Source organism: Euprymna scolopes, chromosome 35 (genome assembly GCF_053919585.1).
Source record: "Euprymna scolopes isolate OS-2025 chromosome 35, ASM5391958v1, whole genome shotgun sequence".
Lineage (NCBI taxonomy): Eukaryota > Metazoa > Mollusca > Cephalopoda > Sepiida > Sepiolidae > Euprymna > Euprymna scolopes.
Window position 1 is genome coordinate 11,545,251 of NC_136516.1, and position 64,983 is coordinate 11,610,233.

A 64,983-nucleotide genomic window follows, 5' to 3' on the forward strand; every position below is an offset into this window, starting at 1 on the left:
GAGCCATCCTTTAATTGCCATTACTCCCAGGTCCACTCTGACCCCGATTGGTAGTACCTGTTAGGGTCCCAACTATGGGTTAAATAGAATCTGACTTAAAAAAAAAAAATATACTCCATTAAAAATCGTTCCTCAAAATAACTAGATTCGGCATCAAATAACCTTTTTCAGGTTATTTGATGGTGTAAAACAAAAACAACCAACCAACCAACCTTGGGAACTGGAGAGTGAGTTTGTGTAATTTCAAAAACCGTCTGACATCTAATGTCAAATGACTAGAAGATGAAGAAGAATTCTATTGATAGTAAAAAAACAAAAAATAACAATCCCATGCATATTTATCATAGTTACATAGGTACGAGAACTATAGACAAATAAGATATTGTCTGATAGTTTTATTAATAGACGGATGATGCTGAAATAATTCCTCAAATTGTTTTAATTTTTACTTTTGACAGGTGACCACAGATCCCAAAGACGTTTTGGCTGATGGCGGGCTCCTTCCTCTAGGCGGCGTAGAAGAGACTGGTTGGAATTTCTTTTTTTTATGCAGATTACATCCTCTGACTAACCCTAACCTTCCAACTGACTTCTATTATCTTTCAATAATTCAAAATTTAACATTTACAAAAAAGAGTGTATAAGAAAACTTATCAGTTCTTGATTGGAGAGTGTTCAATAACGTTTGACACATCCCCCCAAATCAACCACAGCCAAAACCCTAACTAAAAAAATATGCATGAATGATTAGCTATCTATCTCTTTGTAGTCCCGATGCAAGTTCTGACTACGAATGAAGAAAGTTAAATTTCAAAGTTAGAACTTTGATTAAAATTGTTATTGTTGGCGTCCTTCAGTGGTTCTCAACCTTTTTTTACTCATGGACCCCTTTTCCCTTCTTTTTATCTTGGTGGACCCCTTCATAACTATTGGTCATAAGACAATCTTCTATTTTACACTCATATAAATTTTGAGGTTTTAATAATCAAAGAAATATTATATAATTAAGCTTTATTTTTAAATGAAAACTAATTTAATGCAAATAAAGTATTCGACAACAACTATAATAATTATGATAATTTTTTTATGTTTTGTCTGTGGACCCCCAGAAATATTCCATGGACCCCTAGGATCCATGTGGACCCTGTTTGAGAACCTGTGGTCTAGATAGACGATGGAGAATCGCACCTGAAGGTTGTCATAAGTGGTGGCAACTGTTGCTGTGACTGAGCTGACCGATGCGGAAGTGGCAGATTCTGTTGCACTTCCTGCAAGAATACCCTCTGTCATGCTATGCTGATGCTGTCCTTTTGCCCCTGCCCCTCTTCTCCACCAACTGTTCATTTCTTCTCTCCTTGCTCAGCTGGACACACTTCTTGATTTTGACCCTTCAGGAGTCACGGTCTGCAGCATAGGATTCAAGGTCAACAGGGTTGATGTTGCCGGATTTTAAGTCTTTTTTGCAAAAAATATACAAATAAAAAAGGTGTTGTTACTTGCCAGACGACTGATAACACCGTTGGATGATATTTAATTAACCCCGCCCCCCCCCGCCCCCCTGCTAGAGGAAGAGATGGTGCAAGATTATGAAGGCGTGAGGTAGGAACAAACCGGTGCCCTTGAATGGTTATTCACTCTAGCTATGCAAAAATAACCTGGCCTGCTCCATCGACATTCTCCAGTAATAGTGCCCAAGACGATTGGTAATAAATCAGTTGTTTCTCAAAGATAAAAAGTAAATCACGGCGAGATATACCATCTAAGGTTGCACAGTAGAATGCTTTAGCAACCCATTGTATGTCAGATCGATTGTCATGGACTGGTACATATCTAGTCAATCTTTTGAATCGCGATGATTGGATTGCAGAAAAGAATGTGGATTTTACGAATTCTATTAAAAATTCCATAGCTGGCATCATTTTGGATTACCCTGTATGACAATCCATAAAACCCTAGAAGACGAATTATATGCAACTAAGAATGTCATCTTAGGACCTTATCACTATGAACTAGCTAAGCAAAATAATTATGCGAGTTAACTATGTGCAAAATTACCTGGCAAGGCAATCATTTGTATTGCTAAATGGTGAATTGAACCGCAATCTCATTTTCGGTTAGCTAAAACCACTATAAAAAATTCCCCACTCTTTATCAGTGCTTAAACCTAAACGTGGATTCCCAGAACAAAGCTTATTTCCCAGAATTGCCCGCTTGTGGAACTCTGTTCCGCTCATCTGCTTTCCAGCTGACTATAATATTGTGATCTTCAAGTCCAAGGTAAACAAATTCTTGTTGAACCGTCCTCTTAACTAATCAACTTATACCAAATTTCCATGACTAACGATTATGCTAGTGTCCCAATGACTACCTTACACACATTAACCTTTATCCTTGAGTGGCCTCCAGGCCTGAATAAGTGGTGGACCCTTTATAAAAAAGCCAACAGAGGCCATAGCAGTTCATCATACATCGGATTGATTGGACGAATCAAAGTTTGATATATATCTAGTTGATCTTTCGAATCGTGATGATTGGATTGTAGAAAAAAACGTGGATTTTATTAATTCTATAGTCGGAATTATTTTGGATGACAATCCATAAAACCCCAGAAGGCGAATTGTATACAGCTAAGAATGTCATCTTAGGACGTTATCACTATGAACTAGCTAAGCAAAATAATTATGTGAGTTCACTCTGTGCAATCTACCTAGGAAAGGGGTCATTTATATTGCTAATAGGGTTTGAGTATCCATCTATTTGCAGTTTTGATGCAGAAGTTTCAACTACAAAAGGAGAAGTTCTAACTTTTACCGAAATATACAAATAAAAAGGACACTATTACTTTTTTCAATAAAAACCTACTGTTGATTTCATATAGTGGGCCTTTCGACTTGTGTAGTAATAAAATTTCTCAAATGCACTTGTGATGTTAGGCTGTATAAGGCGTTAAATGTGGTCAAAATTACCTGTTCCTTCTTTCATCGGATTATTTCGATTATCAATACTTATCAGAGACATTCCTATACAAAACCTATCTAAGAACACTGCCAGACACATAAGTATCTTTGTGTAAAATTTTATAAAAATCGGCTTTACCATTTTCGAGTCCATAGGGAACAAGCTCACACACATGCACACATACATAATAGTAAAAATGAGATAGAGGTATGTTTCGTGTGACCATTAAAGCTCATCAGTGTTGAACCCCAGATCCGAATATCATTCACCCAATTTTCTTAAAGCATTGTTGTGTATATATTAGTGATGGGATGATTACTATATTTTTCCCCGATTCCGATACAATTACTGATTCCGATTCTTTATAAATCTCTAAATATTTAACTATATAGTTGTATTTTTTCTCTGATTACTGTAAAAACACACATGTTAAATGTGCAAAACGTAAAAAATATACTTGTGGGGGACGATCTATCGATTTTAGCTTTAATGATGGTTTAAAATCAATGAATATTTATTATTTCATCATTATTATCAACAATGGAAGATTTTGCTTCAAACAAAATTAGATAAAAAAGACAAAAGAATCGTTTTGGCATCGGAAAATCGGTACAATTTTTTCTGATTCTGATACCCTCAAATATTCCGATTTTTTCCGATTAACGATATGTATAAATGAAATGCACTTGAAATCACTGCACTCGATCTATTTCCATAATATTCTATGAATAGACTTGTACTAACTTTGAGTGCCTAATATTTGAATATTTAATGTTTCGCACTCCCATATTTTTGTCTTCAGAATTGGTGAAATCGCCCATTTTTCAATCAAATTGATTGATATCTTGCCCTAGCTGGGGATCCATCACGGTGCACCAGGAGGAAGCTTGACAGACCTGTTGCAGTGACTTAGTCCACAATACATTGTAATCAACATTGCACTGTAGAGAACCTACTGTTGTTTTTATAAAATTGCTTTTATACATAATGGCTTGAATGTAAGTTTAAAATGCAAAAGTCAAGTATCCTGGTTCAACTGTGCTCTAAACAGAAACATTCATTTCGAACACGCCCCTGTCATATCAAAGAACATACTGTTGATTTTATAGATGTTTGCAAAAATATTTGTACGATATTGCAAAATTATTTGTATGATATTGCAAATCTGTGTGTACGATATTGCAAAAGTATCCGTACGAAAAAATGATATTGTACTGTGAATATAAATAATTTAAATTAAAAAAAAAAAAAAGTATTTGCATAAGTTTTAGAGTTTGTTCATCGAAATACGAACCAAAGTTTCAAAAATATTTAAACATGTAATATTATTATATAATTTTTATTTTTTTTCAATGAGATTTTCATTAGGTATTTATGCACTTATCATACCGTGATGAAATAATAACATTTTTATTTAGAAACCCATTCTTAATGCGGGATTTGTTAACTATTTTGTACTTTCACTTAACAATTTAATAAACAAAACATTAATTTAACTTGAAAATCTTCTCTAAAAACGGGTAACATCAGTTGGAAAAGGTGCACCATTCCTCGTAAAAGCTAATGTTGGTTAGCCATACTGAGGAGGTTGTATTAGGGCTGCGAATACTATGTGATTTTGAATATTTAGTCAGTTTACTTCTAGGGAAAAGCATTTTCATGCCAAGTTGTCCTGACAAACCACTGTACAGAGAGACTTTAGGCACTCAAGGAATGAGTCTAGTAGGTATTCAAGTTTCAAAAAGTGCAAACAAATTAAAATTAGAAACTAAAATGACATCACTGTATCCCGGGCAACATTGGGTCAGGTCTGCTTGTGGTTAATATCTTTTATTCCTTGTTAAAATGAAAAATAAACGAAATTTTTTTTTTTTTTTTTATAATGTTTCAGGTGGTTACAAGGGTTATGGTCTAGCACTGATGACCGAAGTTTTCTGTGGAATTTTGGCAGGTTCTAATTATGGCCCTAACATTCGATCATGGAAAAGCAATTCTACTGCAGCTAACTTGGTACGTGTTTTGTATTTTGGATCTATATATTTTGGATCTATGTATTTTTCGTAATTTTGCAGAAGTTGTATAATTGTCATCATCATGGATCGCATCTTCTGTTTGGTACGGATTGCAAACCCATGTGACTTATTTTTCGCCATTCCTTCCGATCCAGGGCAAGTTGGTTGATGAACACCAAACTGTTGAGAGATGTCCAATCAATTTCTGCTGCTTCTTTTGCCCTCTAACATATCCTCAAAGCATAACTTTGACAGGCCAGTGGTTGATTGTTTGACATGGCTAAAAAGTTTGAGGGTTTTACTTTGGATTTTATCAAATAGAGAAGATAGGGAAATAGTTTGATGAAGGGTGGATATTTTAAAATTATTTTATTTAATTTCTTTTTCAATCAAACGATGTCCTGTAATGAAACGCATTCTAGAAGTGTAAGCCATGTTTAGTTTCAGAAACGTTTCAGATGGTTCATTGTTCTAAACAAGTCTTGAGAGGTGACTGGTTTGCAGTAGACAGAACAGTTACGACTTACTACACCTTTTTTGTTGTTTACGGAACGGCTAAACCCAAGATCAGTTTTTATAAAAGCCTGTGTTCCTCATAAAGTGATTTTAGGAGATTAATGTGTTTTTTGTTAAGAGGGGTTTTGTCTAAAATTGACCAAAGTTTGTCGGATTTTATGCTATCTAAAGCTTTTGTAAAATCGATAAAAATGATGCACTTTTAAAAATGCGTTAAAATATATATATATATATATATATATATATAAATATAATACTATTACGCAAAGAAAAGGCTTCTACCATTTAACCCCTAGCATAGGGGAAATAATAATCAAAGAACAAAATATCAAAACAGATCCTGGCTAACTGTTTTTCCTTAAATATTTCAACAAAATGAATAAGTTTACAGGAGGAAGAAAAAAAAAATGTACATATTTATTTTAACGCATTTTTAAAAGTGTATATATAGACATCGAACAACCCAACCTTCCCATACGCACACATATGTTTGTCCTTCCCGACATGGGTAGGATTCAAAAACTGTTCTCTTTTTCGTACGATCTATGACTTTTTCTTTTCTTGCATTTTTACTTAAATATCCTGAAGATGTCCTCTGAAATAAGGACGAAACATTGATTATTTTAATAATTTCATTCGGTTTTTCTATTTTTCTCAAAACATATATATATATATATATATATAAATCAAAATGCCTTGCCATAAAGAGTCCCTTCTATCCCTCAAGTAATTGTTTGTATTCTCTTATTGAATAAATGAACCAATCTATATTTACCAATATATAGTTTTTGTGACTTCATTTCCCATTCCTATTGTTCTCATATATATATATATATATATTATAAACCTCAAATGACCTTGTAACGAGTGCTGTAACCACACATATCCATAACAGCATTAACAAATAAACACAAATCTCTAGTTTTGCAGAATTTGACTTGTGCACTGAAATATTAATGTTATTATTTAGAAATTATTATTTAACATGGGAAGGGTGGGGATGTTTTTCAACTATTCTGTAATACAACTATACTGTCACAATTTTCTTACAAATAAATCAACTTTGACCCGTTCACAACCATAAGAGCAATTGATCATAAATGTTTGTTTAAAATAAATTAAAAAAAGTTACATTTTATTTTCATCTTCTATTTAAAAAGCCATTCTTAACATGGGGAGAGTATTTTTAACTATTCTGTACTTTCAACTAACAATTTCATTTAAAAAAGATGTATCAAAATTTGAATTTAACGTTAAGTATTATGGTATCTGTTCAGTGCATATTTACCTAAAAGTATGGTAAACCACTTATAATTCAATGGCTGTAAGTTTTTCTTTTTCAAAATAAACAATTATAAACAAAACAACGCATAGAAATCTATCTATATTCTTTTTTCATTTTAATATACTTTCATAGAAATGTTTCTGTTATGTCACAAAAACTATTTTCTTTACATCACAAGTGTCACGCTCATACATTAATTCCATAGCTAATATAACATACTGACCCAACGGGTCATGGGTAGTCTAGTATATATATATAATATATATAGACAGAGAGAGAGAGAGAGAGCTTAATTATTTACTTGAAACATTACTCAGTTTGTATATACCAATTATTACGGTTTTAAAAAAAAATTATTTTACATAATTCAAAAGTTTTTATATTTAAAAAAAATTTTTCTATAAAATCTGAAAAAGTCCAAGCTCAATGAATGCCTTTTTTTTGTTTCAGAGCATATATAATGTAATATGACAGTTCTCCATGTTCAAAATTTCAAGTTTTCTCAGTTGGTCATTTATTGCTTTTGAAAAGGTAACCATTACAATATTGTTTTGTTCACAACTAACAAGTCTGCAAAATTATGTTTTTGCTGCAACTTTAGTCACTTACTAAGATGTTCACCTTAAAAATCTTAGAAAAAAAAACACCATTTTGCACAACTTACATGGTTCATATAACAGCCACATTGCCATTTAAATATGCAGCAAATAAAAAATTTTGCAGACTTGTTAGTCGTGAACAAAACAATATTATAATGGTTCCTTTTGAAAAGCAACCAACTGAAAAAACGAAATTTGGAACTTGGAGAACTGTTATATTACAATCTCAAGTTTAATTTATTTAGTCGTCATTACTATTAGATGTTTTTTAGATAATAGTATGTGTTTTATTTCAGGGTCAATGTTTTGTAGCTCTGGATCCTGGAGCTTTTGCCCCTGGATTCACGGATCGTATGTCTGACATCATGGCATCTTTACGTGGCATGACACCGGTAAGTATTCTGGATTGATAATTCCAACTAAAACCAAAAACATCTTTAAAATAAAAAGTGTCTTTAAATTGTGTTAATGGTGCATTCCTTTTCAATAAAATAACAGTATGAAATATATAGTGTGAATATTCAAAATACATGATATACAGGGAGCGTTTAATAAGTAATGCCCTTGATTCACTTTCAGTTGTCTTATCTGGCTGAAATTTTGCATGTGCAATGATTTATATCTCTATGGATTATGTGCCAAATTACAGACCTGAACTAGTTATGATTTCTGATTTACAAGTGTTTAAACTGAGTCAGGTATGAAATAGACTGTTGAATATTACGCAGTGATCCGGATTTGTATTTGTAAGAATGCACAGCATGGGAGACTTTTGACGAAATGACAGAAATGTATAGTAATGGTGCCTGCCATACGATCTTGTAAAATACTGGTATTGTGAATTCAAACACAGATGGAAATCTGTGCAAACGGCTCCCAGATTTAGTCCCTCCTCCCTCCACCTTTAGCCATTGATCAGACATCTGTCAGTCAAGTGAAGGTTACCATTTTGAAAGATCGACACATGACTATTCACTGAATAACCGAAGATATCATGATTAGTACAGAGTTTGTAGAAACTATCATTTGTGTCTGCCAGATGGATTCCCAGGTTGCTGACGCCTTTCCAAAAGCGAAACTGTGTCGAGTGCTTGAGGATGAATTTAGAGATGTGCCAAAGAGATTGTTATATATACTCTGCGGCCGGTCTTCCAATGTGTTTTTCAGTCTAAATAATTTATATAAATCAACTTTTGTCACTGTCTCGATATATACACTTGGCAGCGAAATAAAACACACGCACCTGGGTTATAAAATATTTTATTTATTGGCAATGACAACCGTTTTGATTTCAGTATAACAGTTGTGACATCAGTGAAGGCGCGTGGTGAAGGTGTAGCTGCTTGGAAGTGAAGGAAATGTGTCGGTTTGTCCTCTCTCTGTCTGACTCTTCTCTCTCTGTCTGACTCTTCTCTCTCTCTTGTTCACCTTCTGTTGTTGGTTTATAAAAACATTCTTTCATTCCAGAATGTTTACATTTCTCATTTTTTATTGTTCTACTTCTTGATTGATATTTCTCTCAGATATTTATGGTCAAATAGACAATGGTGGAACCCTTGGATTCCTCAAATGGAATTAATTCGCGTGTGTGCAAACCATCAACTGCCAAAGAAGAGTCCAAGTTTTTGAAAAGACTATTTACGCAGGAATAAAACCTAGGCTTATCCCAAGGTTTAGAAACTAAAGCCCAGTTAATGCAGTGGAAGCACTTGGATTCACTACCTCCAAAGAAGTCAAAGGTGTGTCCTTCACCGACAAGATCATGTTCACAATCTTCTGGAACTAGGACGAAGTAATAACAGATTTCCTGACACAGGGTACCACAATTGCAGGTGTCTGTTAAACTTCACTTTTCAGTAAATTAAGAGAAACTATCAAAATCAAGAGACTGAACAAAATCAAATCCTGCCCCATCTTCCATGATCTTGCACCCTCTGACTTTTACGTCTTTCAGCTATAAAGTTATTTTTGAAAGGAAAACGTTTCCCAGACAATACAGCCATAATTTTTGAAATCACATTGTGGTTGGAGAATTAACCTGAGGTATTCTGCAACAACAGCCTCCAGAGCTGCATTAAAATATTAAACAATGGGAGAAATGCATAACCCTAGGAGATTTCTATGTAAAGAAAAACTAGCAACTGTGGCAAGTTTTGTTGCTCTACTGCTATGGCAAGACCCCAGACGACAGCAGATGGTCTTGCTTGTCAAATAGAGGAAGAGACGGCAGAAGAGGGGGTGTTGATGTCTGATTGGGACAAAACAGAAATGTCTATGGGATTTTGTCAGAAAGAGAAAAAACAAATAATTGTTTTTATCTCATTGTCTTATATATCTGTTAACATGAAAGGTTGCTTTTAAAACCTCTGAGAGGTATGAAGAAATGCAGAAATCCTTAGCTGATTAAGGCTGACAACTTAGAATGGTGGTCAAGGGTAAAGGTCGCCGCCAAGCATTGTTTGACCTGGAATGACTAACCACTCCTAATTTGATAATAAGTAAACACCTCAGTGCAAATGAGGGTTAAAATTTGGTAGAGATAAGCTCTCTCTGAAGGAGAGTTGGGAAAATTTGGTAGAGATAACCACTCTCTGAAGGAGAGTTGGGGAAAAGGGGTTTGATTTTTAGAAAAAGGAATTAAAAAAAAGAGTTGTAGCCAGCAACCTGAACGGCTGGGCTGGTCAAGCGCTCCTGATTTGGGAGCCCTCAAGGCCTGATGTTATGATGTTAACTAGCCTGTGTTAATGGGAAATCTGTGACTTCACTGGTCTGGTCTTACATCGTTTCACTGCTATAGTCAGTCACCTCAATTTAGACAGTAGCTCTTATGAAGTAATAAAATTAATAAATAGTTTGTTATTATTATAAACCGGAGTTCTGTTTGTTTGTGGTGAGGATTTTTCATTTTGCAGCAAGCCGCAAGGACCAGCGGAGTGATTGATGTACCCGGAGACTACCTACACAGGGTAGGAGACGATTCGATCGAGAGGCAAAGCGCCTCACCATGAAAACACAGTGGGTGAAGACGATCAACAGGCCAGCTTATGATGGGACAATGTACGATCGAAAGAACACCTGTCATATTGGGTGGAATCCGACGAGGTTAAGGACACCCGGCCCAGTGTGGTTGATGCGGTATCGGTCCTTGTTATACTGCTACGAGAAGTGGATTAGGGACATTACTTATTGAATGCCCCTCGTAGGCTGAAAATCATTGTTTAATTAATTCGTTTATTTTCATTTGCAGGTTGAAGGCCAACCATCTGTGATGGTTCCCGGAGATCCCGAAAGAAGTCATGAAGAAAAATGTAAATCTCTGGGAGGAATTCCTTACCATCCGAATCAAATTGAATATGCAGTGAGTGTTTTTTGTTTTTTTTTGTGATGCTATCCCACCTCTAAAGTGTTTGGAATCAAAAAAAAAAAATAAAGATAAAAAACTATCACAACAAGCCAAGCATGCAGAGTCCTCCTCCACAAGTGACTTTCACCATGATTAATGTTTGTGCAAAATTTTAAAAAAATTCAAGGCATGGTTATTGAGAAAAGTGCGAATGGATGAACGATTTGGGGGCAATTTTACCCCTATAATAACCACTGGGGGAGGGGGCAGCCAGAGTTATCCTAGGAAAATCTGTTCTGGCAAAAATTTACTTTCACCATGACTAACGTTTGTGTAAAATTATTTTTGGTTGGTTGCTTTTGTTTTACGACATATCAACCCTTTTCAGGTTATTTAATGTCGAATCCAAAGATTGAAGAAAAATTTTTTAATAGAATATATTTGTTGTTTTCAAGTCGGTTTCTATTTAACTCATAGTTGGGATCCTAACAGGTACTACCACTCCGGGTCAGAGTGGACCTGGGAGCAATGGCAATTAAAGGGTGGCTCGACACTCCCCAAAGCTCGCAAGATAGGGCCTCACCACTGGATATAGTTTAACATCATATCCAGGACCAGTAAAATTTTTAAAAAATTCAAAGCATGATTATTGAGAAAAGTGGAAACAAATGAATGAATGAATGATTTGAGGGAAATTTTACCCCTATAATGGCCCATATGGTGTGCAACCAGAATTATCATGGAGAATCCATTCTGGCAAAAATTTACTTTTACCATGACTAATGTTTGTACAAAATTTCAAAAAAATTCAAGAAAAAGTGCGAACGAATGAACAATTTGGAGGCAATTTTACCCCTATAATGGCCCCTACAGGGGGCAAACAGAGTTATCCCAAAAAATCTGTTCTGGCAAAAATTTACTTTCACCATGACTAATGTTTGTACAGAATTTCAAAAAAATTCAAGGCGTGGTTATTGAGAAAAGTGCGAATGAATGAACAATTTAGTGGCAATTTTACCTCTACAGGGCAACCAGAGTCGTCCCGGAAAATCTGTTTTGGCAAAAATTTATTTTTACCATTACTAAGTGAATTACTAGGTCTAATCCCTCCTTTGCCAAGGAACCAAAACAATAGAAAATACGTTGATCAGCAGAACGGTAGGTATAGGAAGTGCACGCCTGTGGAACTCTGTTCCGTCTGCCTGCTTCCCACCTGACTACAACCTGGATGTCTTCAAGTCCAACATAAACAAATTCCTAATGAACTGCCCCCTTAAGTAAACACTTCAATAAATCTCCACACTAACGTACTGTACTTGCAATAACCCTTATCCCTGAGTGGCTTCTGGGCCTTAATAAGTGGTGATCACCGTGTAAAAAAAAAAAAAAAAAAAAAAAAGAGGTGAGTAGAAACACTATGAAAGGGAAGTTGTTCATCACGGGACACTTCTCTACTTAGTCTAACCTTATTAAAAAAATACCGATTTTAACATTATTTTCATACACCCTGTATAAATTTAGTCTCATTAAAAAAAGACAAACATTTTCACCATTTTTATTTTTCAGAAAATCCTAGCTAAGAAATTGGGAATTGAGGATGTGAAGGTCAAAGGAGAGTCTTGAAGGTATTCAACATGCAACCAGCAAAGCAAATACACCAGATGGAGGCAGCAATGCTTGGGTGTACTTTTTTTCCCGGTACTTGTACAGTTTAAAGGTTATATTGTACGTATCCATTTTGGACTGAAGATCTCCCCCCAAAAATTTCATTTAATTTGATTGAGTATTTTTTTTTTTTTTTTTTTTTTTTACAGCGGAAAAACGCGTTCTTATGAGAGCGCGTTGAAGTCAGTCATTATGAAATTTGTTGAACACGCCACGGGGAGATAACTCAATGTGAAGTGCCGACACTCCCTCCCCATCTTTAATACTAGCTTTTCTTTCTAAAAATCGGACCTTTTGCTCGGTATCATAACAAATTTGTTTTTTCGCTGTAAAAAAAAAACAAAAAAAAACTACTTGATGAAATTAAGTGGAATTTTTTTTCGGAGAACTTTGTTCCATAACGGATATGTACAATATAACCTTTTTTTTTTTTTTTTTTTTTTTTTGATATTTTCATTTTTTAATGTCTTGGTTAAACTGTACAAGTACCTTTTATTTCAACTCTGACATAAATTGGTTAAAAAAAAAAAAGAAAAGATATCTGTACATCATGGTTCTGAATTTTTGAGACAAAGATTAATTATTCATATTATTTTGATACTTTGGACTACTGTTCTCATCTTGAGTGTAATTTTCACAACATTTCAGTCTATGTAACCTCCGGACCTTGTAAAAGTTACACTTTTCTAGAGGTTGAAGGTTCAATCCTTAGTGTAGACAACACTCAAAATATAATTGTGAATTACTTAGAGCTTCTACCCAGTTATGGTTAACGGAACATAAGCATGCTACCTCCCTGGATTAAATTATTTTTTTTTTTTTACTCACGTTCACCCTTAACAAGGCGTATCGTAACTTGAATGTAAGGGGCTACTATTTGGGACCATACCTAGGAAAGATAAACAAGATGTTAGTTTACGTTAAATTTAAACTTCTCCATATCAGTACAGTCAGGGAAGCAGGTAGCAGGAAGGGAATTCCAAAGTCTAGCTGTTTGAGGGAAGAAACTATTAGAGTTGAAAGCTTTCTGGCATTTAGGGACCTCAACAGTGAAGGGGTGTGATTTTGTTTCTAAGCGGGTTTACGAGGGGATGTACATCGAGGAGACACAAGTGCAAGGGTTCTGCTTAAAATTCTGTGCAGATTCCCCGAGTTTGACAGAAAGTTCCTCTGAGTTCAACAAGATACACCTGAAGAAGGTCGAAGGTTATATCCACTGAAATATTGTGAAAATAATGCTCAAGATGAGAACAGTAGTCCGAAGAATTTAGATAGTAGGAGTACCTGCAGATGTTGAACTTTGGTGTTCCTTTACGATGATTCATTATTTTATAATAAAATTATAAGACAACTTCATGTGTGTAAGTGTTTTTCTTGCAAGGACATGACTTGCATGACTACGGGTTGCAAGAACATACTGAATGTTTGCTCTCCTGGTGGAGGTTCAAAAGGCACCCACAGGACAGAAAGAAACGAGTGTGAACCTAAGAAAGGTAATGTTGACTTCATGCTAACAAGAAACATAAGTAACGAAAATTCGGTCAGGTTAGACGTGGCTATTTTGAATTCACAACAGTAATCCGCCATCAAACAAAAGCTTTACTATTTATGTAGGACCGATTTAGGCACAACTAATGTACGACAACTGCTCCTACTGCTTCTCTAGGCATGCCATTCAAGCTAATTTGAAAAAAAAATTTTTTTTTTTTACATACGGGTCACCACTTATCAAGGCCCAGGGGCCACTCGGGGATAAGGGTTATTGAGTGACATTTTTTTTTTTTTTTTAAGGCTTAAAAAAAAAAATGAATAAGAGACAATCAATTTAATTTTTACATTATAAAAAAAATAAAAAATAAAAATCGATTTTATTTGATGCAGATTTCTTATGTTAAGAAAATTTATTTATTTTTACTCCAGGCTCAAAAAACAAAATTGAATTTAGTTTTGGAAAAATATCTTTTTAAGCAAGGTTATCCAGCGTTGCTTGGGGTCATATAAATTTATATAGAAGTGAAATTATGTGTAATATCTTTATATTAAAATTTCTGTCTCTGGCTCTCTTTCTCGCCGTTTCTATGTTTCTCTCTTTTTTCCTCTACAATTTTTACCGTCTATATCCATAAACCTTTTTTAGTATTTTCTGCCTAGCCCATTCCTCTCATTTGTTTTGCTGTGCTGAGAAAATGTAATTTTGTTACTGGAGCAACCTTTTTCAAATGTAATACTGCATTCCCATATTTATTGCTTCTGGGCAACTCCAAATAGAATTACGCTTTCACAATATTATGAAGAGAAAGTAATAAGAAAAGATATTAAAAATATCATAGGCTATAAAGTAATTTTGAAATCGTTGACTGCTTCAGCCATTTCTGGGACCGACTCCATCGTCCCCTCCCCCCACCACCACCACTCTTAAAAATATATATAAAATAAAGTAATTTAAAGATCGTCAACTGTTTCAGCCATTTCCTGACTCCATCCCCCTCCCCACTCTTAAAAATATATATAAAATAAAGTAATTTCGAGATCGTCAACTGCTTTAGCCATTTCCGGAACTGACTCCATCCCCCTTGCACTCTTTAAAATATATATAAAATAAAGTAATTTTAAGATAGTCAACTGCTTCAGCCATTTCCAGAATTGACTTCATTGCCCTCTCACTTTTAAAAATATATCTATCTATATATCTATATATCTATAAACGTGAACGTGTCTGTGTATCTGTGTGTCTGTGTACATTTCCCTATGCAATAACTCTGTCAATTTTTAGTCTACAGATATACAGGGTACTGAGATTTGGGAAAATCGATGTGATTGGTTTTTGGCCAGAAATTTGGCGATTAAGGGGTCAAAGTTCAACGATTTGACCTTTGAGAACTCTACCAAACTCCTCCGACAATTTTGGGTCTATGCACTTGAAATTTTAGATATAGGTTCCTTGGACATGGATCTAACTTAATAACTTGATTTGAGCCCAAAACAATAAATGTTAAGGGGTCATAATAGGGGCCAAAGTTAAAAAAAAAATTGACCTCTGCGGTCTCTTCCAAATTACTCAGACAATTTCTGGTCTAAATATTTGAAATTTTACATAAAGGGTATTCAGAGATAAGGCAAGCTTTTTCATCAGTTTGGGTCGAAAATTTTTAGTTACCAATATATAAATGTATGTATGTATGTCTGTTTGCATGTCTGCCTTAAACTTTCAATAGAGGCGACGGATTTTACCAAGATCAGTATCGTTTTAAAGTTCAACCTTTCATATGACAAATATCGAAAAATTGGCTAAAAACATTAATATCTTCCCCTTCAACGAGGCACTTTTCTACAGAGGGGGGGGGGTCACTTTTTTTCGCCGATATTTTTTAAAGTTATCCTCTCCTTTAGATTGTCTAGCCTTAATTTTAAAAAAATGTCGCTTCCGGTTTGGCAGTGGTCGTGACAGCATAAACGTTAGGTTTTACCCCGTTCTTTTCCTCCTTTGCGGTACAGGTTCAAACCTGCCTTCCTACTACCACTTTTTTTTTTTTTGCTCAACATACACATCCAAACACCCGGGCTTAAATGCTAGTATATCTATAAACGTGAACGTGTCTGTCTGTCTGTGTGTCTGTGTACATTTTCCTTCACAATAACTCTGTTAATTTTTAGTCTACAGACTCGAAATTTGATATACAGGGTACTGAGATTTGGGAAAATCGATGTGATTGGATTTCGGCCAGAAATTTGGCTGTTAAGGGGTTAAAGTTCAACGATTTGACCTTTAAGAACTCTATCAAACTCCTCCGACAATTTTGGGTCTAAACACTTGAAATTTTAGATGTAGGTTACTTGGACAAACTTTTTAATTTGATTTGAGCTCCAAACAATAAATATTAAGGTGTCAAAATTGGGGTCAAAGTTTAAAAAAAATTTGACCTTTGCGGTCTCTAGCAAACTCTTCAGGCAATTTTTGGTCAAAACATTTGAAATTTTACATAAAGGATATTCAGACATGCAGCAAGCTTTTTAATCGGTTTTTGGGGGAAAATTTAGCTGCCAAGAGGTCAAAGTTGAAAGAGATGACCTTTGCAGACTACCAAACTCCTCTGTCAATTTTGAGTTTAAACACTTGAAAATTTAGATGTAGGTTACCTGGACAGGAGTCAAACTTTTTAATATATATATATATATATCTATACATATGCACATAAAGTAATGAACAGTACATAGGGCCCGAGCAAAGCCGGGCTGAACTACTAGTATAAAATAAAGTAATTTAAAGATCGTCAACTGCTTCAGTTATTTCCGGGACTGACTCCATTCCCCTCCTACTCTTAAAAATATATATAAAATAAAGTAATTTAAAGATCGTCAACTGCTTCAGCCATTTCCAGGACTGAGTGTAATCCCCCCCCCTCACTTACAATATGCTAAAAATGAATTCTCGATTATTGTTACCTCTTAAGCCTGAAAAAAATTTGTTTCTCGTAAGTCAAACAAAAAAAAAAGAAAAAAATTTATTTTTTACAAAAAAAAATTTAACAAAAAAAACAAACACATGCCAATCTGTCTAAATAAAAACACTTTGCATTCATTTTTTTTCTTTTTTACAGGCTTAAAAAAATAATTTTATTTTTTGCAAATATTATTTGAGCATTTTAGAATCAGCTGTTGTCCTTCATCACTGTTTGCTCGAATGACGTACCTAGATAGTAAAATCCATCATGATTAAAACACACACACACACATACACACACACAAATCTTTACAAGTAAATTTATATAATTAAATTTTAAATAAAATTTGCTGAAATAATTTTCTTTTTAAATAAAAATCAAATATCAAGCAAAAATAAATTTTTAATAAAATTTAATGAAATAATTTTTTCTCAATAAAAATTAAATATCAAGCAAAAATAGATTTTTAATAAAAATTTGCTGGAATTCTTTTTAAATAAAAATTAAATATCAAGCAAAATAAATTTTTAATAAAATTTGTTGGAATAATTTTTTTTTTTAAATAAAAATTAAAAATCAAGCAAAAATAGATTTTTAATAAAAATTTGCTGGAATGATATTTTTCCATAAAAATTAAATATCAAGCAAAAATAGATTTTTTTACTTCATTTCTGAAAATCATTACATAATTTGAATGGAAAAAAAATCGATTTTTTACAAAATTATTTGTTTTTAGTTTGCAGTTATTTATTAGTTTGAAACCGTCTAAATTACAGTCCTGGGTATGACCTTATAAGACATCCAGTAAAAAGGTCCCTTTTGAGGATTGTGGAGAATATAAATTGCCCCTAGTTACCATTGCTCCCAGGTCCACTTTGGCCTAGAGAGGCAATACTTGTTAGGGCAAATAAGACTGTCTGAATATACTGGATTCCTGACCAATAAATTCATCAAACATTGATGTTATTGTTTTTTCCTTTTCCTTTGCAAAACTCAATCATGTTCTGCAAACAAAACTAATAATTTTCCTCTACAAAGCAACCAAACCAAACACCATAAATAAATATTTGGAGATATTAAAAACTTGAAGTATAAAAATATTTTTCCAAAATTACCAGATTCGATATTAAATAATCTGAAAAGTGCTGATATGCCATAAAACAACCAAACAAAACCCGACGGTCCTGGATATGATCTAAAACTATATCCGATGGTGAAGCCCCACCTTGTGGGCCTTGGGGAGTGTGGAGCCACCCTTTAATTGTCATTGCTCCCAGGTCCACTCTGACCCAAAGTGGTAGTACCTGTTAGGGTCCCAACTATGGGTTAAATAGAATCCGACTTAAAACACAAATATACTCCATTAAAAATCGTTCCTCAAAATAACTAGATTCGGCATTAAATAACCTGAAAAAGGTTGATATGCCGTAAAACAAAAACAACCAACCAACAAAACAAAGCCAAACACCATGAATAAATATTTGAAGATATAAAGAACTTGAAGTTTAAAAAATTTTTTCCCCCAAATTATTGGATTTGGCATTAAATAAACCCAAAAATGGTTGATATGTCGTCAAACAAAAACAAACCAATGTCTAAATTACACTTAAAACATTTATGACTGTTTGATACAAGGAAACCAATCCACGGCCATGAATTTGGAAGAGCAACACCTAGGTAAGATAATTCAATATCGTTGAAAATTCCTTTTTGTGTTTTCAAGTCTTCATTTGTTAAGAAGTCTGTGGGAAAAGATGTAAATATCGGAAGATTTTTCCCAATGAAAGAAAGACTAGTGTTTCTTCTCAATCTTATGCAATGCTTTTTTTTTTTTTCTACCTCAACCAAGCGATATTGCCACTTGGGCATAAGGGGCTATTATTTGTGATCATGCATAACGGGTGACTATGGAAGTTGAGAAGTTGAACTTCTGCAGGTCAGTCAGGGAAGCAAAAAACGGAAGGAGTTCTAAACTATAACAGTCGAGGTAAGAGACTATTAGAGTAGTAGAAGACTTTCCAAGCATCTAAGGACCTCAACAGTGAAGGGGTGGGATTTTGCTGCTTATTGGGTTAGTCTGAAGTATGTATGTCAGAGGGAGAACAAGAGCTTTAGTTCATCAGAGCTTATTCCATTAAAATACTTGTAAACAAACACAGGGATGCAACACTGCAGTGATGGGACAGATGTTGAAACTTGGCTGATGATGTGAGACCTATTACATTTGAGACTCTTTTTTTTAGATCATTTCTAAGAGGGAGAGACTAGTGGTCGATTCACTATCCCAGATGTATCAACAAAACTGCATGCATGGGCAAATTGTGGCTTTGTAAAGATATAGGATATTCTCTAGTGTGAGTAATTTTCTAGCCTATTAGAGGGAGCCCACCTTTCAGCAGCCTTGGCTATTTCCTTAATCTTTTGATCCAATTCATGTTATCTGTGAATGTTAAGCCGAGGAATAAATACTTTTCCTAAAATTACTGGATTCGGCATTAAATAATCTAAAACAGATTGATATGCTGTGTGTATGTATTCCGTATAGATTCCAGGCTTCTAAAAGATAGATCTGAAGAAAGCCCGAGGTTACACTGGTGAAAACATGAAAATAATATACGAGATGAAAATAGTAAAATCCTGAAATACAGATATTTTTTTCTTTTAAATAACATGGACCGATGCTAAAAAGAAATAACTGTTCTCATTAGTGGTGATATTAAGAATAAAATAAAAAATGGCTTAACATTTTTATCCAGTCACACCCATCCTCACCCATGAATTAAATAAAAATTTCAATTCGAAATTCCATATAAATTTACAAGTTCGGCATGAAAATTGCTGATTATAACATCTATTTGAAAAGGTCAGAGGTTACATCGGCTGAAATATTGTGAGAATAACATCCAAGGTGAAAACAGTAGTCCGTATAATTCAAATAACACGGATTATTTTTAGTTAAAATGCAATATGGTTGCTATATGAGAGTAAAATGTGGATCTTGGTTTTACTTTCGGCAGTTACATAACCCTCGCTTCCTTTATTTTGTCCTTTAGTCCTCACATTCAATGAGCGATGTTTCTAACAAAGAGAAAAGAATTGCTGTTTTCTGGGTCAGAATCTATTCCACTTACCGTTGGCAAGTTTTTGACCTTGAAGTACTTTTTTTTTTTTTTTTTTTTTTTAGCTCCTTACATCAAGTGGCTTCATGCCTTGTCTGAAGCGAATGATACAGACTACTGTTCTCATTGTGGATACTAATTTTACAACATTTCGGCCAATATAACCTCCGATGTTCTTCAATGAGATTTTGTTATACTCAGGAATTTTCATGTCGGACTCGTGAATTTATACAGAATTTTGAATGGAAACTTTTATTTAATCTATGAGCAAAGATGAGAATAGATTCTTCTTGTTTCATCAATTATGACTGAGTAGAAACGTTAAGCAATTTTTAAAAAAATTATTCTTAGTATCGTCAGTAATGAGAATAGCCATTTCCTTTTCTTTAGCATTGGTCTATGTTATTTAAAAGAAAAAGAAAATTTGTATTTCAGGAATTTTCTGATGAGGATTGATGCTTTGTATTATTGAAACTATTTTCATTTCGGATATTATTCTCATGTTTTGACCACTGTAACCTTCGGTCTTCTGCAGATGTATCTTTTCCAATCTGGAATCTACATACAATCTCAAACTGGATCCCTTATTTAATCCACAGGGGTAGAATATTCTTGTTCCGTCAGCCGTGACGATGTAAAATTGTTAAATAATTTTTATTTTATTTTATTATTAGTTACTATCATCAATAATGAGAATAGGACATTCAATCTGCAGAAGACTGTCATTTAAAACTGATTATAACTAAACACCTTTATCCATTGCATCACATGTTTGATTTAAGACAAAGTTTCCATATTAAAATATTAATGTTTCATTTTAAATATCAATTTCTTTTTCTTTAGCATTGATCCATGTTATTTAAAAGAAAAAGAGATTGTATTTCAGGAATTTTATGATGAGAATTGATTTGTATTATTCAAACTATTTTCATTTCGGATATTATTTTCATGTTTAGGTCGATGTAACCTCTGGCCTTCTTCAGATGTATCCTTTTGAAGTCTAGAATCTATATGGAGTTTCAAACTGGACCCTTCATTTAATCGACAGGGAAAGAATATTCTTGTTCTCTCAACCCTGACATATCTCTTAAAACTGATTATAACTAAACACCTTTATCTGTTGCGTCACATGTCCATGTCTGAATTTGATATAAATATTCCCAAGTTTTGACAAGATGCACCTGAAGAAAACTGAAGATTACATCGACATCATCTGAAACGTTTTGAGGATAACGCTCAAGATGAGAATCGTAGTTCGAATAATACAAATGATTAATCCTCATATCAAATTCCAAAACATTTTTAATAAAACTTTTTTTTTCTCTCAATTAAGATTTTTGGCACTTGTGCATTTTAGGTTTGGAGGGAATTTGTTTTTGTTTTTGCTTTAATTTTTACAGAATTTCAAGGGGAGATAATTCAAAGAGTTGTAAACTTATTGGTAAAAACAAAACGGACACTAAATTAACAACGGCACAAAATAAAACATTATCTGAACATTTATTGAAATAAAATTTTTTAGCTGTTATAAAATAACTGGAATTTCGAGATTACAATGCATTTGTTTTTTTGTTTTTTTTGTATGGAAATGTACGACTTAACAAAAACTCCTGAACCGTTTTAAAAATGTATGACTTTTTTTAAACAAACTTTTTAATGAACAATCTTGCTAAAAAATAAAATCTAAAATAAATGAAAGTGTCATGATATAAAAATCTATAATATAAATCTCACCTGTCTGTTTGTATGTATGTTTGTATGTCTGCCTAAAACTTTCGACAGAGGCGACGGATTTTCACGAAATCGGAATCTTTTTGAATCTCAACCCTTCGGACGACAAATATAAAAAAAATTAGCCAAAAACATTAATTCCTTCACCCTCAACTGGGCAGTTTTCTACAGAGGGGGGCAGTTTTTTTTCGCTGATATTTTTTGTAAGCCGCTCAACGTCAATGAGGTTGCATAAAAGGTGTTATTTTGACCGCCATGACGTCATAACTGCGATAAGCACATTCATAAGACCATTTTTATTTTCACCTCTTTTTCCTTTGGTGCATTACGGGTGCGAGCCTGCTTACCACTCCTATAATTTTTTTAAATTTTTATTTTTTGCTCAACCACCACCCTTACACACACCTTCACTTTCTTTTCTGCCTTTGCATCATGGGTTTGAGCCTACTACCACTTTTTTTTTTTTTTTTTCTTTTGCTCAACACACACTTCCAAACACCCGGGCAATACCAGGTACCCAGGCTAGTTTATAACTAAAAAAAAAAACGAAATTTTATGCAATTAAACTTCTGTAATTAATTAAAATAATCATTGACAGTTATGAACTACAAGAATTTCTTGAATTATCTCCCCTTGAAATAAAAAAAAATCCAAACCAAAAAAATTGTTCTTCAAACCTAAAATGCACAAGTGCCAACTTTTTTTTTTTTTTTTTTTTTTTTAATTAAATAAAGGATATTAAAAATAAAAAAGTTGTCGTCGTCACAGAACTCTCTCTCTCTATGAAAATACAAAAATAAAGAAAAATCTGTATAATGTGTGTACCTGTGACAGAAAAAAAATATCGTACACCAAAAGTCATGTAAATGTATTAAGTAGTCTTATTTATGTGAAAAAAAATCATTTTGAAGTGAATTTGAGTTTTTCCAATAAACCCCCTTCTCCATGTTAAGAATGGCTTTCTAAATGTTGATTTGGAGTTATCTCCCTCGTTCCTTCAGACTGTTTTCAAGATGGAGTTAATGTCAACATGCACAATGGAGTACAAGGGGAGATAACCCCTGAAAATTGCTTGACTACCCAAAATTTGATTTCTCCTGGAAAAGATATTGCCGTCTTAAATGGGTGTCCATGTTGAGGAATCAGATCACTTAAAATCATTAAAAAAATTAATGTGCCTTCAGATACGAAGTTTCATGCTGTAATTATGACCCACTTGAGATTTTCCAAAGTTAATGTTCATACTAGATAGTAGACTTGATCATTAATCAGTTTTTATGTCCATTGATTAACAACTGATAATTTCGAATTGTCTCTCTAGTGTGGTCCAAGTGATATATATAATAATTTTATGCGGGGTACAAAATTTAATTATTGCAATTATGACAGAAAGACCCATTTTGATGATTTTGTTTATGATTAAAAGTGGGAAATTAGAGAAAAAAAAAACAATTTAATGGGGGGAGGCCAGCCGACAAGTTTCGCCCTCACATTTCATAAGCAGTATCGAGGGATTTATTTTTTTTTTCCTTTTTAAATTTTATTAATAAAATCAAGTGAAATGGAAAACGATACATTTAAAATCACCTATTTTATTTTAAATGTATCATCTCTCATTTCACTCGATTTTATTAATAAAATTTAAAAAGAAAGGAAAAAAAAAGTAAATCCCTCAACACTGCTTATGAAAAGTGAGGGCGAAACTGGTTGGCTGGCCTCCCCCCATTAAATTGTTTTTTTTTTTTTGTTTTTTTAAAAATTTTTTTTCATTTCCCACTTTTAATCATGAACAAAATCATCAAAACGGGTCTTTCTGTCAGGATATATTCAAACAAAAGGGCTACGGGAAGTTAATTGGGTTTATGTGCTTCTCTGATACGGATGGGCATGAGCTCTAAGATAATAGATTGTGTTCGGTTTGAAGATATGTTTGTTGTGATCAACTGAAATATGCAGTTGATCTAGACGTTGACCTGAGTTCAGTTGTGGAGTGGGTCAAGAAATTGCTTCTTTCATTTAATCCTGTCAAAACTCAGCTTGTGTCTTTCAATCATAGGTGTGTCCCTTTTCCTTCTGAGATTCTTGTGGATTTAAAAAATTTTTTTTTTTTTACATGGGGTCACCACTTATCAAGGCCCAGAAGCCACTCGGGCATAAGGGTTATTGCGTGTACAGTAATCAATGGGATAGTATTGTAGTAATCGTTAGTATTGGAGATTTGATAAAGTGTCTTACTTAAGGGGGGGGGGCGATTCATCAGGAATTTGTTTATGTTGGACTTGAAGACATCCAAGTTGTAATCAGGTGGGAAACAGGCAAACGGAAGAGAGTTCCACAGGCGTGCACTTCTAAGAAAGAAACTTTGTTCATGGAATCTACTTGAGGCTATTGTCTACCTCTCCCAATCTATTATCAGACTATGTATGAACTATTGTTGTCATATTTGGGTTGGTGAATCTCTCTCATTTGAGGGTTCTCAATAAGGTACAAAAATGTATCTGTAATTTGATTGGCCTCGCCTTTTCTTCTCTGCGCCCTCTATCTCACAGACGTGATGTTGCTAAAACCTTTTTATAAATAATATTTGACATGTGTTTTTCAGAATTATCTTATTTATTCCCTGCTTCTTTTGTTACAGCTCGTTTCACTCATTGGTCTAGTGGTCTTCATCAAATTGCTGTTTTGATATCTCACTGTCATACAGTAGATTCTTTCCAAGAACTGGCATGAGGGAAATAATTCCTTAGTAAAAAAAATAAAATTACTTTCCTTTAATTTGTACATAATATGATTGTACAATTCTCAGGAAGTACACCTTCCCAGGTCTTACCCTCTCAAAGAAAAGGGGTTAGTTTATAACTAATTGCCTGAGACTGCCCTACCAGAGAATGCCGACAGAACTGATCAGACATTTTTGGTAGTCTAGTGCTTATTTTAGTAGCTGGGTTTTCAAAAACTACACCTGACCATGTCCACCCTCCAAAGCTTTACCTTCTCTCCGATAAGGGGTTAGTTTATTATCAATTGCCTGAGACTGCCCTATTGGATAATACCAATAGGACTGTTCAGACATTTTTGATAGGCCAGAGCATGCTGATTTTAGTGGCTGAGAAGGGATTAGTTTATTGGTAGGTATCTGAGGCATCCCTATCAAGGAACGCCAATGAGGCTGCTCAGACATTTTTGGAACGTGCCAAGGACTTTTCAAAAGTATACATGACCTTGTGTCTAGAGAGGGGGTAAATAATGATTAGACACAAGGTTGGTGTTTAATGTGGGGAAAATCCAGCTCCTGAAAGAGGGGCGCTCTGAATAGGAATAAAAATTAAAATTGTCTCCTCCACTGACCGAGGACAAAAAAAGTGAAGTATCAAGGAAGAACTATATAGATTTACTTGAAAACGGATGACGTCCTAACCAATGAATGGTAGCTGCGAAAAGCATTGTGATGTCATAAAAATGAATTGCCGGATGCTGGATGACGTAACTGTTGACAGGTGCTACAATATTGCCCAGCAAAACTCGCAATTTGAAAAATGTATGTGTGAGAGAGAGAGAGAGAGAAAGAGAGAGAGAGAGAGAGAGAGAGAGAGAGAGAGAGAGAGAAACAAATGATTATTAGAACATTTACTTGAAAATGGACAAGTAGAGAATTAAAAAAAAAAATGCTAACAAAACAACTTTACTATTTTTTATGAAAATCGCTCCAGACAAAGCACAAAGCCATTTGATGTAAGCAGCTTTCCTTACCCCTAAAAAAAAAAAATACTTGAAGTTCAATAACTAGCCTATGATAAATATTAGATAGAACACATCATTCGACTTGTTGGTGTTGTGGTCTCCAACAATTCTCTGTTTTAATACCTCATTGTAATACAGCTTCCTATTCCAGTAGCTTCTTTCCAATTAGTGCAAGGTTGTGGAACTCTCTTCCTGCTCACTGTTTTCCCCCTCAGGTCAAATGGCATCTCTTGTCTTTGCAATAATCATGTTATATTCTTGTTAGCTCCTTACATGGCTTTACACCTTGTTTCGAGCAGTTTCCATAAAAAAAGATTGTGATCCAGAAAACAGCAATTCTTCCCTCTTTTTCAGAAACCTCGCTCATGGAATGTGAGAACTAAAGGAAGAAATAAGGAAAGCTTGAATAAACACTTTCTTTCTTTCTCATTTTCGTGTACATACCGTTTCCTCTTCAATTTCCAAACCAAGAATTGCTGTTAATTCTTTCCTTGCCTCGGACGGACCTCTACTAAAATGAAAATAATTACATGTTAAACTCGTCAAGCGCCTCTGCTTCTCTATTCTGTGTCAGAGAAGGAAAAATAGTACTTCCGCAGAATACGGGCCGTGCTGAAATAATAACGTTATTTTTCGGAGACCCATTCTTAACATGATGAGGTGGAAGATGTTGTGTATCTTAGATGCTGCAGAAAAAAAAACAACAAAAAAAAAAACACTTCTTGTATTAATTGAATTATAATTAAATAATACTTTATAATATACAATTAAATAATTAAATAATTTTTTTTTTGTTTCGTCATAAAACAAGTGTTAAAGCTAAATTATTTTGAATAAAATGTTTTATTTCATAATACAAGAAGTGTTTTTTTAGGCATTTGTTTTTTGGTTCTTAGTAACACAGGAAGTGTTAAAACTAAATTAATTTTTCTGAATAAAATATTTGTTTTGTTATTTAAAGTGTTTTCCTTTTTTTCTTTTTTAAGAAGTGTTTAAAACTAAAGTACCTTTTTTTTTTTTTTTTTTTTTTTTTAAAATAAATATATGGTTTCGTTTTTCGTGCCTGCGTGACTCCGCTTCGTTCGGTTGCCTTACACAATCAACCATATCCACTTTCGGTCGCTTTATTTTTTTCCGAGCACTGATCTTGGAGATTACCCCCATGTTTTATCTAATACTTTAAAGTGGTCGCCATTTTTTATTGTTACATAAGACACTTGACGCATGCTCCAAGCAATACAAAATGCACCCCTCCCCATGTTAAGAATGGCGACCAGTGCAAACAATAGAGAATACATTGGATAATGAAGATTTTAATATCATAAGAACTACTTTTTCGGCGAGCAAACTGTGATATTCGTTCGTACTAGTCCCGAACACCCCTAATATTCAACTTTTTAATGGGGAATCTTCATTTTGTCCTCTGTCACATTGTGCCATTAAGCTTGAATTTAATTTGCAAATCCCACCTAAACAAAAACAAAAAAAATAAAAACAGAAAAACAAAAACAAAATAGCACGGCCTGCATTCTGCATATATTTTTTTCAAAGTGGCCCCTTTTTATGGCTAGCTAGCTGATCCCTTCTCACATTCCTATTAAAAGCCTTTAGCTAGTGTTTAACCTTTACCCTCATCCGTCCTCCATCCTCCACACAATTTTAGCCATTTGACCGGCTGAGGTATAATTCTGGTTAGTCCTAGGAGGTCCACTCTCCCAGGTCGTTGCCTCTGGTCTTTCAGGTGCAGTAAGTTTATTGCTTAATGCCTAAATCGCTTCCGAATGCCGACGGGGCTGCTCAGGCAATTTTGAAATGGCTATAGTGCCCTTCCTTTAGGGGTGTTGGCTTGTCTTTCCACACCTTCCTGACCTTGTATCACATCTTCCTGCGGTGTGGGAGGCAATAAATAACTCTTCGACTAAGGCAATTTTAATTAAAAGTGGGCCCTTAAAAAAAAAAAAAAATGGCTAGCTGAGCCCCTCCTCGCTAAATTAAAAACCCTAATTGTCTAATTTTTTGCCCTCGTCGTTGAAGGGGTGGGGTAGACAATTACGTAGGGACAGCATTTGATTCGATTTATCCAATACGGGCACATCTTTGGGGGTTGTAAATAAAGAAAGGGCGTGATATATAAAATGCGCCTTAAAAATAAAAAAAAAGAAAAAAGAAGGAAAAAAACAGAAAAAAAAGAAAAAAAATTAACGTCAATTTCACGCACTTGATTTAAAAAAATGAACGCCCACACACACAAAAACTATTTTTTGCGTAATTAATTCATTTTTTAAAGTTTCGTCACAAGAACCCCATCAATTCTTAAAATAATAATAATAAAAAAATATATATTCATGCATTAAATTTAATTTAAAAAAAAAAATGCCGCTCTGTTTTATGTTTACAATTCGACCGTACAAAAAAAGGAACATTAAATCTCGAAAAACAGACAAATTCGGTAAGTAAATTTTTTTAAATGATATGTTTTTGTCAAACGTGGTTAATTAATGAAATTAATAATTTAGCATTTTTGTTTTAAACATATGCAACCATGACATTTATTGGGTGAATTTGGATTTCTACTAGTATTTTGTTTAATTTTCGAGTTTTGAGTGATTATTGAGTCCCAAAGATGTGACCATCTCATATTGGCTATTTTTTTCTTATTTTCACGTAACACTCGACACTACTTGTTTTTCGAACTGAATAAACGCTTTAAAATAAGTTGGAACACTAATTGTTGGTTGGTTGGTTGTTTTTGTTTTACGGCATATCAACTCTTTTCGGGTTATTTAATGCCGAATCCAAAGATTTTGAAGAAAAATTTTTTTTAATAGAATATATTTGTTGTTTTCACGTCGGTTTCTATTTAACCCATAGTTGGGACCCTAACAGGTACTACCACTCCGGGTCAGAGTGGACCTGGGAGCAATGGTAATTAAAGGGTGGCTCCACACTCCCCAAAGCCCGCAAGCTGGGGCCTCACCGGCTCACTCACCACTGGATATAGTTTAAGGTCATATCCAGGACCCCCATTGGGGGACTTTTACCCTCTGCAGGGAGGCAGTCGGCGTATTCTAATGCCCCATTGCCCCACCGACAGGGCCGGAACACTAATCGTTTATCCGGAGATGAAGAGTAACTTATCTTGCCTTTGGTAACATTTTTTTTTTTGTATACTTTGTTTTGTGACCACACTTTTCGTTTTGTTGTCCATATAGTAAAAAGTGCCTCATATTTCTTAAAAACTTTCGATAAGTACTTATTTCTGCAAAATTTCAATGCGATTTTCGTATTCAGCATAGTCGAAACCCATAAAAGTTGTCATTTAAAAGAAAATTGTGGAGGTAGACCTAATTAAAAAAATACCAAAAACTTTAAACGTAAATATTTTTCTCTAAGCCCATTAGTAACCCCATTACCCCAACGACAATGGGTAAAAAATTATAATTACTGTTTCTGGTTCTTATTTAGAATTCATCCTAATTAAAAAAAAAAAAAAAAAAAAAATCTACCGAAAAATCTTTATGATGTATGTACCCGTCACGGAACGAAAACGTCATATTCCCAAAATCACGTACATTCACCAGGTAGTTTTATTTGTATTAAAGAAATTATTTTTTAGATGATTTAAAGCAACTAATGTGAGATAGGTAGTATTACAAGGCTGATGTCGCAAGTTCGAATTACTGTGATCTTATTCGCCCATGTTTTTGTTTGGTGCTCGGTAAAAATAGCACCGGAAAAAAATGGCAAAAATGAATAACTACACTTTGACAACAAAATATTAGGACCGTTCGAGAAATGCGAGCTAAAGCTCCCCATTCCCCTAGTTTAAAATAAGGGGTAAATCCCTTAGCTTGAGTTTGGAAAAAATCGGTTTGGTTAGGTTCAAATTCTGTAGAAACACCAAAAAGAAAAATCATATTGTTTTATTCAATAATTATTTCATAATAAATATTTATATATAATAATGTGAAAGAAAACCTAAATAAAATTTTACCGTTGCCATAGTTAGCTTAATTCAATTTAATTTATTAAGTCTTGAAAATGGAAGCTTAATTCAATTATTTAATCGCTGGCGGCCACTAATTTTATTATATATATATAAAAAAAAAAAATTAAAGGCAGACGTTTAAGAAATTAACCCTCATCTCTAGATTCCACAGTTTACATTTTTTTCTTCTTTTTCTTTTTTTACGTTAATCTCATCAATTATCGATTACAAACATAACTAAAAACAAAAATTTGAAAAAAAAAAAAAAAAAAGAAAAAAAGGCGCTTCTACTACACTATTGGAACGAAATTTCGGAAATCGTAAAACTGAATTTCACATGAAAATAATGTAATCTACGTGTTTCTCGTATTTTTAAGATGACGGTAATTAAAAAATTACGAAAATCGATAAGGTAGAAAATTAGGTAATATCCCTTCAGAGCGTATTGTGATTATACGAGAAAATAAAGCTGTGTACGCATTATAAATGTTTCTTTTTCTGTACATTAGTACATTAGGGGTCATTTCGAATGAAAATTTTATTTACTGCACCCATCTGAACTAGAGAAAATCATGATTAAAATGTGTGTGTCTCGTGTAAATAACTAACCATGAATATGTAATATGGCCGACGTTCAGAAGACGAGACGGGTGATCAAAAAGTCAGATCGAGCGTACCGGAAAACGAAATGAGACCAAATTGACAACTCGGAAATGCTAAAATGAAAAAATTTAATGGTTAATGTTTTTAAAATAAATAATTTCAGCAAGTTGTTATTTTGGTTGATTTACACGCATTTGGCTCCGATGTTGTACGCAATTCGTTCGAGGGAGCATTCATTAATCCGAAAAGGAAATCAGTTTGGCGTTTTTTTTTTTTTTTTAATTTATTTTTGTTTGTTTTCTTTTTGCTTGAACTTTGCGCTTTTCGGATTATTTTGTTATGTTTTATTTTTGGGGGATTTTTTTTTTTTTGAGAGGGATATTTTTTTTTACCGTGTTTTTTTACGCTTTTTTATGGATGTTTTTTTTGGGGGCGGGCATGTTCTTTTTTTCTTTTTGGATGGGCATTTTTTGTTTGTCCGTATTTTGGGGTGGGGATGGGTTGCCAGAGATTATAGTTGTAACAAGAAAATTGGTGCAAGTCCGGATTAGCACTTGTAGCGATAAACAAAAACGAGTACCTTTTATTTTCTTGAATAAAAAAGACTTATTCGGCTATTTTTGCTTTAATAATTATTGGAAAAATGTCTTTTTTAAAACATTCGAAAAAAAATAATGAAAGAAAAAACATTTGAAAAAAAATTAATTGATTGATTAATTATAATTATGGTACTTGTACAGTTTAATCAAGACATTAAAAAATGAAAATATCGAAAAAAAAGTTATATTGTACGTATCCGTTTTGGACTGAAGAAGATCTCCGAAAAAAAAATTCCCTTAATTTGATCGAGTAGTTTTTTTTTTTTTTTTTTTTTTTTTACAGCGAAAAAACACGTTTTCATGAGAGCGCGTTGAAGTCAGCAATTATGAAATTTATTGAGCACGGCACAGGCACAACAGCACTCCAGTTAAAGCGCCGACACCCCCCTCTCCGTCTTTATTACTACTTTTCTTCCTAAAAATCGAACCTTTTGCTCGGTATCATAACAAATTGTTTTTTCGCTGTAAAACAAAAACTACTTGATGAAAATTTTTCGGAGAACTTCATTCCATAACGGATATGTACAATTTAAACTTTTTTCAATATTCTCATTTTTTTTAATGTCTTGATTAAACTGTACAAATACCATAATTATTTTTCATGTTTTCTTTTGTTGTTGTTGCATTTATTCTACATGAGTAGAAAATAAAATTTGTTTAAATTGTTTCTTTTAGAATTTCCGAGTTGTCAATTTGGTCTCATTTCGTTGGTCTCATTTCGTTTTCCGATACGCTCGATCTGACTTTTTGATCACCGTCTGGTCTTCAGAACGTCAGCCATTAGATATTCATGGTTAGTTATTTACACGAGACACACACATTTTAATCATGATTTTCTCTAGTTCAGATGGGTGCAGTAAATAAACTTGTAACTCGAAATGACGCCTAGGCACAGAAAAAAAAAACATTTATAATGCGTACACAGATTTATTTTCTCATACAACCACCATACGCTCTCAAGGGATTCTACCTATTTTACCTGGGGGAGGGGGTAATTCCGTGGTGACTTTTGAAGGTGCCTAATGGTCTTGCAACCCTGAGGACGACGCGCTATTATAAAGAGCCCCCCCCAAATAATAATAAAATGAAAAAAAAAAAAAATAACTGCAAACCAAGTTACGTTAATTCTTATTTCAATAGTTTTTTTTTGTGTGTTTTGAAGAATAAATTGGCTGTAAAATGGCTAAATTCGCGAAATTTAGCCGAAAAAAGTCGATGCTACTAAAATAGGGGATCGATTTACGAGAACTTAGTATTAGAAACGGAACACCCCTTAAAAATGGCGCTTATGTCAACGGATCATCAAACCTAAGGGAGATAACCAGCATAAACATAGCAAAAATGAGAATATTTTGCAAGATATAATTTGGGACGCTGAAATAATCAGAACAATGAAAAACGAAAAAAAATAAATAAAATAAAAAATAAAATAATTACACGAAAAAAAAAAGAAGAAATTTGTTTTTCTTTATTTTAGGTAATCAGTCAGCGTCAGGATGATTAAAACTTTTTTGAAGATTTTGAAGTATTTAAACCGTCAATATTAAAGTTTAATTAATTTTTTTTTTTTTTACTATTCTGTAGTTTCATTTTACAAGGTATAATTTGGGGCGCATAATAATTAACGCACACAAAACAACGAAAATAGAAAACTTTTTTGAAGTAAATTTTGAAGTATTTAAACCGTCAATGTAATTTTTTTAAACGAAAATGAAAAAATAAATAAATCAGTCATTTCTATCTATAATTAAAGTAGGAAAAATAACAACGTTCAAAGATTCTGCTCATGATAAAGTGTTCGGGGGGTTGGGAAGGGAAGGTCTCTTAAATAAGGGAAGCGTTTTTCTTTGGCTAACTGGAAAAAAACTTCTTGATTAATTAAATAAAATGTTAATTGTTGTTGATTAATTAACATAGTTTCATTGTAACAGGTTGTTTACTTTTGTTTTGTGCTAATTAATAATAAGTTTATTTTGCTACTTAACATGGTTATATTTTTCAGTTTGTTGATTAAATTCGCTAACTTAGTTCCTTTTCGTAAATTGCTTCAGCAATTTCCGGAACTCCGCTGGCGCGCTACAGTAATCGTGTAATCTTTTTTGTTTTTATTTAACATTCTTTCATTGTTCTACTGATTGTTTCAGCGTCCCAAATTATATCTTGCAAAATATTCTTATTTTTGCTATGTTATGCTGGTTATCTCCGTTGACATAAGCGCCCTTCCATGGAACCATGATTTTAGCAGGCGTTTTTTTTTTTTGGGGGGGGGGGTCTTTTTCTAAATGTGCACTTCAAGTGCGTAAATTATTATTAACACATTAGTGGCCATTTTTTTTTCATATTGGCATTCTATTTTTTTTTTCAAATTGTTTTTTTTTGTTTCTTTTTTGGGGTGGGGGGCAGGGAGTATTTTCATGGGACCATGAGTTTTGGTGTCCATGTTCTATTAAAAAAAACAACAAAACAAAAAAACCATAATTGTCGTACATTTAATAAAAAATGTAGAAAAAAATAATAAAAATTAAATTTTCGGAGGTTTTATTTCAGCCTTAGGGTCTTATGTGTTTTATATAAAAATAATTGTTATAAATTTTTGTCTGTTAAATAATTTACACCGTAGAAATACACATTTACCATGTGTTTTTTTTTTATATAATCTGGTAGATTAGTGACCATTAGATAATCTGATGAAAACAATTGGAGTTTGTATTACTGTACACATAGATTCGAAAAAGTTGTCAAAAAACAAATATATAACAAATGAATGTTATCAAAGGCAAGATAAGTTACTTTTCTACCAAACTGGATATATTTTTCGTGTTTTTATTCAATGTAACATGTTTATTCAGCTCGAAAAGCATACAGTGTTTACCGATGTATGTATTGGAACATTCAAGATGGCGCCCGACACTCTCTTTGACACGGTAAGTTCAGGAAAAGATGTTATAAATAATAAACTAGAAAAAATACTGTTAGAAATTCGCTCATTATATGTTACCGTGACATAAGTTGACATATATTCGGTGTTTTTTTTAATAGTATTTTGTCTAGTTTATTATTTATAACACCTTTTCCCAAACTTACCATGTTAAAGAGTGTCGGGCGCCATTTTAAATTGTCCAATACATCGGTAAACACTGCATGTTTTTCGAGCTGAATAAACATGTTACATTGAATAAAAACAAAAAAAAAATGTGTCCAGTTTGGTAGAAAAGTAACTTATCTTGCCTTTGATAATATTTATTTATTATATATTTGTTTTTTGACAACTTTTTCGAATCTATATGTACAGTAATACAAACCCAAAAATTGAAAAAAAAAAAAATAATAATAAAAGTCGAAATAAAAAAATTACAGACTGGTGCCAGGTTCAACTTTGGATTTGCACCCATTTTTGTCTTTTTAGAGAGGGGGACTGGATTTTACCATTAAAAATTGACGATCAAACCTTCTTTGACCTCGGCAAGACTGGTTAATCACAGCTGCGTACACGTTTTGGTCAATGGATATCAACAAAAACAATCCATAATTACGTTCTGACATTTTGTTTAAAAATGGCGGACCCTTAAATAAGATCAAGGGACATTACTGAGTTTGTCATAAAAAAATTGATCGCACAACTCTCCCATAGTTCTCCTCTCGCAGATGTTCTCATGATTCTACTTTCGATTTTTTCGCTTACATGCTCCTATTCCGAATAAAAGTAATTAAATAAAAAAATCATTTTTCTTATTTCCAATTATTTAATCAAGTAAAAATGCCATGTTTTTTTCTTCTCGATTACTAAATTTATAAAGGCTATTTTTTTAAATGGTATTTTCAAGGTCAATTCAGTTTCTACGATATTTTTGTTTATTAAATTGTTAGGTAATTTGCTAGAATAACTTTTTAAAATTTAATCTGAAAAAAAAAAAAAAACTTGAATTTTTACTTGATTTGAAATAAGAATAATGATTTTTTTGTTTTAATTTAAGAATTTTTATTGTGCAATAATGTATATCAGTAAAAAAAGCAAAACATTGTTAATGAAAAAATATCACTGATGTCGGCCAGCTGCCACGAATTTGAGCGAGAACAAGGGAAAATAGGACCAGAGAGGCATTGCTACAAGAGAGTCAAATTATTCTTTAAAATGAGATTTAAAAATTACTATATTACGCTATTGCGTTTTTGATTGCAATATTCGATTTGGAAATTTAAAAAAAAATGTCTCCAGAGACAAGAAACACTGAGACATAGACAGGAAGTGATAATGTAATTTAAGGAATGTGTGCGAAAAAGAAAAGGAAAAAAAGATGCCTTTTTTTCTTTTCTTTTTTTTTTTTACACTATCCCCTACCGTGTGTGAAACTCTGAACATTGATAATTTAAATTTCTCATTTCAAATTCAAATTTCGCGCCATTCGATTTGAATATTTCAAAGTCATTGCGGTGAGCAACTGACTCCAACCAAGGTAAGAACACGCTTCATCTTTTCAAGATTTCATTTTTAAACTGCGTAATTTTTCAACCGAATTAATTGGATTAGTTACTTGAAAAATGGTAAATGACGTATTCAGGCATTTAAACATATGTGTGTGTGTGTATGTGTATAGTTTTGTGAAAAACAAGAAAACTCTGGTTTATATTACTGTACAACACATAGATTCGAAAAAAGTTGTCAAAAAACAAATATATAACAAATAAATGTTATTAAAGGCAAGATAAGTTACTTTTCTATCTAACTGGATATGTTTTTAGCGTTTTTATTTGATGTAACGTGTTTATTCAGCTCGAAAAACATAGTGTTTACCGATGTATTGGAAAATTTAAAATGACGCCGATTCTATCTTTGACACGGTAAGTTTGGGAAAAGGTGTTAAAAAAAAAACTAAACAAAATACTGTTAGGAACTCGCTCAATATATGTTACCGTAACATGGGCTGATATATAATCGCTGGGTTTTTAACAGTATTTTGCAAATAGTTTTATTTTTACTCCTTTATCCAAATTTACCGTCTCAAAGAGAGAGTCGGCGCCATTTTAAATTTTCGGATACATCGGTAAACACTGTGTTTTTCGAGCTGAATAAACATGTTACATTAAATAAAAACACTAGAAAATTACCTAGTTAGGTAGAAAAGTAACTTATCTTACCTTTGATAACATTTATTTGTTATATATATATATATTTTACAACTTTTTCGAATCTATACAGTACAGTAATACAAACCCGAATTTTTTTTTAGTATACTTACGTGTGTGTACAGTTTCTAATACAATAAATTGATCCCCCGTATTAAAACCTCTCGACGAGAACACGCCCACCTCTCTTGCATAAAGAATAACTTTTATTACTTTCTTTCCACCGTAAACACTCACTTTTAAAATGACGACTCGAGTATGCTGAAAACGAATATCACATTTAAATTTTACGCAGACAAATAGTTTTCTAGATATTAAGATATTTTTTCCAATGTATTACTAAATGAATTTCAGTGGCCGTCGCTATTCTTAACATAAGGGGGGGGGTGCAGTTGTTTTCTAACACGCATGACTCATGCGTGTTAGAAAACAACTGCACCCCCCTTATGTTAAGAATAGCGACGGCCACTGAAATTCATTTAGTCGTTTTCTGGATATTAAGACATGACCACCAGTGGATAATAAAGGTCTTAATATCCAGAAAACGACTTATCTATGCAAAATTTAAATGTGATATTCGTTATCATCATACCCGAAAACCCACATAATCAATCATTGTAAAGTTTAGTGTTGAGGTGGATAATTTTTTAGTGTTTTTATTCAATGTAAAATGTTTAATTCGGCTCGAAAAAACAGTGTTTACCGATATATTTGGAAAATACAAATGGCGGCCGACTCTGTGGTGAACACGTTAAGTTTGGGAAAATGAGTTAAAACTAAAAACTACAAAATGCTGTTAAAAACCAACCGAATATATGTCAGCCAATGTCACGGTAACATACATTGAGTGAGTGCCTAACAGTATTTTGTATAGTTTTATCTCATTTTCCCAAACTTAACGTGTTCAACAGAGAGTCGGTTGCCATTTGTATTTTTCAAATATATCGGTAAACACTATGTTTTTCGAACCGAATAAACATTTTACATTAAATAAAAACACTAAAAAATTATCCAGTTTGGTAGAAAAGTGACTGATCTTACGTTTGCTAACATTTATTTGTTATATATATATACATATTTATTTTTTTTTTGACAACTTTTTCGAATGTATGTGTAATACAACAAAAACACAAATAAAAAAACGTTACTTCCATTAACACTTATAGCGGCAATGCTCATCCATAGAATTGACTCTTCAGAAAATAGTAAATACATGAAATGGTGACGTTTCTGTTATTGTGTAAAACGCTGACGGTTTACACACAATCACGCATAAAATTTTAATCAGGGCTTTCGTTAAGATTGACATTTCTTTGTTTACAAAGCCATTCGGCGGAAGTGACGTCAGACAAACAGTATGTATACATTGTAGCTTAAAAAAAACAACAAAAAAACATGAAAATAGTTTCTTCAAGCAGTCTTTTATTTGCACTTTAATAAAATTATAACCTTTATACTAAACACATGTTTATGCACCGTGTTTTTTTAATCAAACATTAGATGTTGAAACATGAAAATAGAACTGTCATAAAAAATATTGTATTTTTCAAATAAATGTTTCATGGGAATCTTCTATAGTACTTTAAAATGATAATAAATGAAAATTAATTGCATTTTTTCTTTGATGCGGCCCAGTAAAATTTGAATTTTTTTAATGCGGTCCTTTGCACTGAAAAGTTTGCCCATCCCTACATTATCTGTTATATATTTATTCTCTTCACTTGTTTGTTGGCTATTGTTAAAAAGCTCTTTAAAATTAATTACAATTTTTGGTACAAGTCCAGAATTTAATTAAAAAAAAAAAGATACAGGAAAATCTTTGATGTACGTACCCGTTACTGAATGAAAATATATTTCCAAAAATCATATAAATTGATAAAGTCTTTTTTTTTTAACTAAAAAAATCTAATTTTCTGAAAAGAATTGTCTCATTAAGCCATATTTAAGTTAGACCCCCCCCACCCGCCCCAGGAACCTCTCCAGAAATAGATCCAAATAAGCTTTGTAATGGCTTCAATAAGATATTAATCGCTAAAAATCGCTAAAAAATTTTTTTAATTGGTACTGCTTGGGCGTTGAATTCCATGGCGACCAGCAGAAAAATTTAATGGGTAAATGTTTACTTTAACTACAACAGAACACCGACCAATAAATTTTTTTTCTTTTTTTTTTTTTTTTTGAGGTTTTCGGGGTCGCTGACAACGAATCTGATATTCAAACTCGTCGCAAATTTACCGTTTGTATGGTATTAACCCCTGAACCCTCGCACTACACCACCCGTCCCCCCTGCCCCTGCCCCTCCTCCCCACCGCCCTACCCCCAATGTAAACATAATTTTTATGAAAAATTAAACAGTTCTTCTGCTCAGTGTATGCCGGCTCGTATATTACGGAAACAAACAGTAAATTAAACTGCAGAAGCACCTGTTAAATATTGTACAAGTTTTATAATTGACCCCCCTCCAAAAACAAAATAAAAAACGAAAAATAAAAATGCTTTTGTAAACGACTCGTGAAAACTTAATTTTTTAGATCAATTAAAAAAGCATCAAAAACTACGTAACACAGAAAAATGAACCATATTTTGTTTTTGAAAACTTTCGTGTTATTTTAAATGTCTGCTAAAAAACTCTTCCGCGATGTGGCAAGTCACCTTACTACGCGCGTCTATGCACGAACGCATCATGTAAGAATAGCATAAACAATGGCGATGAGTTGGCACAAATAGTGCAAGGGTTCAGAGGTTAATACCATGCAAACGGTAAATTTGCGACGGGTTTGAATATCAGATTCGTTGTCAGCAACCCCGAAAACCAAAAAAACAAAAAAATAAATAAATAAAATTCTATTGGTCGGTGTTCTGTTGTAGTTAAGGTAAACATTTACCCGTTCAACGCCCAAAGGAGTACCAAATATTTGATCATTATGTGATTATTGGAATATGAAATTTGGGTTAAATTTACGTTCCGCACCCCCGTGTTTACAAAGCCGTTTGGCAGAGCAACCAACGTATTGGCAAATTTTTAGGTACTTATGGCCCAAACTGTTCAGAATGTACCTGTTTTTGTTTTTTTAAAATGCAGATATAAAAATAGAAGTTTTATTCAACCGGTCTTTATTTGAACTTTTATAATAAAACTAGCATTTCAGCCCGGCGTTTGGTTGTGTATGTTGAGCAAAAAAAAAAAAAAAAAAAGGTCAATTTTTTTTAACTTTGACCCCTATTATGACCCCTTAATATTTATTGTTTTGGGCTCAAATCAAGTTATCAAGTTAGATCCATGTCCAAGGAACCTATATCTAAAATTTCAAATGTTTAGACCCAACATTGTCGGAGGAGTTTGGTAGAGTTCGCTAAGGTCAAATCGTTGAACTTTGGCCCTTTAACAGCCAAATTTCTGGCCGAAAACGGATGACAAAGATTTTCCCAAATCTCAGTACCCTGTATTTCAAATTTCGAGTCTGTAGACTGAAAATTGACAGAATTATTGCGTAGGTAAATGTACACACACAGATACATGTTCACTTTTATAGATATAATAGATTATAAACTTTATAATATGTTTATGAACTGTTTTGTTTATTAATTCACATACTGTGTTTTTTTTTTATATTTTCGAACTATTTTTCCCCAATAATATTTTATGAAATATTTATTTTTTTAATTCATGTAGTTTTTTTTTTTTTTTTATAATAAAAATATATTATGGACTGTTTTTTATTTTTTTATTTTATATTTATTAACTGTTTTTTTTTCCCCCCAATAGTATGTTTATGAACTGTTTATTTTTTATCAAACAAAAATAGACCTTTTATAATGAAATATATATTATGAACTGTTTTCCAAAAATCAGGTGTTGACGATAGTGCGTCTGTTCTTTTGTGTGTCACGCTTACATCCGGGTCGTTTATTTGTTATGTTCTATTTCTTGTCATAAATAATTTTACCAAGAATTCTTCACAAGTTTTGGTTTCGGTTTCGACTATGGCTTATGGAATTCAAGTTTATATTTTTCATAAGTTTTTATTTCGGTTTCGATTCAAGCTAATGCACCCAAGTCATATATATATATATATATATATATATATATATATATATATATATATATATATATATATTTTGAAATCACAACTTTATAATATATAAAAATCGATAGAACATTAACTGTTTAATGATATATACGAAATCTGCAAGAATTAAAATATAATATTTAAGCGTACTTTACGACCGGGCTTTACCGGACGTTTGTGCTAGCTTAAATAAATACTTTTGCAGTTTTAACAAAAAGGCTACAATATTATCAAAGCATCTCTATTTATACTGAACATCTACAGAATGCTAACACCGATGTATATTACATATGAATGAGTCCCTTGTGGAATTTCAACAGGTACCGCTAGTTTTTATAAATAATAAAGTATAAAAATACAACTTTTATAATAAAAGATAAACGTCGATATCGGAATACTAGGCACTACCATTTTTATGTGAACTTTTCCAAAATGTACACATGATCTGGTGACGTCATCAATTGATGTGCTTGATGCGAGCCACGGCGAACGATTGTTTTTTCTTTCTTTTTTTTTTTTTTTTTTTTTTAACTATTATTTACTACTGTAATTTAATTCAATTAAAAATTTATTTTACATTCAAATAGTTTACTTACAGATTAAATTACCGAAATGTAAAAAAAGATGTATCATTATTGTTAGAAATAATTAAGTAAAATCCGGTTTTTTTTTTTTTCCATTGGGGGTAGAAAACAATACAAAAATAAAATGTTACGTGACTTTTTTGACATCTACGGAAGAGCAGAAGGGACAATAAAATACTTTGTTAGTTCACTACACATATTATTTGTTTATTTAAGTTTGCGATACTTTGGAACGATTTAAATTATTTATATGGAAGAGCATTTCCCCCCCCCCCCCTGAATGCTATTTGGGAATAATTTTCCATTTTACCAGTTTAGTGCCTCCGACCACTTCATTAGTAATGAAGTGGTCGGAGTAGTAATGAAGTTCATTACTACTAAAATTAGAAACAAACGTTAACGAAAGAAGTTTTTAAAGTATCTAAAATTGGAAAACAAAGTTTAATAAACTTTAAAATTAAACGATTTGCTTCTCCTAGAGGGGTTGCCTTCACCACGGCCTACGGTAGCCCTCTCCACCCCACATACACATGACAATAAACACATGCGTACATACAGATGTACGCCAACATACGCATGCATGTGCACACACATGCAACCATAATCACGTAGAGGCACACATATACGCACACATATACATATGCCTATACATACGTACACACACATATACATGTAAAATACACATGAAGGAACATTCCAAAAGTCATACATAGTAAGGTGATTAGTGGCTGGACCGTTTTTGTCCCTTTTTTCTCCTTTTTTTTTTTTTTAATAAAAAGTTTGTTTTAAATTTTTCCAAATAACTCAACATACAAATCGACGAAAAACAACAGTCCAATTGATATGATTTACAGACGCTTGTATTTTTTTAAAATTTTTTTTTAAATAAAAAGTTTGTTTTAAACTCACACATATGCAGTACATGATAATGATTATGGTTATGTTGACAAATTCACACATAATTTTCCAAATAACTCAACGTACGAACATACATACATACATATATACACACATTTTCGCTTTTATATATATAGAAGACTAGCGGGGGTACCTGGTGTTGTCCGGGTGTTTGGAGGTGTGTGTGGTTTTGGGTAAATCAAAACACCCAGGTGTTTGTGTCCGGGGGGGGGGGTAAAATAAAAAAAAGTTTTGGTAGGTAAGTATGAGGATCGAACCCAAACCCTTGAGGCGAAGTTGGAAATTAAAGTGTTAAAAAAAAACGTGCGACATTAACCACTGGGCCACCGTGAAATACTAACGGAAACACGTTTGAATTTATTTAATTACTTAGAATTGGCAGGTGCGCGTTTTAATGACTTAATGAGGTCGACTTTGACTGCAGGATAGTATTTCATTTACTGTGGGAACGCTTTTTTTATTTTTATTTTCCCAAGATGTCGTCGGGGGGGGGGGACCAGCTCCCCATGTCCAAATTGAATAGCAATTGTCTGATATAAGGAAAATATTTTCACATTGATCAAATCTGATTGCTTTCGGACATTTCCGGCGATCGTGACCGGAAAAATACCGCCAGAATTAGTGTCGCTTTTATTATACGAAAAAGCCTAATCCACATGTGGCGAGCAAAAACTGTTGAATATTTATCTTCCCAAAGTCGAGCATATTAAATAGACAGGTGATCTCCGTTGTTAACTCGTATATATTATTTATATGTGATGTAAAAGTTTTAAGAAGTTGTGAGCTGACAGACCGCTTCTCGGAAAAAGCCTTTCTTGGACATACACAAAAAGCGAACATACATACACACATTTTCGCTTTTATATATATAGATAAGATATATAGAAGATTTTTAGTGATCTTTTAAACCAACGCATCTCAGGTGAACACATTATTGCGTACTTATGTATTATGGCGAAATTAATATAAATTCCAAAAAATCACGGAAAATTATTAATGCTAAAAGTATTTTAAAAAAAAATCATCCACAATTACATTCCCAGATAGCACTTTTAAAGATGGCAGACACTTAATTTAAGCCAAGAATTATCTCCCTTGTTTGTGCAACAGAATTGGTCACACAACCCTTTTACAGTAAAACGTACAATAAAACTTGATAATTCGATAAATTCTATTTTTACTTGTAATTATTTTTCTATTTGATCAATTTTCTGTAATTTTTTGAATTTATACTAATTTGATTCTGACAACCAGTCGTAAGTTTTTGATTGTGAACTTCAGTGTTTAATTTTATAGCTTATCTGTATATTTTCTAAGTTTTTAATTAGGTTTGGCACAAGGCCTAGGATATGAGCCAACTAGTGAGAATCGATGCTTCAGAATTTATGTTAGCTTAAATCCCAAGCTATTGTGTTGTGTGAATATATCAATTTAGTTTTCTAGAGAAATATTAGAATATGGATTGACTTACCTCCCTTGTGTGACTGACTTGGCAAAAGGCCTGACTCTCTCTCTCTCTCTCTCTCTCTCTCTCTCTCTCTCTCATCTTTTTATGTCTCTCTCTTTCTCTCTTTTCTTTCTTTTTCTCTCCTCTATCTTTCTCTATTAAATGGAGAGGAGATATCAGATATTAAAATATGGATTGACTTATCTCCCTTGCATCTTAAAAGAACGTCTGAATTTTTCCTTCTCTATCACTCTCACGTACTCCTTCTCCCTTATTTCTTTCCTCTTTATTAAGATATGAATGTATGGATATGATATAGAGAGGAGATATGAAATATTAAAATATGGATTGACTTACCTCCCTTGTATCATTGCCGGGACAGAATGTCTGAATTTCTCTCTTTCTATTTTTTTCTCTTTTTTTTTTCTATTTCTCTTTCTATTTCCTTTTCTCTTTCTCTTGCTCTTTTTCTTACTTTTCTCTTTTTATTTTTCCTTTCTCTCTCTTTGTCTCTCTCTTCTTTAAATAATCTCTAGTATTTCTTTTCTCCCTTTCTATCTCTCTTCTTCTTGTTTTGATTTAAATAATCTCTCTCTTCTCCCACAATTTCTTTTGATGTGCCAGTGAATTATTTGTTCTTTGATACGACAGAGGTACATGTGAAAATTCAAGCTTTCCTTTGATCCCAAAGCACCAATTAACCATAATACTTGACTCGTTTGTCTTTTACCTCCAATTCAAGCCACAAATTATTTTCTCATCAACAACTTACATAAAGGCAAGGAGTCAAGATATAACATACAAGTCAGCCATTGTAATTCATTTTATCTACCGACATTGCCCGGGAGATTTTATTTTCATGCTTGTTGCACTTTTTTCTTCTAATTATGTTTTTTTTTATTTTTTAAATCAAAATTAAAAAAAAAAAAATTTTTTAAACCATTTTTTTTTTTTAAACAATTTTTTTAAAACAAAATTTTTTTTAAAGCAAAATAAAAATAAAAAAAAAAATTTTTTAAACCATTTTTTTTTTTTAAAACAATTTTTTTTAAAACAAAAATTTTTTTAAAGCAAAATTAAAAATAAAAGAAGCTATTTATAAAACAAAATGAAACAAAAAATGCAATGTTAAAAATTTATATTCTTCGGGCTACTATTTTCATCTTAAGCATTATTTTCACGTTTTGGCTGATGTAACCTCCAACCTTCTTCAGATGTATCTTGTCTAACTCAAGAATCTTTCTGTCAAACTTTGGAATTTGTATGGAGTTTCAAAAGGAACTGTTTATTTAATCCATGGGGGTGGCATGTTTTTTTTCCGACAGCCATGAAGGTAGAAGTTCTAAGTGATTTGTGATTGTATTCTTAGTATTATTGTACTGAGTATTAAACCTTCAATCTCTAGAAGAGTGTTACTTATAATTGAATTTTTCCTAGTAGTACTTTATCCATTACGCCATGGGTTCTTGTGTTTCAAGGTTCAGTCCTTAATGCATGCTACCACCATGAATTAAATAAAGGGTTTCATTCAAATCCCATGAAGATTCCCGAGTTCGACAAGAAACACATGAAGAAAGTCAGAGATTATATCAGCTAAAACGTTAAGAAAAAAAAAAAAAGCATTCAAGGTGAAAACAGTAGTCTGAATAGTTTAAATTACTAATCCGCATCTAAAAAAAATCAGAAACGATGTTGAAAATTAAATTTAATTATTGTGGGTATGAATTATTGAATTAAATTATAAAACTAAAAATGTATTTAGATAATGTTGACTTCAAAATTATTTTTAAATTTTAAAAAGTCATGAAAGTGATTTAAAAAAAAAAATTATTCATTTAAAAAAAAAAGAAATCTCTATATTAAAATTGACTCTTCGTGCCTGTGTGTTTCTTGCCTCTATGTAACTTACACATTATTACTAGTATCTGTTCTTCAGATGCTGCACTTCAATTTTTTATTCTCTGTCAGTGGATGAGAAGTCCTTCACGAGTGAGACAATTTTAAATTTTTGTTCCTTTTCTCCACGTTAAAAAACCACCCTGGTGTCTAACTCTGTCCTGTGGGGAGGCATTGTAAATAGGAACTTACACATTATTTTATTTTTCTGCACTATCAGCCAAGCTACATCTGTCCCATCACCATAGTGTTGCACCATGTAATTGTTTTACAAGTGCTTTAATGAAATGTGCTCTGATGAACTTGTAACATTTGTGCCTACTCAACATACATACTCCAGACTCACTCTAGAATCAGCAAAATCTCACCCTCCTTCACTGTTGAGATCCTTTGGACTGCTACATTTTGGAATTTCCTTCCCTAATTGTACTAATCTATAAAAGTTTAAATGTAATGTGAACTGACATTTTCCTGCTCAATGCCCCACAGTCTCCTGTTAGACACGATTCTCCAAAAATAGCTATTAATGTCCCAAGTGACAAGATATCTCATTCGGGGTGAAAAAGTGTAAAAACAAAAAAAATTTTTATTATTAATCAATTAATTTATTGAAATCAAAAATGAAATAATAAAAGTCCTTTTAAAAAAATACTTTAAATACAAAATTAAATCCTCCAAAATGCATTTCAATTTTTTCAGAATAGTGGATTCACACATCTTAAAAATATAAAGTTCATACAAAGTTTCTGTTAGATTTTAAAAATTGTAGATTTCGATGTTGGGGTTATTGAATATGGAGTATTTTTATAATAAAAAATGCTGTTGTATCAAGCCAAAAAAAAAAAAAAAAATGACAACATCAATCCGGTCAAAGAAACTTTCCCAGGAAAAAAAAAATTATTCCAGTTAGAATCAGCAGAACCTAATTCATAGATCCATTTTTATGTCAAAACAGAAAACTGTGACAGAAAAATTGAAAAAGATTCAACATATTTCGTAATATGGTTCTGGCATCTGATTGGTTCCTTTTATATCACTGCTGGTTATAAATATAATCGTGCAAATTTCTGTGGTCATATCCATACTTATTTTTTTTTTAATTCCAATTTCATTTTTTTTTAATTCCAATTTTATTTTTTTAAATTCCAATTTTATTTTTTTTAATTCCAATTTTATTTTTTTTAATTCCAATTTTATTTTTTTAAATTCCAATTTTATTTTTTGTTAATTCCAATTTTTATTTTTTTTAATCCCCACTCCAACCAGGTGACAGATCATTTGATTTGACAGAAATGCAGGTCTCCTTTTGAAATTTTCGAAAAAGGTGTATCTATTATATAAAAGATAGTTGTCTGTGTGTATGTATGTGTGTTTGTATGTTCATCTAAAAGTCAAAAACTACTAAACAAAAATCCACAAAGTTGGCATATTCTTGATTGACATTGTCCCAGATGAATAATATTTAGAAAATATTATTCATTCTCTGGGGGTCAACTGGGCTAGGTTTTGTTGGGTGGGGAATCAGTTTTTTGGTATTACGTGCACTAATTTAACAAGAAAATTCTGATTCATGACTCACGGAATCTATTATATAAAGCAGAGCTGTGTGTGTGTGTGTGTGTGTGTGTGTGTGTGTGTGTGTGTGTGTGTGTGTGTGTGGAGAGAAGAATGGGCTGGGTGGAAGAGAAATACATGGTTGTGGAGAGAAGTTTCAATGAAAATATGTTAAAAAAAACTTCTTGCCCCGGGAAACACTGGATAACCCTGCTAGTAGGAAATAAAGCATTCGGATCTGCACCACTCTTGAATGGTGGCAAATCAGTGTTAATAAAAGTTATACACTTTTTATTGAAAATGAATATCTACTAATAATAATGTGGTGGCATGGAATGGCCACTAATTTAAAAAAAAATTTTTTAATGCTTTTTTAATCCCATTTCTATGCAACATGGCCTACAATAATGAATCAAAAGAGTTGTATAACATCCTCATTGCATATTGCCATAAATATTGGTTTTAAGTAAGTTAGCCATGCAATATTGTTTATTGTTATTAAAAAAATGTATACGTTGAAAGCTGTATAGTGTAAATGTGGTATTTTGGCGAGAGAAGAGTGATTTTTGGAATTAACTAGGTTAGCATAGTTAGCTTTAGTTTGATATGACTGCCCTTCCATCCTCCCTTTTTTCAGTCCTGTGCCACATTTTTGTAATACACTTAAAAAAAAAAAAATGGTATATCTACTACTAATAATTTTGTGGCCCAGAAAGGTTCCTAAGAAAGACACAGACATGGATATGGGTTACAAAAAAGTATTTGTATTCAGAACAAAACAGAATATACAGAGAACAACAGTCGTAGCACTTAACACCAAGATGATGTGCTAGGAAGTATACACACCACCCACGGGAGTCGATACCATAAAAGCCACTCGAGAATAAGGGTTAATGAATGTAAGGTGGTAGTGTAGTAATTGTTAATGGTGTAAATTGGGTAGAATTTTGATTATTCAAGGGGACTAATCAACAAGAACTTGTTTACATTGGACTTGAAGACTACAATATTGTAATCAGTCAGGAAGCAGGCTAGCAGAACAGTTTTCCACAGGCGGGCAGTTCTAGAAAAGAAGCTTTGTTCATAGAATCTGTGTTTAGATTTAGGTACAGATAAAGAGTGGGGGAATTGTTGATAATGGTTGTAGCTAGTCAAGTGCTTTTTGCAACATGGCCTACAATAATGAATCAAAAGATTTGTATAGCAGATAGAAGACCCTTTTGATTGGCGAGTCAATGTATCTGCCACAGTTTAATAGAATATACAGAAGACAACAGTCATAATAATAGGATATACAGAGAACAACAGTCGTAGCACTTAACACCAAGATGACGTACTACAAAATACACACACTACCACAGTTTAATAATAGGAGGATCTTTTTACTGACACTTTTACTCGTAAATATTCATCATTATTTGTATATAAACTTATTATTTCTGTTGCATATTGTCATAAATATCGGTTTTAAGTAGGTTAGCCATGTAGTATTATTTATGGGGATTGAAAAAGAGAAATAGATGGTTGGGGAGAGAAAGATAAGGGGAGAGAAGTTTTAATAAAAATAAGTTAAAAACTTCTTGTCCCAGGCAACACTGGATAACCTTGCTAGTCGTAATAATGGAATATACAGAAGACAACAATCATAATAATAGGATATACAGAGAACAACAGTCGTAGCACTTAACACCAAGATGACTTACTACAAAGTACACATACCATCACAGCTTGGAGGATCTTTTTACTAACACACTTTTATTCGTGGTAAATATTTATCATTATCTATATATATAAATATATATGTGTATGTATGTTCACTTTTTGTGTATGTCCAAGAAAGGCTTTTTTTCCGAGAAGAGGTCGGTCGGCTCACAACTTCTTAAAACTTTTTATATCACATAAATAATTTGCTCGACTTCGGGAAGATAAATATTCAACAGTTTTCGCTCGCCGCATGTGGATTAGGCTTTTTCGTATAGTAAAAATGGCACTAATTCTGGCGATATTTTTCCGGTCACGATCGCCGGAAATGTCCGAAAGCAATCAGATTTGATCTATGTGGAAATATTTTCCTTATATCAGACAATTGCTATTCAATTTGGACAATCCCCTTTTTTAACATCTTGGGAAAATAAAAATAAAAAAAGCGTTCCCACAGTCCCGCCGTCAATGTTGACCTAAAACGTGCACTTGCCAATTCTAAATGATTAAATAAATTCAAACGTGTTTCCGTTAGTATTTCACGGTGACCCAATGGTTAACGTCGCACGTTTTTTATTAACACTTTAATTTTCAACTTTGCCTCAGGGGTTCGGGTTCGATCCTCATACTTACCTACCAAAACGTTTTTTTTTTAATTGAGGCCACTTGGGGATAAGGGTTATTGCTTGTACAGTAATCAATGGGATAGTATCGTAGTAATCATTAGTATTAGAGTTTTGATAAAGTGTCTTACTTAAGGGGGCGGTTCATCAGGAATTTGTTTATGTTGGACTTGAAGACATTCAAGTTGTAGTTAAGTAGGAAACAGGCAAACGGAAGAAAGTTCCACAGGCATGCACTTCTAAGAAAAAAGCTTTGTTCATGGAATGTACGTTTTGATTTAGGCACAGATAAAGACTGGGGAAAATTATTGACAGTGGTTTCAGCTAGATGGGTGTTTATCGTGAAAGATTGGCGAGAGGGGACCAGAGATTGGAGCTCAGACGAGCACTTGCTATGGAAATAACAATAAAACAAAGACAGGCTTGCAACGTCTCTTCTGTGGGAGAGAAGTTGCAGAGAAGAGAAAAAGGACATCCCTCACTAAGCCACAAAGTCTATTTTGTACTTTATCAAGGCAGGATAGGCTGTTTTTAGCAGCTCCTGCCCAGATGTGGCAGCAGTACTTGGACATACTTGGCTTTTATATATTCTTTTTTTTTTTTTTTTTTTTTTTTTTTACACAGTGATCACCATTTATCAAGGCCCGGAAGCCACTCAGGGATAAGGGTTATTGCAAGTACATTACGTTAGTGTGGAGATTTGATGAAGTGTTTACTTAAGGGGGCGGTTCATTAGGAATTTGTTTACATTGGACTTGAAGATATCCAAGTTGTAGTCCGGTGGGAAGCAGGCAGACGGAACAGAGTTCCACAGGCGTGCAGTTCTAAGAAAGGAGCTTTGTTCATGAAATCCGTTTTGATTTAGGCACAGATATAGAGTGGGGGAAATTTTTCACAGTGGATTCGGCTAGACGGGTGTTTTTCGTGAAAGATTGGCGAGGGGGGACAAGAGATTGGAGTTCAGACGAGCACCTGCCATGGAAATAACGATAAAACAAGGATAGGCTCGCAACGTCTCTTCTGTGGGAGAGAGGTTGCAGGGTAGAGAAAAGGGCATCCCCCACTAAGCCACGAAGTCTATTTTGTACTCTGTCAAGGCAGGATAGGCTGTTTTTAGCAGCTCCTGCCCAGATATGGCAACAGTATTCCATCCTTGGACGTACTTGGCTTTTATATAGATAGAGAATTACATCAGTAGTGAGATATCTTCTGGAGCGGTAGAAGGATTCCACCATCTTTCCAGCGACCTTGGCAACAGACTTGATGTACGTGTTCCATTTCAGATCAGGCGTAAAGGTCAAGCCCAGAAGCTTGTCAAAACACGGGGCCTCACCCAGACGAGAGCCATCCATCACAATTGATGCCAGCTGGGGATCAGAGCGTTGATGATGTAAGGATAGGAGTTTGGTTTTGGATGCATTAAAGGTAACCAGCCACCTCTTCCCCCACTGAACCACGTGCTCGAGATCAGAGGAGAGAGAATCAGAGAGAACTTTGTCATTTACAGCCTTTGATGTGTTGCCGTAGATGGTCGTGTCATCAGCATAGATGTCAACGAATGATTTAAGTAGATAGAGAATTGCACCAGCAGTGAGATATCGTCTGTTTTGTTGCCCATTGTTGTTGAAATTTTCGATTTTATGCAACAAGAAAGATATTTGGAGGATTCTACTGCCAATAGCTCACATTATTTCAGAGCTTTCATTTTCCTAAATGAGTTGCCCTACCATGGCTTCAAAGTCTGGTCTGACCCACTAATTATATCCATCCTTTCCCGGTGTATCAGTAAAAGTGATGACGTAAAATGAGCGTGTTTATGCTGACAAACACTGTACAAGCAGCAAGTGGGTGGGTGGGTGGTGGAAGTCACTTTTTTTTTATTGTTTTCTTTATTAACTCCCCCAACTTGCGTTTCGACTCTGATTCTCTGACAGGCAGCAAATATTTGGTAAGCTGATACTTACCCTTCTGCCGTCAACCCAGAATGAAGAGGATGTTTGACGTACATCTACCTCTGCTGCAATACATATTTGATAGCTAACCCCCCCCCTCCCTAACTAATCCTGTATCTTCATAAAACAATGCCTCACTCTCACAAATATATATATCATACTAGCAGGGAGACCTGACGTTACCCGGGATTAAATGATGATCAACAAATGTTTCACACTCGTATATTTTTATTGTCATCGAAATCGGTGAAATGGACCATTTTTCAATCAAATTGATTGATTGCCTGTTCTAGTTGGGGACCCGTCGCAGTACAGCGAGAGGAAGTTCACATGTCTCTCGCATTTACTCCACAATACATTGTAGTCTACATTGCACTGTAGAGAACTTACTATTGATTTTATAAAATTATTTTTTATATATAATGGATTAATTTAAAGTTTAAAATGCAAAGGTCGAGTATCATACTTCAATTGTGCTCTAAACAGAAACATTCATTTTGAACGCACTCTTGTCATATCAAGGAACCTACTGTTGATTTTATATGCCTGGCCCTAGCGCTTGTGCAGTGGAAATGGCTTGCATTTAAATTTAAAATGAAAAACTTAAGTATCATTTTGAAATTGTGCTTTAAACAGAAACATTTATTTCGAATGTGCATCTGTCATATCAAAGAACCTACTGTTGCTTTTATATGTTGACCTTTTTGGCTTGTGTTGTAATAAAATTTCTCAAATGCACTTGTGATGTTAGGCTGTGTAAGATGTTAACTTGGGTCCAAATCACATGTTCCTTCTTTTATTGTATTATTTTGATTATCAAATATCGAAAACATTCCACTACAGAACCTATCTAAGAACACTGCCAAGCACAGAGAAGGAATTTTATAAAGGTCAATCAAAATAAATGTAGAGAGGACGTCTGTTCACAAATCGTAGAGATTATGATCTAGGAAGTATAACGAAAGTTCTAAAAAATAGTAATGTGGTCGAGAGCCCCCCCCCCCCCCAAGAAAAGCCTTTCATGGACATTCAGAAACGCATGCACCACTTTTGCCTTTTATATATATATGGATAACAATATATCTATCTTGTCGGTGACCATTATGAATGGTTGGTTGTTAGGAGGGAGATGTACACACTGGAATTTGACGGAATTTGACAAGTTGATTCTTCTTAGGCCAGAAATCATCTATTAACGATGATATCCGTTTTGATTGTTATTATATAACCATTTGTGACCACCTGAAAAGCAATCCTTTGGGATGGTATTGTTACTTTAACCATGCCCCAACAAAGTTTTATTTATCCATTGTCGTTTCACAGGATTGACCTGACTTTGATTACACCTGTGTAACCCTTTGCCGAAAATTACCTTTTCAAACATCATACTTTTAACTTATCTTCTTTTTGACAATTGATTGATTTTGTTGTTTCTTCACAAAGTTGTCTGTGTCAAGTTCATAATTTTTATTCAAACGACCATTTAGTACATTTGATAATTATTTCATTGTTCTTGCAAATGCACGCTTTTGTCAAATTGATTTTTCGGTCCACACAGCCTAGGTATTAAACAAAATGTCAGGTTCATTTAATACATTTGATAATTATTTTGTTTCTTACATATGTCACCAGATGCATGCTTTTCTTACATATGTCACCAGATGCATGCTTTTGTCGAAATGATTTAGTTTAAACAATGTGTGAAGTTCATCATTTTTATATTAATTTATTTATTGTGGACTATTATTCTCATCTTTATTAGTTATTGTTTCATGATGTTTTGGCCAACTATTTCTCTGGCCTTCGTCAGGTGGTAACCGCGACAGATAGGAACTTCGAATCTCCTAACTGCATTCTCAGACATCATTGCCATCCGTAGTTGTTGTCTCAATAATGAATTCCAATTAAAATAATATATTCATAATTTTTATTCAAATGACCATTTGGTACATTTGATAATTATTATACATTGTTTCTTTCATTTGGCTAGGTGCACGCTTTTTCAAAATCATTTCTAGGTATTAAACGGTATATCATATTCTTAATTTTTATTCAAATGACCATTTGTGGTACACTTGATTATTATTATTTTTTTTTTACATATGATGCCAGGTATACACTTCTGTCAACATGATTTGGTACACGCAGCTTAGATATTAAACAAGATGTCAGACTCATAATTTTTATTCAAATGGCTATTTGGTATATTTAATTATTATTTCATGTTTTTTTTGCATATGTCATCAGGTGCACGCTTTTGTTGAAATTATTTCTCTGTACACATAGCCTAGACACCCAATATTACTGCAACCCATAACTGAAACTTAAAAATTTACGTTTATTCTTCTTATCTGGTTTTCTTTTCTTCTTTTTCTGCAGGTTGTGATCCAAGTGTGTCCGTCACAAGGTCTGATCGTGCAATTACAAAAAAACGTGGACGCAAAGAATCAGCACGATATAAACGCAAACACACCAGGTCATCTAAAAAGCTTGCAGGAATCCATTCAAGCCTCCAACTTAATCCGAATCATAACGTTGTAGCCGATCAGCAACAGCTTTTAGACAATTCTATTTACAACCGGTCTTTTGTAACATCCTACTACAATATATACAACTTCTCTAACATCCAACCTTCGGATCATTCCTTTCTGAATGACGCATTTGCTCTTGAACCGAATTCAGAAGCACTAAGTTCTAACAAAAGGGTAATTAGGTCTTGCCGAATCAATCAAAATAAAAACAAATCTTCGAGGAAGCCGAAAATAGATCCAGAGTTTTCATTTAGCAGCGATATGTCCGCTGGCGGTTACATAAGTAATATCACCCAATGTCTTTTATCGACATCCGAGTATGCTTTCCAAGGAGACCTTCTACAATATGAAGACGACTCATTTGAAAGGTTGATATGGGAGTCGAAACTGAACATGCAGCATTTTGAAACTATCGTTAACGCCTCCAGCAAGAGTAGATGTGGACGTGCGAGAAAACGAAAGAAGAAAGAAAGTGATACTCTGGCGCCGGCAGACTCTAAACGGCTGGTACGGAATTCTGAACCTCGAGCTACAACCTCCTGTTCTGCTGATCTGAAATGTCTGCACTGTTATCAGCATCCGTGTCATCTGACGGACTCGAGAGCATATAATGGTAGCTACCCGGATCTGAAGAAGAAGTGCCCTGTCTGCGGTCGGATGTTTACGCGCTCGTGGTTGCTTAAAGGTCACATGAGGACCCATACTGGTGAGAAGCCGTTTAAGTGTACGTATTTTTCGTGCAACCGAGCCTTTGCCGACAAGTCAAACCTGCGATCGCATATGCTGATCCACACCGTGAAGACGAAAAATTTCCTCTGCGACAAATGCGGCCGTGCTTTTGCCCAAAAACGGTACCTCCATAAACACATGCTTGAAGTGTGCCGATCCGATTGCAGAGAAGGAAACGGTCCTATGAAGGAAAAAAAAGCAAGTTCCTAGTAATAGCCATGGTGGGGGGGGGGATCATAAAAAAATTTCTGTTCTTTCTTTATGGGGTGGGGGGTCATTTTTGTAAAAAATTAGAAAAAAAAGAATTTTTAAAAAAATTTTTAATAAACCAAGAAAAAAAAAATCATTACGTTATACTTTAAAAAGTTGAATTGTCTCCCTTTGAAATTCTTAAAAAAAATTAAAAGAAAATTTCTGGTGCTGGTTAAGATAGTCAACAGATTGATTTTTAAATATATGGTTTTATGCCAAAACAACAGTACGTCCATAAACATATGCTTGAAGTGTGTTGATTTGATTGCAGACAAGGAATCGGTCCTATGAAGGAAAAAAAAAAAAACAAAGTCCTAGTAATAGCCATAATGCATGATGGTCATCATGGGGAGTAGGGGCAATCATAGATTTTCTTCTTTCTGTTTTTTTTTTTTGTCGTTCATTTTCATTAAAAACAGAGAGAAATTTTTTTTTAATTTCTTAATAAAGCAAAACAAAAAATCATTAAAAGTTATAGATTTTAAAAATTTCTATTGTCTCTCTTTGAAATTAAAAAAAAAAAAAATGAAAACAAAAAAAAGTTTGGTGTTTGTTAGATAGAGTCGACAGATCGATTTTAAAAATATATGGTTTTAAGCCAAAACAGCAATACTTACTCAATTGTCATGTCGAAAATAGTAATATATCCAAATGTTATGAAAATTCATTGAATAGAACAACTGTTATTGTGTTTTTAATAAAACAATGTTTATCACTATTGGCTGAAATAAAATATTAGCCATTACACTTGCGAAAAGGGAGATAAGTATGTCCCCTGTATTAACAATCTTCAAGGTGTTCACATCTAGGAAAAATGCAATTTTGCCGTATTTTTCGTAAAGATTATTTTTAACTATAAATACTTCTCTACTCAAAGAACTTTTGTAATTTTTGGATATATGAAGTGCCTGCGACAAGTTTCCAGACATTTTTTGTGTGGGCACATTTATTGATAGTACACACATAAAACTTTAGTCCACTTCAAAGTAATCTCCGACTGCAATGCACTTGTACTATTTCAACAACTTCTGGAAGGTCCCATGGAAGTCCTTTTGTGTGATCGTGTCAATGACCCTCATCACAGCCTCTTTCATCTCCTCAATTGTCTTATCATGATAGCCTCTAAAGTTTTCCATGAACTTGGGGAAAAAATAAAAGTCACAGGGAGCAAGGTTTAGGCTATAGGGAGGATGAGGAACAATTTTGATGCCTATCTTCGTCCTGTGACAAGGATGGAGTTGTGGACTGGTGAATTCACACAAATCTTTCGCATCTGCAGTTCCTCGCAAATGTGTGTACAGTTCCACACTGACATCAAACTGTGCACTTATTGTCTCTAAAGACACACGACGGTCCTTATCTATGAAATTCTTTATTTGGCCAATCAGCTTTGGTATTCTGACTTTACTTCTCTCACGCCTCTTGTCATCCTTACAGACTGCCTTCCTTGAATCTCTTATACCACTCAAAAACTAATGCTCAATTCATACAAGATGGTCTAAAAGCATACGTTTCTGGCGCATTTTTCCAAGTTCAAAACAGAATTTTATTGCATATCGTTCTTCTAAAGTGTCCTCACGTCCGGATTACATTTGGAATTTAGTACGGAATCAGTAATTGTATTGGAATTGGGAAAAATATTGCAATAATTCTATCACTAATACACTCACAAACACACACACATGGACATACATGATGGTCGTTTTAAAGCCTCTTATTCTTTTTGTTTTTTAACTCAAAAAGTTCAAGATCTATGAAGACGGAAGTGGTACCATTAAAATGAGCAACTTTTTGTGTTTCAAAATTTATTTTTCTACATTCTTAATGCACTTTTATCAGGAATTGCTTTCTTAGAGTCCCACACCGTCAATATCTGCAAGAGAGAGATGAAACTTTCAGGTCATGAATGCATAAGTTATCATAACAATGCAATTTGCAATTCTCTCTCATTCATTCCAGTGAAAAAAAAAATAGGGGGTATTATGTTTGGAACAGCCCTCGTGTACGTGTGTGTGTTTATATATATATATATATATATGTGTGTGTGTGTTTTGTGAAAATGTATGCCTTTGTTAATATTTTCTCCTCTTTGCCTATACCAATCCCTTTTCAAATAAAATGTTCTATGTTTGTTAAGATGTACCAGCAGAGCATATTTAAATGAACAACACATTTGATATATTCAAAAGTCAGAGTTTTTATTCATCTTAGCAATCAATATTTTTTTTCAAAATGAAGCACTTTGGTACTTCTTACTGATCTGTTTCATTCACAAAAAACAAGATGGCCGTCCAAAGAATATGTAAAACAAAAAATTCAGTAATAATAATGAAAAGTATAATACTATTCTGTGATATGTTAATTAGTATATAGAAGTAAAGATGCATTAAAAATAAGCAGCTCAAAGTACCTTTGGTGCTAGACAGATAAGAGGAAAGAAACTTTACCATACAAATCTAAAAACTCAATATATATATATATACATATATTATATATATATAGTAAAACCCCGGGATACAACAGTAATCTGTTCTGGGTTGTGATCATAAGGTGAAATTACCGTAAATTTATACAGTACATATTAAAAATTATTAACAAAATACAGTACAGTATATAATACACATGTATATAATCAAATAACACTATAAATAACACCGTAAAGTGGGGCAAATATTGTAGCTTTGATCAATGTGGAGTTTTGATCAATGTGGAGTTTCTCCTTATATCAGACAATTGCTATTCAATTTGGACAATCCCCTTTTTATGGGGAGCTGGTCCCCCCCCCCCCAACATCTTGGGGAAACAAAAAATAAAAAAAAAAGCTGCACCCCCCCAGTTAATAAAATACTGCCCCGAAGTCAAAGTTGACCTCATTAGGTCATTAAGTATAGGCACCTGCTAATTCCTTAATACTTAATACTTAAATAAATTCGAACATGTTTTCGTTACTATTTCGTGGTGTCCCAGTGGTTTTTTTTTTGGGGGGGGGGGTTCACACTTTAATTTCCAACTTCACCTGAAGGGTTCGGGTTCGGGTTCGATCCTTCATACTTACCTACCAAAACATTTTTTTTATTATTTTACCCCTTCCCCCGACACAAACACTCGAGCAATGCCGTGTACCCCCCCCCCCCCCCCGCTAGTATTTAATAAGACAATTTCATTTTGATTATCTAATCTGTGATTTAACTCATTTAGGCAAAATGGGCATGAGCGTTAGTGTATGTCTGTGGAAGGCTTTTTGCGTCGATTAGATTCTGCGAGAACGTTTTCGCATGCTTCCCAGATTGTAATATCTCTCATTCGCAAACGGACATTGTCTCTATCTGTTTTTTTAATTGGGTTAAACAAAAATTGGAACCTATCAAGATAATCAGGAGTTCAATAAACTAGATAGAACAGTTGAAAAAGTATTAAAAAAAAAAAAAAAAAAGATGATGAAAATAAAATTGAATGAATTACAATTATTTATTGATTCAAATTCAAACATGGAATTATTATAAAGAAAAATCCTTAATCCATGGATTTTCAATTTTTATTATGATTCACTTAAAAACTGATGGCATTCCATGGAATCTGGGTGACATAAAGCCTCCCCAGACTTCCGGTGTTTTCTTTTTTCTTTTCTTTCTTTTAATTAAAAAGAATCACAACTTTTTGTCAAATAGAACTAAAGTGACACCAAGTTTCTTTGATGCAACTGCATTATTATTATGATTCGCTTAAAAACCGATGGTATTCCATGGAATCTGAGTGACATAACAGTCTCTCCAGATGTTCAGCATTGGTTTTTTTTTTTTTGTTCTTTTTTATTTAAAATCTTATAATTTTTATTATTGAAAGGATTACCGTTTATCAAGGCCAACTGCCACCCAAGGATAAGGGTTTATGTTCAACTGTCATTGTAACTCACCTCCAGCTCCATTATGTTAATTTTTTTATTAAAATTTCTTTGTTAACTACAGTTTTTGTTTTCTCCATGTGAGATTTTTCTTTCTGAATAAAATATAAATTTTTATTTTTATTTCTGAGGTTTGAATTTTTCTTTTTTGTGTTTCAGCAAGTTTCATCCATTCTAAATTTCAATTATTTGCCAACTGAAACAAAAAGTGCTCAATATCCGGAGAATAGCTTCTTCTCTTTGTATCCCTTCTGCCGAAATATCTGATGGGAAGGTTGTCGCATACTGTTTTTTTTTTTTTTGAGGGGGGGGGGGTAATTACATTTTTGTGTCTTTATCCATTCTTTTATTTTTTAACATGGTGTGTAGGTAACAATGGAGTTGATAGATAATAATGAAAAACTGCTCAATATCCTTACCTACTGATGTTTGTATCTTTAGTCAGCTTTTACTTGCCGATTGGTGGATCCGTGCTTTATCAATTGTTAAATATGGTATGCAAAACTCTTTTGATTGATTGCTCACGATCTATTTAGCATCTTTTATTTTTTATTTATGGTCCTTGGGCAATGCTGGATAGCTCTGCTAGTCTATCATATGAAGGACAAATATCTGTTTATATGTCTGATTAAAACTTGAAAAATACACATCAAACTCCCAGAAAGTTTTTTATTTATTTATTTTTTTTAATTGGCATAACCATGGATGTATAATATCTAAAATAAAAAAAAAATTATTTGTTGGTTAAATGGTTACTTAGATATACACATATTGTTTCATGTTATTATATAGTCTGTTTTCCAGCCACTGACTAAACGGAAGTAACTCTGTTCTTTTATATTTTTACAGTTATTTCCCTTACTCAGGTTGTTTGTACGTATATCCAGGAAGAGGAATTAGCTGGGCAAAAAAAAAAAAAGAAAGAAGCAGGAATATGGTGAGGAAGAAAGAAGTGTGTTACACTTTTTGCCCCAGGCAATGTTGGGTAGCCCTGCTACTATTTTTATTTATTTTTTAATTTTATTTTTATTTTTGAGATTTTAACTTCTTTGAAAATGAAAAAAAAAATTGTTTTTAAATTGGAAGACATTTCATTAACTAACAACCTCCCTCATAACAAGAACAGAGTTAAACACAAGATTGGTTTCTAGCATGAAGAAAACCTAGTGTTACATAGTAGGGACCCTACATCAGTAAGTAGCGATTAAGTTAGCTAGTGTGAATCTTGACAAGGATCACTCTTAGTGCATGTCAGCATAACCCAGATCTGTGACACAGAATCGTTCTCAGGGCTGAACGAAATATGAATGGGTCAAACTTTGTAGAAAAAAACAGTCAAACAATATGAGTATATGACATGACGTTATGGTTTTGTTATGAGAATTAGATTAATTTGCAATCAGTTGTGCATCACTGCATTTGGAGATGCATGTGTGTAGTTGTGCAATGAATAGCTAAGGATCGCTGCAGATAACCTGTAGGGCAAGTGGTCAGGCTGGTTTTTTTTTTTTTTTTTTTTACATAGGCATCACCACTTATCAAGGCCAAGAGGCCACTCAAGGATAAGGGTTAAAGAGTGTACAGTAGACATTGGACAATATAGTAATCATTAGTAATGAAAATTTGGTAAATTTGATAACTTATATATAACGGCTCATCAAGAACTTATTTACGTTAGACTTGAACACAACCATATTGTAGTCAGCTGGAAAGCAGGAAAACGGAAGACAATTCCACAGGCGTGCAGTTCTAAGAAAGAAGTTTGTTCATGGAATCTACGTTTAGGTTTAGGCACAGATAAAGAGTGGGGGAAATTATTGATAGTGTGTACAGCTAGACGAGTGTTTATTGTGAAAGTTTGGCTAGGGGGGACCATAGATTGAAGCTCAGTTGAACACCTTCCATGAAAATAACGATACATCAGAGACAAACTTGCAACATCTCTTCTGTGAGATAGAGGTTGCAAGGAAGAGGTGTGTGAAATGATGTGATTGGACAATTTGTGAAGTGAGATGCCTCGTACCCAGGAGAATGACATGGTGGCCACGAGATCTGATATTGATTGTAAGCAGACGTTACTTACAACCCAAAAGAAATGTCACGTGGATCCGATGAGGAATTTCAGACGGATGAAAATCCAAGTGGATGGTTATGGAGATGACTAATCTTAGTTGGTGGCTAGGGTCTGACTTAATCTTATGGAGAGGTGTGAAAAACAATTTTAGGATTGTTTTCTTTGTTTGTTTTATATAAGTTTGGTTTGGTTGTTTTACGGCATATCAACCCTTTTCATGTTATTTAATGTTGAATCCAGTTATTTTAGAAATAGTATTCATGTTGCATCCAGTTATTTTGTAAAAGGTTTTTATTCATATTATTCGGATTCATCCGACTACTGTTCTCATCTTGAATGTGATTTGCACAATGTTTCGGTCGATATAACCTCCAACCTTCTTCAGGTATATCTTGTCGAACTACGGGAATTTTGACGGAATTTCGAGCGGAACCCTTTATTTATTTCACGGAGGTAGTGTGCTCTTATTCCACCAGCCATGACTGGATAGAGGTCCTAAGTAATTTGCAATTGTATTTTTCGGTTGCCCACACTGAGGACTGAACCTTCAACTTTCAAGAGAATATCACTTTTTACAATTGATTTTTCCAAGTACTCTAACCACTGCGCCACGGGTCAAGGTTATATCAACCGAAACGTGAAAATCACACTCAAGATGAGAATAGTAGTCTGATGAATCCAAATAATACGAATAACCAATCCTCATCTAAAAAATTCACAAACATCATAAGGTTTTTATTGTTCAAGCTCTTTGTTTGTAGTGTTTGGTTTGGTTGTTTTATAGTGGATTTTATCGTTTTTGTTCCCTGCCCTGCAGAACATGAATGAGTTTTGCAATGGGAGAGGGAAAAGTGTTACAGTATTAATGTTTGGTACATTTTAAGTTAGGAAACCTGTCGGGAAGTGAGAGGGAGGAAGAGAGAAAAAGAGAGTGGTAATGAAAAGAAAGAAAAGGGGGAAAAGGTGGGTTTTTTTTTTTTCTGGTTTTGCAGAACATAATTAAATTTTGCAAAAAAGAAATAGAAAAACAAAAAGCATCAGAGTTAGGTGCATTTCATCTCAAGAAGCCAATATCTTCAGTCAACCTGATCTGGTAGCACCAGTTTTTTTTTATATAAGAGAGGAAGGTATATATATATGTATAGTAGGGACCCCACACCAGGAAATAGCGATCAAGTTAGTGTGAATTTTGACAAGGGTCACTCTTAGTTCATGTTAGGATGACCCAGATCTATAAAACAACCGTTTTCAGAATTGAACAAAAGATGGGTGACAAGGCAAGGGCAAAGGTCAAACTCTGTAGGTAAAACAGTCGAACAGTTGTATTTATTTGCTTCCCCACTGAGCAAATTAGGCACAAGGCCGTTTTTTAATGTGGAGAGAGGGGGAGGGAAAAGGGGACCAGCTCCCGAGAGGTGGGAAATGGGAGCCGGATAGTAACTGTTGGTCTATAGGGTTGCCCCTACATTGACCAAGGTTTTATATGTGGGGTTTCCCCCACATATGGTCTTTGCTTGCAGTATCTGTCGGAACAGATACTACACTTTGAAGTATTTATTTGCTCCCCCACTGAGCAAATTAGGCACAAGGCCGATTTTTAAAGTGAGAAGTGAAGGGGAAATGGGGATCAACTCCCTGGGGAGTAGGGGAGCTGGATAGTGACAATTGGTATGAAGGGTTGCCCCTACATTGACCAAGGTCTTATATGTGGGGTTTCCTCCACATATGGTCTTTGCTTGCAGTATCTGCCGGACAGATACTACACTTTGATCTTGTCGTGCGGGCCACGGAGTCGAACAGTTTTTTAACATAAAATACAGATTTTGCTGATTGTTAAGCAATAGTCGACATATCGATTGGTGCTTCTGCACTATTGGAAGGAAATTTCGGAAATCATAAAACTGGATTTCACATATTCCTCGTATTTTTAAGATGATTATATCCCAAAATTACGAAAATCGATAAGGTAGAAAATTATTTATTAAAGAAATTAAAAAAATAGAATTTGAAGAAAACGATCGTATTTGCTTATGTAAGACACAGGAGAGTTCAAAAGGAAGGTAACTTTCCATTTCGATTTATTTTATAAAAACAAGATGGACGCAATTTTTCACCTGCTAATACGATTAAAGTTTTTTTTTATTTTAATAATTCAGAAATATTCAGGTAATTTCGACTGGATAATTTGGAAGCTGCCATCGTAACTTATTAAATTTTACAAAAAAATTATTAGAAACCGTTGTTTTTTTTTTTTTGTTTTCCTTTTATCTGGAAACTCCATTTATCGACTACAAAATTTCGTTCTCATGGTGTAGAAGCGCCAATCGATATTTTCAATATATCGTTTTAAGCAAAAATAACATTACGTACTTAATTATCATGTCGAAAATAGTAATATATCCAAAAATTACGAAAATTCATCGAGTAGAACAACTGCTATTATGTTTTCAGTAAAAAAAGAAAAAAAGTCTATCGCTACAGTGCTACACAACAACTACTGCCATCATGACACAAGTAATATAAGATATTCTGTTCAGAGTTATGTCCCCTGCGTTTAGCCTCCTACTGCCTACTCTAACGTTTAAGAAGGAAAAAAAAAATGCGATTTTACCCAATTTTCTGTAAAAATTACTTTTAACCATAAATAAATTTCTACTCGACGATTTTTCATAATTTTTGGACATATTACTATTTTCGGCATACCAATTAAGTACGTAATATTGTTTTTGCTTAAAACAACATCTTTTCTTTGTTAAATCGATTTGTCGACTGTATCTTTACAAGCACCAAGATTTTTTTTCATAACAAAGTCAAAATTCTGAAATTTATTTTCGTAACTAATAAAATGTAAATAATCATTTATCATTTGTAACGAATGAATGAATGAAAGTTGTCTGCCCCTGCTATGCACTCTCTAATCTCCAAACTGGAAACCAAAAAAAGTGGTTCCTTCGCAGTAGTGCACGAGTGCCGAAACATGAAAATCATTTCTTTTTTTCTGAAACTTTCTACTCAGAGAAATCTTTGCAATTTTTTCTCTCTCATTTTGTTGATGATTTTAAGGTTCATAGGTGACAATCCTTAGAAGAGAAAATTGATGTCCGATCTTGACGATTCTATCAAAGTCAAATCTGTTTAATGTCCGTCATCATGTGGTTGGCGCGTAAATTTGAAAGCTTTAGTTCGTAAAGTAAAAAAGAAAGACTTTTACAAACCGAGAGATGCTATAAAATCATTTTTTTGTTGTTTTACTAAAAAATAAAAATCATTCTTTTTTTTTTTTTTTTTTCTTATTTGTTTATTCAAAAGATTATTATTGACCTCAGTGGAAACATCGGTTGAGCAGTTTTGTATTCCCATAACTTCCCAGTGTTCTCTCTCCGCCCCCATACCACCCTCAACTCCCTTCCCTGGAACATTTTAAAAGGAAAGAAAAAAAAAAAGAAAAAGAAAATCGCAAGATTTGGTCACAAGGAAAACATGGACAAATCTCCAATGACAGTTTAACATTTTCCAAGCACGAATTTCCTCTACAAAAGGCGACAACTGTTATTTTCCCAGCAACATGGCTCTCGGAATTTCAAAATCCGATATTCGACCGAATCCACGCATTACTTGTTTCATATTCTTTCGCAACGAAAGGCATTTCTGAAGTGTACAGATTGTCCGCCGCCAGGTGGAGTTGTGTATCAAGGTTGTAGGGATTTTGATTGGTCATTCATTATTTGGATTATATGGTTTCATCTCTCTCTATCTATCTATCTATCTATCTCTCTCTCTCTCTCTCTCTCTCTCTCTCTCTCTCTCTCTCTCTCTCTCTCTCTCTCTCTCTCATGCATACACACATTTTTTTTTTTTTAACCCTGAAACAAGCCGTATTGCCACTTAGACGGGATCATGTCTACAGAGAACTGTGGGGAGTTGAGCAACGAGATTTCTATTTACATTAACTCTAAACTTCTGCATGTTAGTACAGTCAGGGAAGCAAGAAACAGGGATGGAATTTCAAAGTCTAGCAGTCAGAGGAAAAGAAACTATTAGAGTAGAAGGCTTCCCTGAACTTGAACAGTGAAGAGGTGGGATTTTGCTGCTTGTCGGGTTAATTACACACACACACACACACACACACTCTCTCTCTCCTCTCTCTCTCTCCCTTTCTCTCTCTCTCGTTACATGTAATCTATATTATAAAACTGTGGACCTTGCTTGCTTGCATCTTGTCTTCGAGGATAGGTGCAATTTCATTTTATAAAAAGGGATGACAAGTGAAGAGAGAGAGAGAGAGAGAGAGAGAGAGAGAGAGAGCAGAAGATAATTTAATACTGTAAATTATATTTTATATGAATTTATTGTTCGTCAGAATACTCAAATAAGAAATATCAAAATTTCCTTAATCCCTAGTCTTAAATTGTCTTCAATGACAAGCTATATTTCCTATCTTGGTTGCATTGAGCTTTTTTATTTGGTTGCGATTACGATATAAATATTAATGTTCATATTCGCTTTAAGTTTACAGCTTTTGTCTTGTAAACTTAATTTTTACTTCTTGATAAATTACATCTTTTAAAGAAGGCATGAAATGTCAGGCGAATTTATATATATATATATATATATATATATATATATATATATATATATATATATATATATATATTTTTTTTTTTGAAAATTTTCCGGAGAGTACATAATTTTATAACGGCTAAATACAGACCAAAAAGCATAATGAATTAAAAAAAAATAAAAAATGGAAGGTAAGCTAATCAGGTTTCGTTCCTCACTTATCAAAGCTAAATCGAGGAAAATACGATTTAAAACAAGCAAACAAAAAAAAGTCATGAATATGGCGGGGGTATATAAAAAAAAAAACAGAAATAAACGGGGGAAAAATTACATAGAGACTAAATGAGGTTCTAGAATATTTTCTTTTTGCTTACAAAGAGAAGGTCCCAAAGATTTAATAAAAAGAGTCTTTAAAATTTTCAAGTGATAGAGAGAGCGCGACTTACTAAGGATCTAAAACATGTCA

General features: G+C 33.5%; 2 protein-coding genes across 2 annotated transcripts in view; both read left to right on the plus strand.

The window, feature by feature from the left end:
• Positions 1–12,482, plus strand: part of LOC145259684 (putative oxidoreductase YjmC) — an 87,600-nt gene extending 75,118 nt beyond the window's left edge. The window contains exons 8-12 of the mRNA XM_080117352.1: positions 459–528; positions 4,850–4,968; positions 7,667–7,762; positions 10,618–10,728; positions 12,280–12,482. Coding sequence (XP_079973478.1) covers positions 459–528; positions 4,850–4,968; positions 7,667–7,762; positions 10,618–10,728; positions 12,280–12,336 — 453 coding nt within the window. The 3' untranslated portion in view covers positions 12,337–12,482. The remainder of the gene's footprint in view (positions 1–458; positions 529–4,849; positions 4,969–7,666; positions 7,763–10,617; positions 10,729–12,279) is intronic.
• A 15,123-nt stretch (positions 12,483–27,605) lies between these two features.
• On the plus strand, positions 27,606–58,006 carry LOC145259685 (uncharacterized). Its single transcript, XM_080117353.1, has 2 exons — positions 27,606–27,860; positions 52,850–58,006. Exons 1-2 carry the CDS (start codon positions 27,785–27,787, stop codon positions 53,938–53,940), a joined length of 1,167 nt encoding a protein of 388 aa, XP_079973479.1. The 5' UTR covers positions 27,606–27,784; the 3' UTR covers positions 53,941–58,006.
• Positions 58,007–64,983: the final 6,977 nt, after the last annotated feature.

Bases quoted from the DNA above. Each gene is read 5' to 3' on its own strand.
- LOC145259685 (XM_080117353.1), top strand. From the start codon at position 27,785: ATGCCGCTCTGTTTTATGTTTACAATTCGACCGTACAAAAAAAGGAAC. The intron at 27,861-52,849 runs GTAAGTAAATTT...CTTTTTCTGCAG, and splicing joins TCGAAAAACAGACAAATTCG to GTTGTGATCCAAGTGTGTCC.